A 61,182-nucleotide genomic window follows, 5' to 3' on the forward strand; every position below is an offset into this window, starting at 1 on the left:
TCAAGAAAGGACACACTGAAATCTTGTATTCCCTTCAACATTTGTGGTAATCCAAAGCTTTTTTTTTCTGGATTAATAAGCAGACTATTGGAAAAACATGCACCACGTTGCATGCACCACACTGCAATTTTCTGCAAATCATTCCTAAGTTGAGCCTGTGGTAGACTTATTTATAATAAAGAACGACAAGTAGACTTTTGAATAGTCCGCAGAAGATTCCAAAGGGCACGTGCACTTGTCATGAACAGTCGGTAAATGATTTATACAGATGTTAAATAACAATAATGGACTAAGCATGGAGGCCTGAGACACACCATATTCAACCGAGCAAGTATATATCTGACAAATTTTGACCAATTTGACCGACTGTTTCCTTTTAGACAAATAACTCTTAAACCAAGCTATTGTGCGGTAGAAGCACCCATTGAGCGAAGTTTGTTAAGAAGTTCAGATGATTAACGCTTTCAAACGCTTTAGATAAATCTTATCAAGCGACTGTAGTCCATTCCTTTCCATCCATATAGCATCCAAGATCGCATCTGTCAAAAATAGATTTCTGTCGAATGACTCCTTGTCTTACTGCTTTGATGAACGGTAATATAAGGCGTTTTTTCCCTACACAGCAAAAAATCATTTTCTTATTTTAGGAAAAAAAAAACTCATTTTAAGAAAATTTTCTTAAAATAATTTTCTTGGGAGAATAATAAGAAAATTTTCTTACTTTTTTTCTTAAGAATTTTTTTCTTAAGAAAATTTTCTCAAAATAAGAAAAGTTGCACACAAATAATTTCTCAGTTTAAGAAAATTTTCTTGAAATTAGTCCAAAATTTCTTATAGAATGTTCATAATGAGAAAAATTTTCTTAAGAAATTTTTCTTAATATAAGAAATATTTCTAAGAAAATATTTTCTTATAATAAGAAAAGTTAATTCTCAAGAAACCCTAGAAACTCTGACATGATATTTTGTTATAAGTAAGAATGTAATGTAAATTTACTAAAATATTCATGAGTCATAATATAGAATACACAGCAGACGTTAATACATGAGAATTATAGGCCCTACATAATTATTTAGAAATACAGAGAAATGATTATATATAATATTGCACCACGGCTTTGAAGGTTTTGTATTTGTCCAGTGTTTATTCGATATGTTTTTAAATATCAATTATTGCAGAGTACAGATAAATTATTGCAAAAGGATTTTTGTGGTGCTTAAAATCAGATAAGACATCATCAGATAAATTTGAGAGTAAATAATTTAAAAATTGGTGTGAAGTAAATCCTAAGTTCACACTTAACTTAAAATAAAACTTTGCAATCATGTTAGGAATTGAGTACATCAAACAAAAAATACTGGTAAATGATAATTTAGCTACTCTGGGGAATTTTAAGCTATTCTTTAGCTATTGCTTGCTATCTTTAAGAAAACTGCTTTACGATCATTATTAAATACACCCATCCTTCAACCCATTCTACACTGCTTTTCTACCTCCCTATGATAGTTTAAATTCCAATCAATTCACCATGAAACTGCATGTAATTAATTCAAACAAATATACAGATAGAGGCCTTATCCAATGAAATCAAATGGTGTTAAATCCAAAAATTGTCCCTAACATTATATGTATGGATAAATGTATCTGAAGGCAAAATAGAGAGCTTTGTGATAATTTTAATGATATAGGCAGACTCTGATGCACAATTTATACCCTTTGGAACAGTCGCAACCACTGGAGAAGCACTGTTACATTTAATAACCCCTCTGGATTTAGTATGCTATCAATCTGAAAATACAACTTAACTCTGATCCTACATTTCAAACAAAGACATTAGAAACACTGCCATATGCTGCTCCTTAGTTATATATATCACAAAATTGGACTATTCTATGTTGCTCCTCTGATGTATTCTAGGCCATAATTGCTGAGGAATTCTAAGGACTAAGGTATTGTTTAGCTATCCCTGCTATAGCCAACTATTTGACTATATAAACAGATAATAACATGGAAAATCATAGCGCAAATCATTAAACGATGAAGAAAGACCTAAATACAATTCTTGATCTAAAATAGGGTGGAATAAAGGCTAACGAAGGCTAACAAAAAAAGGCTTATACCTATACGTTGTATATAATAACACACTCGATGTCTCGATCAGCATGTTGGCATATGACATCATGAAACATCAACTCACCTTATGAAATACCACAAATTTGCGCCGATATAGTGTATATTTTCTCACATCCTAAACGTCCAAATCTTTATCGGTAATATATAAAGTTAATAACAAGATACAAATGCCATATCCGCCATAAGAAACAATATTTCTTTAATATGCGTTTAATAGCGTTATAGGTTGTTTCGTTAAGTATTCAAATTTCCCTCGTGGTCTACGCTCGAAAGGCATAATGGGATAAATGGAATAATCAGGCTCTGCGTCATACCGGACCATACAATTATCAGTATTAAACCTTTGAATGCTTTGAATTATCTCACGCTGGATTTCTGTAAATGAGAACAGCATTTTGCAAACATTATATTATGACTTTGTTCTATTTTAACAGTTCTTGACCGAATATGTCACGCCATGCTTGTAAAGTGCAAGTAAGAAAAGCTTCATTGTTGACTAGGAAGTCAGCAATGACTTCCTAGTCATTGTTGACTTTGTCAAAAACCTCAACAATAAGGAACATTTGAAACACAAGTAATTATGAAGTTTACTCTCAGCTGAAATTCTTCAAATTGAATGCGAAGAGCATTTTCTTAGTTTAAGAATATATATTTCTTATAACAAGAAATTGATATCTCAATATTTTCTTAAGAAAACAATTTCTCATTTTAAGAAAAACTTTTTCTTATGATAAGAAAGTGATATCTCTGATATTTTCTCGAGAAATAATTTTCTTATTTCAAGAAAATTTTTTCTCAAATTAAGAAGAAGAAATCTTAAGAAAATATTTTCTCAAAATAAGAAAATTATTTCTTGAAACAAGTAAATATTTTCTTAAAACAAGAAAATTCAATTTCTTAAGAAATTCATTTTTTGCTGTGTAGTTAAATACTCAGGAAATTGATTTTGCGCGACCACATGGAGCATTTAGCGAAGCTGCTGGGAGCGTGACAGAGGCCGGTTATCATTTAGTATATATTTCAAAGTCTCCTTCTTTTAAAAGTGGTGTGACTTTAACAAGAACAATTAGCGATCTATATCTCTTTTAATGTTGGTAATATAACAGGTAAAGCATCTTTAATCACTCTAAACGATACCTTGTCTATGCTAGGTGCTTTATTTGGTGAAAACGAGTTCACAATTTTACGGATCTCATACGTTGATACCGGATAAAAGCGGAATTGGTCCATGTCCTTAGCTAGCCGGTTGTAAACTTTTCGTTCGCCGCACCTTACGGATCTCATACGTTGATACCGGATAAAAGCGGAATTCGTCCATGTCCTTAGCTAGCCGGTTGTAAACTTTTCGTTCGCCGCACCTTGCGTCCCGCATTTTTACCGCTGATATTTCACGAGGCGAAGCCGATCCCCGCGGCTCACCCCCGGTTTGTGACACATATCGAAAAATTAAATAATTCGATAGATTGAGTTTTTTCAACTTTAATTTATATAACTCGGACACGGACAGGTAGTTACCTTTTTAATGTTCGTTCCTTGTTTTTATGTAGAATTTATTTTTAGCTAAGTTATTGATTGTATTTTAAATTGAGGGCCTACATGAAAAGCACCTATGGGTGATTGTGGCACCCTCATAAAATATTTTGATAATAATAAAAAAATAATAAATAACAGGAACTTCGTGTAATGTCAAGCTAAGCATATATAGTCTGCCGCCTCGCTTCGGCTCGAAAAATAATGTTACTTTAAAACGTCAAAAATCTGTTTCTTTATGACATACCTAATGACTTTAAAGTGGTATTCTGATTCATTCCGAGCAGTTAAGCTTTTTTATTAACGAAAAGTAAATTTTTCGGTTTCTAATGTGATATTTCGCAAACTCTGATCTTTTATCAATATTTCGCGCTCTTTATATAAATCTATATCGCTATATAAATATATCGCGACTGTATCGATATGTATCGATAATACCAGTATTTAATATGCTCAAACTTATCAAGTAAAGTAGATTGTCTTCCTTCAATGATGTCATCAGGGGGTTCCTTTTATCCCTATCGCCCGGTGACACTCATAACGCTAATCCGCCCCCGCACACTTGCGCTCTAATACTCACGCCACCGATACCCAGAGGTTTACAATCTAATTTAAATTAATCGACAACTATAAAAAAGGTTTTAACGCACTAGAAAAACGCTAAAAATGAAGCCGCGTATAGGTTTCAACCAAATTAATATAAGGTCTTCGTTTAGATGGTTATAATAAGTATAGATATAGTTTATAATAGTAATTGTGATTTGAAAATTGAAATTTAATTTAGGAATCGTTCGAAAATTTAATTCAACAAAATTGCAATAGATTTGCTCTATACAGCAAATTTGACACGGATTTGGTATTATATTTGCTACAGTAATATTTATGTTATATGTTTTTTCTAACGTTTCATAAGTTAATCTTTACTCCGCTAGTCCACTGAAGGTTGTTGGTTCTGTAAAGGTTGTTGGTTCTGTAAAGATTGAGCTTTCTTAAAGTTTCACATGTTAATCTTCACTCCGTCAGTCCACTGAAGGTTGGGGTGTTGTGCACGCCCTTTTATAATGAGGGTTCAGTGACTCTTGCATACGTCATCAACCATAGTGGGCTGATCCTTATCCAGCCAATCAGCGTTGTACATGTAACCAGTGGGTTGGTCTTAGAAGCTCGTTCCAGCTCTCATATCTTGTTTATTTAAGGCGTTGTCGCACTAGTCGAGTTGGTCTTCTGCTCAATCGATCAATACTTAAAAATGTTCACAACTTAAAATATTCATCATCAACAACTAGTAAAATATACCAACAATATGTCTGTGAACAATATCTTTTAACTTAAACTATTTTCACTCTTATTTTATCGAATTGAACTTTTGATGACGTAATCTATTACATGCTTGACCGAGCAACATTTTTAACACAATTGATTGACATAGGAACTTGAATGCCCTACAGCACGCACACTTTTTTAAAGAATGCAACCATTAAGATAAGTGACGACTTAAGACTGTTTATCCAGGTATCAGTTCTGAGAGGATTACAAATATTTTCCTCTTATTACTCATTTAATCCCACGATATGTCATACATGAAAGGGAAAGGCGATTAATGTTTGCTAATGGCCGAAAATTATATTTACTCAGGCGTCTTGTGGCAAAAATTAATCACTAATCCCTGTCATGCTCTTGATATTTCTATTTTTGCAGCTATTTTTATATGCATATCTCTAAACACTATAAAGCTTTGCGTAACAATCCTCCTCACCTAGAATAAGCTGTCCCCAGCTTCGAGTGAGCTATAATGAACTTAAGTGGACTAAATATAATAGTGTCATAGATATGTGTGTATATAATATGTTTACAAATTCCCAACTATTCTAATTTTTTTTGAGCTCGGCGTGGCTATCACGGGCATATTACCAAATGCCTAATAACTGAAACCATACATATAGTACGTGTTGTTATTCTACGACAACACTACATAATTGATTATACGAGATACAACTGATCTGAAAATAATTGACTTATGCCTACATGCACCTCAGGGGTAATCTAACTATAATAATGTCATATAATTATATTAAACACGTCAAAATATAGCAATATTAAACCAAAATTAGTGTGAAAACAAGGGGTAAAAATTTCCTGTTTTCCTGAATGTATGTACCAGGGACTTAAGCGAAATTATAAATTGTGTAGATGCAGTCAGAAAGTGTACCAAAAATTATTCAAATTTCATAAAATATCTTATCATTGCAACAGCGAAAATTGTATTCAGATTCTTGGTTGATCAACTCACATAACAGGAAATTATTATAAAGCTCTTCCGACAAAACATCTCTCCATAATAATAACCTAAACCTAAATATACGTCTTAATAATTCTTCAAAATATTTCAACTTATGCAAACAAATTTTATACGTATACTTCTTAATATAACTGAAACTCATTTTACTTTTTTAAACGTCATGCACGGCAAACCAAACTCCAAAATGTAGGTTTTCATCGACAATATAATTACCGAGTCTACATAGAGAAAACAAGAATGTGCCTAATATTTAAGCTTTTGGCTTGAAAAGAATTGTAATCCATTACAATAAGTTTGGGAGACCCTTGACCTGTCCCGGGGAAAGAGAAAAATATATTATCAACGAATGACGCAAAACTAAAAGCGTCAGAATTAAATTTATATACTGACCCAATTAAAAACATGCATGCGCTATCCTACGGCAACATGTTTAATCAGCATGCTGAGTGTACCTAAGGAATTTTAGTTGAACAGCTATATACTCTCGTGTTTAATATTATGGCACATAAACAAACAAATGATAAACATATACGTGTAACATGAGAATGACAAAAACTTATATTATACAAATCTTAAAATGCGTCCAGTTTCATGTCCATAATACAAGCGTTCTGACCATTAGGAAGGATTGGAGGACTCTGAGATTCACACTCTCTAAACCATAAATGTACACGACCACGGAGGTTTCCATTGGTGCCTCTTTAGCTGGATCTTCGATATAGCCAACATGTTCGGATAGAGAGAGTACATGTCGCCAAACTCGTATTGGACTGCAGACTGAGGGCAAAACGACTGTAGTTTCAATTCAAGTTCATGGAAAGTGTAGAGGTTGTGGACAGTTGTCTTGAACATACAACCAAAAAATGAAACAAAGTCTAGCATCACCATAAGGAGAAGTATGGATGAATACAGAACGTGCGTTTCCTTCGAACCAGTCATCAGGTCGCTTCAGCAAGGCCAGTATTCACCCGTTGTTACTATAGTACATAGGCGAGGTTTTTTTTAGAGCCGTTCCTCCACCAAATTGTTATAAGATTCTTTAATTGATACGCGAGGTACGAGATCTTTACAAGGGTTTACTAAAGTTCAATAATGTTCTCTTCTTTCTCCGTTCTTCTCTTCTCTACTTCTCGATCTTCGTCGTTTTGCGTTCTTGTCTTTGGTCGTCTGCTCCGTCAGGTTGAGCTTCTTAACGTTTCACATGCTTTTTATCCGCTAGTCCACTGAAGGTTCAGGTGCTGTGCACGCCCTTTTATAATGAGGGTTCAGTGACTCTTGCATACGTCATCAACCATAGTGGGCTGATCCTTATCCAGCCAATCAGCGTTGTACATGTAACCAGTGGGTTGGTCTTAGAAGCTCGTTCCAGCTCTCATATCTTGTTTATTTAAGGCGTTGTCGCACTAGTCGAGTTGGTTTTCTGCTCAATCGATCAATACTTAAAAATGTTCACAACTTAAAATATTCATCATCAACAACTAGTAAAATATACCAACAATATGTCTGTGAACAATATCTTTTAACTTAAACTATTTTCACTCTTATTTTATCGAATTGAACTTTTGATGACGTAATCTATTACATGCTTGACCGAGCAACATTTTTAACACAATTGATTGACATAGGAACTTGAATGCCCTACAGCACGCACACTTTTTTAAAGAATGCAACCATTAAGATAAGTGACGACTTAAGACTGTTTATCCAGGTATCAGTTCTGAGAGGATTACAAATATTTTCCTCTTATTACTCATTTAATCCCACGATATGTCATACATGAAAGGGAAAGGCGATTAATGTTTGCTAATGGCCGAAAATTATATTTACTCAGGCGTCTTGTGGCAAAAATTAATCACTAATCCCTGTCATGCTCTTGATATTTCTTTTTTTGCAGCTATTTTTATATGCATATCTCTAAACACAATAAAGCTTTGCGTAACATTTATATGCAAATTTGTGTGCCAATTTGTTGCCAATTTGTTGGAAATATATATGCTAGTAACACATGAAATTTTTATTTTAAGCCCTGTTTACAATTTCTTTGAGGTTTTCCATACTTATTTTTGTACGCTAAAGCATAAAAACCGATTTTAACGAACTTACGAATTTACTAGAGAGCCTGATGAATTTGCTCAAAATTGGCACCTATACGCAAATGTCTTGCAAATTTTGGGATAAATTTGCCACGCTGGCAAATTTGTGGCAAACGTGTTGCAAATTTATTCGGTTGCAAAGATGAATACGCAATGGTTGCAAATTCAAAATACGAAATTTGCACCAAATTTGCATCTGGTGCAAATTTTGTGCAAATCTAAATTTTCGTCCCGTGTAAGGGCATCATTACCTTAAGAATATTTTAAATATTGACAATTATCCATTTTGTCGATTGCATGCACCATCGCTATATTTTCTTTGCAAAGCTAAAGCTGCAATGTCGCTATTTCTGCCGCCATATTTTTTTCATATTAGTTACATATTTTGTGACCATACGATCACATATGCATGTGTTATGATTTTTAACCAGTATAACAAGTCGCTAATTAATACTTGTGATCTAACTAAATTATTGGTGGTCACTATATTCATTCCCCCCATATATTCGACCATCTACATAGTTAACTGTGTAAAAATGCCTAAGCTAACTGCATGAGCCTAACAATAGTGACCTAAAGACATAGAACGCATAAATTAGTGGGATAATTTTCGAAATCTTCATTTCAAACGACCGCGGCTATCCGCAATCCTAAAGGTCCGAAAATCCGTCCTGCAAAGCAACTTAATACTCAACCCCGGCAGCAAGACAAAAGTGCACATTATTTTTACTAAAGCATATAGCAATAGCACACGGCCCATATAGAAACCGAGTTTTTAAATCACAAAGAGTGCAAATAATTTTTTTTTGCAAAGCTTATAGCAATGCTGCCGCCCATATAGAAACGACAATGCCAAATGCATGCACAGGGGAGTTTATACTCACCATTTTAAGAAACACCCGATCCTTAACATCTTCGAGACATCTACTTGTGACACAATTTGTGCCTCCTGCTTACAATAAAATTAACTAATCAAGATTTCCCCAGACAGATGATTAAGGCATGCATCAAAGCATCAATCCATTTTGTCTTGCGAAAACTTTTTATATCATATAATTATATATATATTTCAAGGTAGCATCTACCCACATATTTTTTGACAAATGTCAGAAAAGTTTGCAAACAATTGTTGTTTCAATGTGAGTAAATGCATCCTATTAAATTGTAACCACCAAGCTAACAACTACTCTAACCTCACCCAAGCCATTTTAAAGGTCTGGCAACCTTTCATGTCATGTTTATTCGGAATGATTGGATGATCGTGGCCCAACTCGATTCCACCGGCCATGGCAAGTAATCTAAAGGATTATATTGCAGTGCGCATTTATATCCGACTCCATTTTACTCGCGTTAGCATATATACATAAAATGCAATTGAGAACGTCTTGTTATATATAATTGCATGATCATCTATATGAAATCTTACTTCGAATGCGTGTCATATTTCGATATATGCATGGATCAATAGAGAGCTACAGTTTAGCCAGGCAAACACACTCAAGGAAAAAAAACTTTAAATCGAGCCAACCGTAATACGAATTCTGTTGATGATTTCATCGATAAACCTGATTTCAATGCTGGGAGGGAAATAATTGCAAGCGCGCCTAATAAAGTATGCCCAGTCATGACTTGCCTTATATAATAGCTAATGTTTCGTATAGTCTCATACCTTTATACTTTATATGCAGGGGTAAAACGCCTTGACTTCTCCATATAGATGTTATATCCAGCAAATATTTGGTTTAGTCTTCGCGAAATTACTGGTAAAGTACTTTACTTTACTGGTAAAGCGCTCATATACACATAAACAGTTGATAGGCGCCATTTCAAATTTGTTCATTTTGCCGCTCTAGCTGGCAGGCTTCAAGGTGCAATGACCATGCATAATTGCAATTTAATATCCGGAATGTAATTTCCTAATAAAGGAGCCCAAATCAAAATTAGTGAATATTTTCCTGTTGCCCAAGCAGCTGATATGTTGTCCAAGCAAGATAAATTCTAATGTTCGTTTTCTGATGAAGTATGGCGAAATATATATAAGCGAAATATCCGAAAGGTCAAACTTAAATGTTTGTACACGTTAGCTTGGCAACTTGCCCTTGGGCTTGGGCCAGTTGTGCGCAAGGCTGCGCGCACTTGGTTAAAACATAGCGCTAAACTCAATCTCACAAAACACGGAATTTGTAGACGGCGTCTTTGATGGTTTATGGTAGTTTAATATCAAACTTAAATGGTATAATATAAATCATAATTTCTGTTTTGTTATATTTTTCACACGGGCCACAGCTCTAATTATGTTGACCAGATGATATTTTGTGCATTATCAAAGCCTATAGGCTAAATTTCCCTGAGCAATATTATGATGTTCATTGTACGACACTCTTGTTTTTTTATTGTAATAAACAATGTCACACAATGAACATCATTGATATAGCTTCATTACTTTCATACAGTCTCTATGATTTGTACGATTTGAGACTTTTCCGCGTTCCACGTTTCCGATTCGAGGAGCTAGTCGAGAGAAATCAAATCACAACCAAAATATAGCTACATGCATGGGGAGTGAATTGTGCTGAAATGTGCATATATATATCAACATATATGAAGTAATTTTTTTGTGAATTAAGAGTCAAAATAAACATTTACAATGCATGAGTTATATTTATGCCATAAGTTATATTTATGCCAATTGATACCTTTCAACATGCCAGCAACAATCGAGCCAGATGGCTTAGATCTGGTGAGACAAATATACCCTTTTAAGGAAATAAGACAATTTTGCAAGCGGGGCACTGCTCCAGTTTTAGACTAGATGCACGCGTCATATTTAAATTGCTTGGATATTCATGCAGTGGCATAACGAACAGAGGATGGGGTCTTGAGATATACTTGGTACTGCCGGGTCCCTTAATTCGCTGTTTGTCATTGATCACGTTTTGCTCATATACTATGATGTTTCGTTATCTATTCTGGCCCCCAATAACTGGGGAACCTTATTTTAGTTCTCGTCCTAACCCTACCGAACGCGCGTTAGGTCACTGTATTTATGTCTTCAAATATTAGCTAGGGTATTTCAATTGTTGTATATAATTTGCATGTCAGACTGCATTAAAGACAACGAGCTGAAATGCTGAACCGCATTCTCGTCCTAGGATGCGGTCCTTTATTTTGAATACATTTTAATCAGTAGCTGCTTCGGACGGAGGCCCTGCTATCAGATTATCAGATGTAAATAAATTAGCTTAAATTTATCGCACTTTGTAAATAAATTTACAAGTGCGATAATATGTAACACGCAAAATCCCTCAATTTACTGATTTTAAAATCTGGTTTTGTCTGTTTACATACATTACAGACTTCCGACAATTATGCAACTTAATTAGCACCTTGCCAAGGCATATTATGGCTCGTAATGCTGTAATATATGGCTTGCGACGTTGTTTGTGCGCGCGGTGAACTTTGGCTTTATGGAAGCTACAGAAGTATATTAAAACACAAATTCTAACCATTCAGTGCATTACCGAAGCACAAAAACGATAAATTTTTAAAAGAAAGCTTATAACGTGAAATTTGTCGCTAATGAAATAAGAGCACGCTAAGCATAAACCAGAACATGAAGCGCAAAAAAGCATTCGATTAGGCTAAAATGATATAACCCTACTATTTCCTTTACAAGCCTTCTACTAAGGAACTGAATACATTTCTGGGAGTATTTCTGTGTAACACATTCTGCGCTTCTTCTCTAAAGTTGTAACATTGCAAATGTTTAATCGAATGTTGAACCAAATCCAATGCGATTGAACGAAATTCCGGCAAACGTTTCAACGAACGGTAAATCAAACCGTTGAACGCTTTTGGACCAATTTTCGAACGATTTTTCCTAAGCGTTCGAACGGGCAATTTCGAACGATGAACGATCTCGAAAATCGTTTCAACGAACGCTTGAAGCGTTTGAACGGCAAACGAACGGATAACGAACGATATTTTTGAACGAACGAAATAGCGTAAACGTATGTTTTCCCGTGGAAGATCACATATGTTAATGTAGTTTTTACATATGTGATGTCAACAGTTATTTAACACAAATGTTCGCCTATACTCGCGCGATTCTTTGACGTTCATATGGTAACCGTATTTCTTGTTTCGCATAGGTGGTTTGTTTGAGTAAAAACGAGCTAGTACACTGGCTAGTACACTGTTGGCTTGTTCTCCCTGGATTTCCTGTTTTACTTGCTCTCATAGATATTTAATGGAATATTTTTCCATAATCGCGGGTTAGGACGCGCAGTCAGCAATCGGGCCATCGGGCCTAATAGTGCCATATAAGGCCACATAGGGCCCAAACGGGCCTATGAGCATATGCTCATAAATGTTCATGAAAAGATGCTCATCTGCTCAATGAGATATTTCAGGCCCAAGCTCCTCAAAGGGAGGAAAAAGGGGGTATGGCGAATGCAAAAATGTATGCATTTTTAGAGGGAAATATATATTGGTGTTATGGACAACGCGATGCTTGGAGCATAAATTAAGACACGGATTAACGCTTGTAACAATATAATAAAGTAGAACAATTTTACAAATATTTTAAACATATTGTCCGGGCACTACACTGTTTTCTTGTTTAGATCGTTTGACTTTGTCTTCCTTAAGCAAGAGTTTGCGTTGACAAGCCCGGACTTTTCCGGGGCTAATACGGGGCTAATACGGGGCTAATAAAATACCTGACCCACGAAAAAATGAGCCAATTATTATTAGGAATTTGTTGAGCAATCATCTTAATATGCGTCGCACGCGTAGGAACTGTCCTGTATTTGGCTGTGGTAGTATAAATTTAGCAAGGTTAGCAAATCATCTCGACCAAGTACACGGTATGAGCACAGAGGAATACTGCGCACTGCGCAAAAGGTTAAGTCCGCCATGTTTTTTGCTTCGAAAAGATGGCGGCGAAGTTACCGAAAAATGACGAACCAGTCCTCCAGGAATTATAATATAGCTCAGTGTTTTGCACCCAAAGTTCTTACTGCAGATATATGTGGGAACATCTAAGGTCAACAAGTCCCACAGTTAGTTGAAGTAGAGTAGTACATGAACTGAAATACGTCTCCAATATTACTCCTATAGCTTCGACGATGTCCGGAATGCACTATCACTGTAACCTATGCATTAACTTTACATGTCAAACTCTTCGCTCGTTGATCAATCATCTCGGTCGGGTTCACAAGAGTGATCGGGATTTCCATGCGCTATGTGGCATTAATGAATGTCCACGTACGTACACGAACTATTTCTCTCTGCGAAACCATTTTGTCAACAAGCATAGTCAAGTACTTCAAGCAGAGGAAGTTGTTGAACGAGATCCACGTGCCAACAACGAGGGAGATGAACTTGACGTTTATAATGGTAAAAACGATAACGATGATTTTTTCGTATTTGTTTGCGAGGTCGAGAGTAATCAACGATCAAATGTATTGGGCTTAATCAAGGTCAAAGAGGAAGGCAAGGTACCCCAAACGATTGTCAATCCGATGGTGCAACATACCACCCAGATTGTCGAGAACAGCGTCGATGCACTTCAGTGTGGTCTCTAGCAATGTTATCGAATGCGGGTTTGTTTACCAAAATACGCATAAGTTTTTTTACCAAAAGTTGTTAGGTACAGTCTGTATATATATATATATATATATATATATATATATATATATATATATATATATATATATATATATATATATATATATATATATATATATATATATATATATATATATATATATATATATATATATATATATATAGTTATAGTTGTTTCAACTCTAAGGGTAGTTTCGACTGGGGTCAAAACGACTCTACAATAGAGTCTTGTTACTCTACCAAAAGGTAATGTTACTCTTCGAAGGAGTCAATTTGACTCTAATTGCAAAGAGTAACCGAACTACGAAAATTACCGTTTCGTCTAATTTATAATTATGCAAACGTTGTTTTGTTGATTTTACTGGTTGCGCCCAATCACACTGATCAGTGATCACACACGGCAATAATTTTCAATTTCACTGAGGCAAACAGTTATACAGTATTTATATAATCATGCACATGCACAGCAAAATCGAGAATTCTTACCTAGAATAATGTTCTTGAGAAATTCTTATTTTAAGCAAAAGTTTGCTCAAAATAAGTAAAAGGGGATAAATTATTCTTATCAAGAATGAATTTTACTTGAATAAGTAAACTTTTTTTAAGCAAGAATAACCGTTTCTTAAAACAAGTAAATGTTCTAGCTTGTATTCTAACTAATAATTTTGGTATTCTTAAAACAAGGAAGGTCTTTGTGGATTCTTGGCAAGAAACATTGTTAACTTAAAACCGGCAATCAAAAACGCTTGTTGCCAATTCACTTGCCAAGAATACTAATTTCAAACAACCAATTTATTTCAAACAACCAAGAATATTTTTACATTCTTACTAAGTAACATTTAATAACCGAGCAAAGATTCGCAAGTTTCGTTTCATATGCAGACGAAATGAAGGTTTTAATGCCTATTTAAGCATTCTGAATGGACGTAGTTCGTTTCTTATGAAAATATATATTTTAAACTTCGCTAACTGCCAACTGGCGGAAAGAACTGTGGATTATTGTGGATTACTGTGGATAGGATTTACTGGACATTATGTCGCAAAATTTCCTGCAGAAGATTGCGCAGATTGTTTTAAAAGTGGCTGGGAATCTCAGTCTTCTAAGAGGTAAGGATTTAAAATTATACGCGCAAACAGACGAAAGCTATTTTTGAATTTGCCGCGTAAACAGTAAACGTATTTATAAACAATAAACAGATATATTCACAGTTTTAATACTCATCATTCCCGATAAATGAACGACGTTTATATAAATATATTATAACGTGGTTATACTATAGGCACTATGCCATAAAAAGTGTACGTGATATTGACGTTAGCTATAAAACCATGGTCAAATTTTAGCTGAAACATTTGTACTCAATCTTAGGATCATGATATACTGAATCTTGGTTACTGGATATACATAAGTTTTGATTAAGAATTAGGATGAAATAACTGTTATATTGCCTTTTAAATTTTTTTATATGCATTCTTAGATGGTGGATTAACAAGTGGTGATGTTTATGTCTAAACCTGTAATGAAAGAGGTCTCATTGGAAAGTAATATCTGTGGTAAGTAATGCATTATAAGGAATTGTGCAATGCTGTTAGATTATTCACCTAAGCATATGGCTTAGTTTTTAATGTATAATATAATATACCGGTAATTATATACTTATTGACCAATTGATTATATACTTATTTATCATGTAATAGATAAAACACGTTCCAGAGTAAAGTGTGATATTCTGTTTAGTGCATTTCTTAACAAAATGCCACATTAAAGCCAAATACAGCAAGAAAAAAAACATTTTGTTGTTGAATTTGGGCAGAACGTGTAAAATTTACAAAACAAGAATGTTTGCATTGCTAACTTGGGACGTTTTATCAATTTTTCTCTAAGTTCTAAATATTGAAGGTTTTGCTATTTTTTTTAATTTCCACAAAAAAATACAATGCTAGCTGTTAGTGGTCAATTTGATGTAAAATCACCCCAAATTGCATAAACTGTACCAATTGTCTATTGATAAATTATAAAAAATCTCATCATTTAGCAGGCCATATAATAATACATGATAAAAACAGTTAATGAAACACATTTTATTTAAATACGTGGCAGATACATTAATCATCTTGCTATTTTGAGGTATTTTGCTACTAAAATGAAGATTGATTCAGCACAGTGTGGTATTTCGCAAATTTGCCACAATTATAATGGAAAATTGATTTACAGCATGTCCAATATCACAAAGCAAACCTTTTCTGGTTTCGAGATCTCGAAAGCCTTGCCTGGTTTCGAGATCTCGAAGCCTTTGCCTGGTTTTGAGATCTCGAAGCCTTGTCTGGTTTTGAGATCTCGAAGCCTTTGCCTGGTTTCGAGATCTCGAAGCCTTTTGGTTTCGAGATCTCGAAGCCTTTGCCTGGTTTCGAGATCTCGAAGCCTTGCCTGATTTAGAGAAAATATACAATATAATATAATAATACAATATAATAATTACAATATAACAATACAATATTAACTGTTAGGAAATTGTTCAATTAATCATATAATTAATTAATTAAATAAATTACATTAATAAAATACATTCTTGAGCTTAACATAGAAGCTGGTACAGCAATGAACAGCAACTCTACCATATACACTTTCAATAAAAACAACATATTAAGATCACTACTGTCAGGTACATACTGTATTTGCTAGGTTTACCTGATTTATTTAGCCCTCTGCTGGATTAATCTCACTTTAATAGCAGACCTGTCAAGAACTAGGCATTTTACACAAAGTTCTTGGCAAGCTAAGGCACATGATCCTGAACCTCCGCAGGCATCAACTACATATAGAGTTTTGTCCTGTACAAAAAGGTTTAGCAATTTTACATACAATTTAACTGGCTTTTGCCTTTGGTGGGTGATTCCAGTGTCTTTTTCTGCGAAGAACTCATCTGCAGACTGCGTGAATAGGTCATCTCCTTTGATTGGTTGACATGTTTTTGTCACAATGAGAGGGTGTGTTGACTTTGTCAAGGAACAGCTCTCTGCAAGAAACAACACAAATTATGAATGCTCACAGTATGAGGTTGTATGGCATTCAAGGTCTGATAGCATGGAGCACCTTACTGATATGTTAGCATTTTGGGTTATACTGGAGAAAGCATGTGATGCATAAAACTTCATAACTTTCTCTTTATACAACCATTCTTCTTTCTTTGTGATTTCATAAGTATGAAAATTAAAAAAATCACTGCACAAGGGAATGATGCACAAAATATATAACAGTTTTAATATTACACATACCTTGTAGTACTACAGGATTGCAATGATAATACGCAATGTCCCATTCAATGCCCATGGACTCTAGGACTGTCACAAGAACTGACATGTTAGGAGTCTCTCCCGGGAAGATGACAAATCTTGTCTGTTCGACGTTATGCCTGAAGTTGATGGTTCTCATCATCCTTAGAAACTGCTCTAAATCTTTTGATGCTCATGACTAGAATGTATAAAAATGAAATAAAAATACATGACTAAAATAACAACATGTATGGTCTGTTGGGGTAGAAGTTGAGGTCAGGCTGAGTGTACCACAGCAAACATCATGCAACAATATGAAATACTGTAACACTGACCATGTTTCCAGATTGTGTGCATGTTACATGTACATAAACGGACCTTTTACTGTACTATATTCAATCAGGCATGAACTCTCAAACTAAAAAGCACGCAAATATACCCAATATATCAAGTACAATCTACGATTTCATTGGGAAAGGCAATTTTCATATCCACAAAATGCTGTTCATCTTAAACAACAAACGATGTGGATGCCAAATATAGTGCAAAAAATTTGGAGATTTCGTTGAGATTTCGAGCTATCCGGCTTGCTCGGTAAATACCCGTGACTCAGGTTCACAAACTCCACAGGTGCTTAGGCATATGGAAATTTTCGATTCCCGTGAAAATGCGGAATTATCTGGGAAAATATCGACCAGAAGCGACACTAAAGGTTGCAAGAAAAATATTACGTACCTCTTTCTCATTTTAGAAATCAAGGTTGAGCCAAGAGACTTTGGTCAAAATCACGCGCGCCAATGTTGTGTTCAAGCGGGTTCAAGTCATCGGGTCTTCTTCCCAAGACTTGAATGCACTTATCACTCCCCCATATTCAGTCCCAGCCAGTTGAAAATTCGTCTTGTATTACAACACGAATCCAATTTACATAATATGTAAATTTAGACCGCTAAAGCAAGAGAGTTTCCATGCCATTCACAAATAAATACAGCAGTTGAAAAAATACAACCGCTCGTTGCCTCGTTGGAGCCATGGAATCTTTCGCGGCACCATTTTAACAAAATCCACTGTTAAAAAGTCCATTTTTAACAGCAGAAGTAATGTTCGTGAGCTAATAAGGAGCTTTCCATACTTTAAACTTTTCGATCACTGCCGAAAGAAATTCAGATCTCAATAAAACTTTCGCTTTGTGAATTTCGTTAAAAATTCGAATTCGAACAAACATGCTGCTATGTGCCAGCGATTTTTTGCACAGCGACAGCAAATTTCCCAGCTGTTAGAAATAGCATGAAGCATCTCTATAATATTGACCGCTGCTATAGATTTTTAACAAGACTGAGGACTCGTATTTACAAAAGTTGACAATATTTTGATCGGAAATATTGAATATAAAAACGCAATAAATAAAAGAAAATGTTCAAAATACATCCAAATAAGTCAACGAAAAAGGTGTCCTTGATATAAAAAGGTCCCTTTGAATCAACCTACAAGTTGCCGATGAAAATGGCGATGGCTAGTCTTTGCTAGGATCGCAATTCGGCATCGACATGTCTTCCGAAGCAAAAATATATTCTGTTGGAGCCCAAATGGCAAGAATAAAAGCGTATTAACGGCTGAAAACCTTGGTATGTGTTGATTTTAATGTTTTGTTGCTCCTCCAAGGTTTATGGGGCAATATTTAATTACGTTTTGAGAAGTTAACGATACTTTTGAGGATGATTAACTTTAACTACAATTTAACTATGAATAACGCTAACCACGTCTTTATACAACCGGCCTAACTACGTGATTAAAGTTAACGACATTTTAACGTGTTAACGACATTGGCCACATTTGGGTATCTTGGGCCTCTTGGCCCTTGGGATTATTTTATTATTGTATTAACAATTGTGAATAGTTTGTCAGATAAGGTTAAGCAAGTGAAAATATTGTTATTTTGACATCAACATCACGCAAGTGTATAACAAACAAACTCTAATTGAATATTTTAAATATATCATTTTATAGGATTTGGAGATCCCAGAAGGTGCCCCTGATCTTGTTCCATCTTCACCAGATAATGTGGACTTAGACAGATTGAAGAAGGATATCCCGAAATTTCTAAACAACTCCAGAGTCATTTCTACTGAACAAAAGGAGTGGTGGGACACCTTCTTTGCAGATGCTTTGGAAACATACCAAGTCTCCCCGGAGAAGCGTTCCTTGTGGCTGCTAGACGAAGTAAAGATCTTAAAGGCTTGTTCTTCAAACACAATGGCAACACCACATGCTTTGTCATCCTTGACCGTGCTTGTAGCACCCATGTCAGATGCCACAGAAAAGGCAGCTGAGCTTGTCAATGCTCAGTTTAATGAGATTCCAGAGGTATAGTATTAAGGCTATGTACAGTTAAAACACACCAACCTCAGTGAGGGTAGCTGGCCAATGTGCATGCGATCAGAGTTGATGACAATGGAGAGTAGTGTCCAATACACTACAGCAGATCAACTAGGTACTGTAAAGTCTCATATTTACTAATTTCTCAAATTCTTTTTAAGGTTTACACTGGCCCTTATGTGAGACCAAAAACAGTCTCAGAAGTTGATAACCTGTGGCAGTTTGTGACAGTTGGGGTATTTGTGGCAGTAAACCTTGAAAATTATGAAAAGGTACCCGTCATTGGCAAAGTTGTTGAAAAAGATGAAGATAATGTCAAGGTGCACTACTGGAAAGGTTCTTGGAACAAGAAATGGACTCCTTGGTTGTACAATAATTTGCCTTGGATTGATGAGCTGCCAAAGGACTGTATATATTTAGCATCATTTGAACTTGATGAAAACGATAAACTGCAGAAGGATACTAAGCGAAGTATTAGAGAATTTTTCAACAAAGACAAAACTAATTAAAAATTTTAAAGTGATAATGCAAAGACTCAGGTGTGTATATTAAATGTATATATGTGAGTCACCAACCGGGCAAGCTGAAAAATTAGCTTGACCACGGTGGGAATCGAACCCGCGACCTTTGGTTTGCTAGTCCAATGCTCTTCCAACTGAGCTACAAGGTCAAGACGGTTCGAGTGGTTGATATTTCGGAACTATTGGTGACTCAGAGTAGCAACATCACATATATACATTTAAAAATTTTAAGCTGTAATTAATGGCTTGCAATATTTATATATACAAAATTAATTTAATCTTAACATACCAATGTTTTGGTAACTGTACCAGTAACCATAGTCATTCCTTAGAGCACTTGAAACCAGCCAATGCTTTAATATCTCAAGTCCTTGTCTGGTTTCGAGATCTCGAAGCCTTTGCCTGGTTTCGAGATCTCGAAGCCTTTGCCTGGTTTCGAGATCTTGAAGCCTTGCCTGGTTTCGAGATCTCGAAGCCTTGTCTGGTTTTGAGATCTCAAAGCCTTTGCCTGGTTTCGAGATCTCGAAGCCTTTGCCTGGTTTCGAGATCTCGAAGCCTTTGCCTGGTTTCGAGATCTCGAAGCCTTGCCTGATTTTGAGATCTTGACTTTTGCAAAATGATCAGTTTTTGGCTATTTATATTCTTCTTCTATATACATAGATAATAATTTTAATAAAAAAGATGAATATAGCAATAAACAATATTTTTGTTGCTAATATTTGAATATTTACTTGATATCAGCCAAACCTCTGTCTTTTCTTGCAGATTTTTTGCAAAAATGGCTTTTTTAGCATGTTAAATGCTGTTGCAAACCGTTTCTTGAGAAATACTCATTTATTTGGCAAAAAATGAGCCAATTTTAAGTAAACAGAATATCACACTTTACTCTAGAACGTGTTATAAAAGGAAAAATCATTGACAGCTTACCAGATGACTACCCTTTATGCCTAATTTTATATATGTCAGAGCATGCAAAACTGTGCATAGCATCCCCAATCATATATTTCACACATATTATGCACTGCTTAGTTTCTTTAACATTTGTTATCTTAACTCTGATTTCTCAAGTATGCTTGCTTTTTTGTTTTATTAGGAACATGGATTGAGGTAGTGAGCAAGAAATTCAGTGGAAAATTTGCTATACCAATGGTTAATTGGACCCACAGTGTTTCAGCACTTAATTTTCAAGGAAAAAAATACTCCAGGTGATCTTATAAATATTTTCATGTTTGGCATGATATACAAAATTTAAGAACAGCTGGTCAATAATCAAAGGGAAACATTGCTCAGGAATGAATGACTTTAGCTTATGTGTAATAATTGAAGACATGCAGTGAGTTTGCATAGATGTGTTTGTCTTCTTCCATGAATATTTTTATTCAACTACTTCTGGGTTCATACAAGGGCTTAATTTCATTATCTGAGCTCTATCGGATACTTTCCTAAACTTGCCAATTAGCAATTTTTAATTAAGTCCTTGAAAGACTTGTTTATTTGAGCAAGGTATTGCACAAACCTAGCAGTACTTTGAAAAAACTATTTCTGTCAGATGTAAATGTATGGCATTTATATATTTAGTATGGCCACTAAATAAGTAGTTTTAATATTTTGAACTAAAATAATGTATAAGAATAATGTATCTGTGATGTTTTCTTTTGTCTAAAAATTTTGTACTTATTATAAGTAAAATTATTCTTGTTTTAAGTAGTTTTTTTCTTATTTGTAACATTCTAGGTAAGAATTGTGTGAGTAGGTTCCTTAATATACAATAATAATTTTGCTTATTTCAAGCAATGTGTTACTTAAAACGAGTATTTTTTCTTTAGAAAATTCTTGTTGCAAGAATTGTTTTTCTTAAAATGAGATTCCAGGTAAGAATAATATTCTTGCCTGGATTCTTGCCTAGAATAATATTCTTACTATACTGACAAGAACAATTTTACTTGTTTGTATTTTTTTTTCTTAAAATAAGACTCACGATTTTGCTGTGTGCATGTATTATGGATTTGGCTTGATTTACATGAAATTAGGTTATAAATTATACAGGGACTGAAAAGCGTAAACATGCAGTGCTTCCACTTCCAACTCTAGGCCTTTATGTAATGTGATTTATTTACGCATAGATATATTGCCAGGCATGAATTTTGCATACCCTTTCCGCAGCTCAGTTTTCTGAGCATCAATAATGACACATTAAATTTTACGCCGTTTTGGGATAATTTTGGCTAGGAGTAATGGTTCTCCTAGCCGCTTTATTTCTGTTAAACAAAACGATATTTATTAATACATTGCATTAAAATTCCAAATAGTTACGCACAGAAAAGGGTGGAGGCAAATTACCGCCAGCACCTGTAGATACGGCCTACGACCATCACTAATTGAGATATAACGTTCCTCTCTCATATATATCAGCTACGGTAAATCGTCCAATGTACATAATTGTTAGCGGAGGCTTTGGGGAGGAGGTGGGTTCAACTTTAAAGGAGATCTGTCTTTCGCGATGTCACGCTTAAACTGACCGTTTATGGTTTGGGTATTCGGTCTTTGTTAGTTTTCGATTTGCTGCTGGCCATTGACCACCTTTCCCATATTGCGTGCCATCCATTACCTGTCGGTCTTTTAGATAGGACACAAAGCCCATAATATAAGATTTTTAATTATCGTCGGCAAGGCGTATCCCCTTGGGGGTTAACCTTGCCTTAATAGTCTATTTATAAAATCACATTACATAAATTTCTTATTTCCTTCGTAAATATTTTGTTTTATGTAATGTGATTTATTTACGCATAGATATATTGCCAGGCATGAATTTTGCATACTCTTTCCGCAGCTCAGTTTTCTGAGCATCAATAATGACACATTAAATTTTACGCCGTTTTGGGATAATTTTGGCTAGGAGTAATGGTTCTCCTAGCCGCTTTATTTCTGTTAAACAAAAGATATTTATTAATACATTGCATTAAAATTCCAAATAGTTACGCTCAGAAAAGGGTGGAGGCAAATTACCGCCAAAACAACGAAGCAAAGCAAGTTGACCCCACCCCAAGGAAAGGGATGCATGCAGAAAGTTTCAGAAAGTTTCGTAATACATTAATACAGGATCAGCGGTCTGCGCGACCGTATAAACGAACATGGGCAAAAAGGCACTTACAAAGCCCGTTAAAAGGCATAGATTATCGCCCTTGCTGATAATCTACACTTAACTGATATTAGTTTAGCAGAGTCACAATATTACCGCGCCCAGAAGAAGCTTCTCCATCACCCTGTTATACACTGTTAATTTTGAAGTGTTAAAATAGCACCACCGTAGGTGCCAAATCAACACCATGCAGTGGTGTTAAATAGAAAGTGCTATTTTGGCACCAAATTCGGTGCTAATTTAACACCACCAAATCTGCCATTAGGCTAAAAGTGCCAATATGACACCATATTACCAGCACCATTGCAAGGTGCCAAAATAACACCTCTTTTGCCGACGGGAAGTGCTAAAATAACGCCATATAGGGAGTTAAATATGGGGGGCCAAAATAACACCAAATGGCGGATAGGACGGGAAAGAGCACGTTTGATTTTATTTAAGATATTGGAAAAAAAAATTGTATTTTCGAATGAGATGATTTTGGAACAAGAAATTCGCGTGCGTTTTCGCACAACTATTCATCTAAAAGACGACATGGAAATTCGGCTTGTTGCTATGAATTACGACAGATACGTTTCTATAAAAAAACCCCGAAATACATCGATAGTGATCCATTGTCCTTTTTATTTTATCAAACTATGTTATTCTGTGCTATGTATTGATTGCTACAAAGTAAATATTTCGCAATCGCGTATAAGCATATGTATGTCCATATAAGGAACGAAATATGACACGTGTCGGCGTTTGTATGCAAATTTTTGAGCGCGTCGTTTGAAAACTCTTTTGATTCGTATATTCATCAAGATGTTTATGCTGCTGTGTTCAAGAAGTTTTGAGCGTATTTACTCAACTATTTCGGTACTTCTAAATATCGTGAACAACAACGGGCTCTAATAAGGAAATTTCAAGGCAATTGGTTGTTGTATTATCTCTGAAATATCTTGGTAAGTGTTTGAATTTGATCAAATTCAGACATACAATATCCATGTTCGCTCAAAGTCAAACGGAGTGAAACGGCCAAATCGCTAAACAAACAAATGTGTGCTATTTTTTTATTCTAGAGAGGCCAAATGACGTATTCTACTTTACTGCGATCTCTTCAGGAAGCTGTGGTCAAAGAAAATATCATTGCAATAATAGGTATCTGTTCATATTTATTTTACCGTAATTTTATGAAGCGTCTTCGCTAGTCTCTTATTTTATTGACGTAATTTTGCGATATTTTATCCTATATCAACGATTGTTCGTGCTCTATTTTGATATATTAACAATAATCCGTGCTCTATTTTGATAAATGTGACTTAGAGGGCAAGTTATTTGTCTAAAATCAATGCTTGTGTATGTCCTTTGATAGAATTATTACTGTGTGAAATATAATCTCCTATACAGGTTATCTGAAAGTCCCATTTTAGCCTGTCATTTTTCAAATTCACATTTATATTTTGGTCAAATAACAAAGTATGGTTTCCTTAATTTAGTAAAATCATTTTCTTTTGCAAGTAAGGTTTGCAACTGAACACATTCTATTACACTGTATTTGTTGCAGGTAAAGGCAGAATTTGGAAGTGAAATGTGCAAGAACAGATTGGTCAATGGTATGGTTGGCAAATTTCAGTCTATCAAGAGTTGTCAAGAATGCCAAAAATTGTGCCAAGAAGTATGTATTGGTTCTTTCAAACCGGATAGAAACAACAAACAAGATTAGCCGTACAGAGAATCAGGTAAATCATGCAATTAATATACTATAATTTTCCCAAGGACAAAATTACAATGTCACCTGTAGTTTATTGCCCCACAATCTGCTATTTAGACTGTCTTAATTTATCCATTGCTTAGTGTACCTATTATAGTTTTGGTACCTAATTAGATTTTCTCCCATTGATAAACAATTTGTTTTTCAAAACAGACATTCAGAGCACAGCTAGTGGTTGCTTTAGGTCTAACAGAAGGAGAAATTCTCCTCTTTATGTTAGGAAACCTTGTGGGCTGATTTGACTTTTTTAATGATTATTGATATAATTTATCTTAGGTTGATGACTCTATATACAGATGAGGGAATACAAACAATAAAAAAAATGGCCATGGAAGAGCATATGCTGGGAAGTGAGTTTCTGTCGATGAATTTATAAAAGAACTTGACATTGATTGTTGAAAATTGTAAATATTTGTCTGGCTGTTTTTGTAAATAGTCCTGCAGGAGTAATTGTAAATATGCAACTGTGACCAAGTTTAATATATTGATTTTTATTTCCTTGTATATGTCTCATTAATTTTGATTTAGATATGATTATACTGATGTACTGCACATTAAATTGCAGTAGGTAAAAAGGTGCTGCTTTAACACCAAATGTAGTGCTAATTAAACACCCAAAGGTGTTATTCTGACACCAGAATGGGGGTTAATTTAGCACCAGGGATTGGAGTTAATTTAGCACCCGGGTCATGGTGTTAAAATAGCACCTCGACAGGTGTTATTTTTGCCATATTGATTCAACACCTTTTTTGGTGCTAAATTGACACCTTCAAATTAACAGTGTAAGCACTTTATTTCCCCCCCCCCCGGAATGCAAACGATCGCCCTTGCTGACCATGTGCAAGCTGAGGAAGAAATAAAATAACCGCACAATTCGAGCAGAAAACTCCCCGCACGTTTTACGCTCGAAAATTCATCCAAACTATGTTGATAGGGAAGAAAAACGTATATATTTGAGGAATGCGTTAGATTTCCAACGCCCCATTGTTCGAATTTGGGCATCAGAGTGCCCGTGTTCAGCTGCGTGGGAAGCGGCGCCTATTCGAAATGAATGAGACTTATATTTGGAAGTATCGAGTCCACAGAAGCGGAAAGCCTTTTTAAGAAGATTGGCAAACTCGTCACACGAGACTGGAATGCCCAGTTGTGATAGAAAAATAGCTCCGGGCTGGGTACTTAGCAAAATCATGTACTCCTCTAATAAGCGAACAGGACAGCATGCCGTTTGCCTGTAAATTTCCAAACTGAAAGGTCTACTGTTATAATTGTGCTTGAAGTCCTCGAAAGTCAACCTTATGCCTGCAACCCGGCCATCATCGGGAGATATTTTGGAGAGTTGTCGCAATTGAAGGGGCTCGTTATTTGACTTCTTAGTTATTTCTCCAATTCTCAGGAACGCGAAAAATGCTAAAGAGCATATTGCCCGGAATTGACATATTTGTTACGGTGACCCAGCAATACGAGGCGCAGCCTCAATAAGACGATTGAGAATTGGTAAAGTTATAGGCAACCTACTATCTAAGCGGAAGCCTTTCTTACCATACCCCTTTAAGATTTGCGTTACGTAGAAAACTCTCGTTGGATCCGGTTGATCGGACATGCGATGAGTATAACCAAGTGCAGATACATAAGTGTTAACTGTTGAAGAGGCGTACTTGAGGTCAAATAAGTACGCTATGAATAACGCAACGACTGAGGGCGACAAAGGCAAAGTGAACGATCCCTCATTAAAAATTGCCCCATGAAATTGCGTAAAAAGTGCCCATGCCCGTTTATAAGTCGGCACTGAAGAAGGTTGCAAGCTACTTTGAGCTAATTGAGAAACTATAGTCGCCAATTTTCCGGCAGCAGGTGAAAGGGAATAGGCGTTGGAGCTCGATGCATGTCGGCCGGCGCCAATTGTGAAAATTTTTGGAGCTGTAAACGAGACAAACAATCAGCTAGGACATTTTGTTTACCCAGTATATGCTTTGCTTTGAATAAAATATTGTATTCTAAACAAACTAAAACCATCCGGCGAACGAGTGTCATGATATAAGAATCCTTTGATGTTTGCTTATTAATAACAGACACCAAAGCTTCATTATCCGTGAGAAACAAAATACAATGATTGCGCATTTTTGATCCCCATAAACACAGGCTGAGGACAATCGGATATAGCTCTAGAACGGCAATATTGTAACTCCGCCAGTCAGTTGGCCATGCGCCATAGCACCAGTCGCAACCAAACAGGGCCCCAAAACCAATACTACCCGAAGCGTCAGTATATAAATTCAAATGGGAGTTATTACGCCAATGGTTGTGCAAAAAGAATGATTTGCCGTTGAAATTCGACAGAAACGTTTGCCAGACACGAAGATCATGTTTCACACTTTGCGTTAAGCGAATAAAGAAATGAGGGTGTGAAATGCCACGCGTTAGATCAATTAAGCGTCGCAGGAATGCGCGACCTGACGCATAATGACGGAACATGCGAAATTAAGTAATCCAATTAAGGACTGAAGTTCTTTGAGTGTAACCTTTTTACGAATTAAAAAGCGTGCGATAGATTGAACACATTTCTCGATTTTATCCATCGGCAATCGGGCCTGGAATTGTATTGTATCTAATTCAATCCCAGCGAACGTTAAGGTTGTTGAGGGACCCATGGTTTTTCCCGGTGCTATATGCACGCCAATGAAATCACAAAGAGCAATGAATCCTTCTAAGTTTGTTTTACAAGCAGAATAATCCGGTGCAACAAACAGGAAGTCGTCGAGCAAATGAAGGAGTTTGCCGATGTTAAGCCTTTCCCTAGCGATCCATTCGATAGCCGTACTAAAAATCTCAAAAGTGCGACACGAACTGGAGCAACCCATTGGCATTGCCCGCACAGAGAATTTTATCGAGTTAAAGCAACTCTTTTTGTAGGGTTAAAAAACTTCTTGGTGTAGAGTTATTTTTCTAGAGTTATTTTTACTCTGAAAAGAGCGTTATTTTAATTATCCTTCCAATAATCGGAGTTGAAATAACACTATCTAGAGAGTTAAAAAGAGAAGAAGTTATTTTAACTTCCCAAGGGAGTTATTTTTACTGCATGAGAGTCAAATCAACTACACTTACGGAGTAAAATTCACTCTAACTTTGAAGTTAAATCAACTCCTGTTTCATGGTAAAATCAACTCGAATTTCGGAGTTTAAATAACTCAAAATTTAGCGTTAAAACAACTAAAACGTCGGAGTTAAAATTACCTAAAATTTCAGAGTTATATCAATTCGCATTTCAGAGTTAGCTAAATCGGCGAAAACATCAAATCGCACTTCGGAGTTAAATCAATTCGAACTTCAGAGTTGAATTAACTCGAATTCAGTCTGTTCAGAGTTAAATGAACTCAAAACTGAAAATCAGTTGAAAGATTCGAGACTCTGGAGTTAAATTAACTCGAAATTTGGAGTTAAACCAATTCCAGCTTCAGAGTTAAATCAAGTAAAACTTCAAAGTACAATCATTCCGAACTTGAGAGTTAAGTCAATTCGAACTTCAAAGTTAAATTAACTCAAATGTAAACCTGTACATAAAGTAAATTTTACAAAAGACAGTGACCATAGACAATCCAGAAGATGTCTTCTGGATTGTTTATGCAGTGACTCTAGCTTGAACTCTTCTAATCTCCCTTTCCCGCGTATTTCATATCCAGGTTCCAAATATGGTCAAAATCATTCCTATGATGCATTTCGGTCAGGCACACTTCGGGCTGTGCTTCGGGTTTCTTTTTCTGTTTTTCAAGACTTTTTTGTTCATGTCGACTGTTGTCGGACTTGTCGCACAGTTAAAAAGAATTTGATACACCTTGTCGCTAACTTAGCAAGTCTTTTTATTGAAAGTTACAAGTAGCAACTGCTTAAGGAGACAATAGATGGTAAGTACATTTTTAAAATTTGGTTGGCAAGCATAAACTGCATGGTGAACGTGAACAGCCATAAAACAGCCGCAGCGAAACTAAGCCTAGTAAATTCACACTATCTTGAATTTTTTAATTTCCTTTACGGTTTTTTAAGATTATATTAAGATATTCCAACAATTTTGCACAGTTTTTTCTATTTTTGAAGTCTTTTTAATTATTTTCAGGCCGTAAGGATTAGGGAATTTACTTTTAACTTTATTTTGAAAACAAAAAATTAAGGCTTTTCATTTATATTAAAAACTTAGTGTATATTTCGTACACATTCGTGAACACAGCCACTGTAGAATATTTAAACAATTTAGTGATAACTTTATGATTTTTCATTGTGTGTGAATCTTGTCAGTTTACGCAAAATATGACTTTGTTTTCGAAAAGGCTAACGCCAAGAGGGGTTTGCATTTTTGTCAAAATACAAAAGTAAAGAAGTTTCAGTGTCTGGGAAGTTTGTAGGAAAATTCCCCTTTGAGTGGAAGCATCGTCACCAAAGTCGAGCAAAGTCCAAAGTCTTTACTTATTTTCTACTTTAAAGCATGCTTAAACTTTGCAGGAGCAGGATGTGGAGGGTTTGAAACGTAAATTATCCGAATCGGAAGCCAATGAAACGATAATCAGGCTACTGTTGATGAAGAGGTTGGTATTTTCTATTTATTTTATAGTGATATTAGTTCATGCTAAAATATTTGCACTTTTAAAATACACGATTCCCTCCGGTTGGGAAAAAGGATTATAAAAAATTATAAATGCCCATGTACGCAGGCCCATTGTTAACTTCTGCTTGCATACCATCGTGTGATTTAATAGATTTGTTAACTGTGAATCTTACGAAGATTCAGTTAAAATATAATTACTGAGGAAACATATTTGAATGATGTTTTCATAGTGCATATACATCTATCAATACTGGTATATTTTCCCACTCAGTATACATGCTTGTTCAGTACAACTGAAATCTTGACATAGTGGATTTTTTTGTGTACTGTGCCCATTTTTTGCCCCTGCATGTTGGGCCATATCGGATTTGACAGGGTCTTTAATGTGATTTGTGTAATTGTTTGTGTCTACAGATTTTCGATGCCCAGTCTTTAAGGTTATCCATTAATGAGTTACTAAGAACTATTGGCCTAAAATGTGGACAAATCATTGCAATTAGAAAAGCATTTCCTAGTTCTTTGGATACAAGCACTAAAGAATCTAAAGAAAGCTGCTCCATGGCCTTAATCAACTATTCCTATGGTACGATTGTGTTTAATATGTTCAGGCAACTACTACTAAAGGATGCAGTCATCTCATTTGTTGTCAACATATCTGATTTTTTAGTCATTTTCTACATTTCCTTTTTTATGTTTTCTTTGCTGCCAAATTGTAATGAACACAGACCCCCAATGCAATCATTTTTGCAGAAAAGCAGGAATCTGCCAAAACAAGTCATGTGAGTAATCAATATTAATGTATGTCACATATCAATTTCCCCACAACAAATATGTATATATATATATATTATATATTATATAATATATATAATATATATATTATATAATATATTATTATATATATATATATATATTTGTATCTTTTGTTCTCTTAAACTACCCTACCACCTATATTTACCCAGTTAAAGACAAAAAAAGTGCAAAAGCCTAAGAATCTATAAACTTGTACATTATTTTTCACATATACAGTTATAGTTAGCTTAGAAACAGATTTGCCGCCTTTGGCAATTTTTTCTGGCAACTTGCACTTCAATTCTTCTTTTGGGAGATGTAGATTTGGCAACTACCGAACTTTTGTCTTTATTACGCTCCATTGCAGTTCTTACACTTACATTTTAATGACTCCTCACTAATTAACAGCTCTTTAAAGTAGAATTGCAATGCCAGTTACAAGGAAAATTGTGTGTAACCGTGTAACAGGGCCTTTAGAATTTATAGGTGGGAGATAATTGGGAGGCAAAAAAGATGTTTGCTTTCACCAGTCCACTCCTTATAAGCATCTCATCTACAAATTTTGAAGCAGCAAAATGAAGATCTCTGTTCTGTCATGTAGTATTTGACTGACTGTCATGACTGTCATGTAGTATTTATTCATTCATTTGAATTATTATGTGATATAATATTGCTGATTAATACATGGCAGGTTTAGACACGACCATTCATTTCCATGGAGAAAACTTATTTATTTAGGAGCAAATAGAACTAGCTTGCATGAAATTGCACTTTTTAGAATACTAATGAAAATCATTGTTGTTTTAATCAACAGAGCAATGCATCACTGTCCAGTGCTTTTGTGAAAACACCTGAGTCTGGAAAAAAGAATATAATATCCATAGAGCTGCCTGAAAAGTCATCGGTAATTAAAGCAATTCTATGAGAAAATAAATCAAATATATCATATATCAAGGTATATATATATATATAACGTTAGTAATATTTATTTGCATTGCAGTTATCTCCAAGAGTACAACAGGGACTAAGAGAAGGAAAGTTGATAGACAAAGCCAGAAATGAGTATGTCCGAGATGTGTGCAATGTAATCCGTACATTTTCATTGTATATATGTATGCATGTACAGTATAGGCATATAGTTAATTGTTCATTGCTATTGTTTTTATAATTTCATAACTTGCCCTACAGTTGTCCATGATTTCGCAGATACATCATATAGTCTATTAATCCTCGTGCGTGAAACTTTTTGTGAATTATGCTTACTATATTTATGTAGCTACCCCTATATAATTATAAGCCAATCAGAAAAAGGCCAGTTATATTCAGTCCAATTAATTGGCTGATTATAACTAAGAATGTTCAATTACCCCCTGAGTTTACATGAGTGTAGACAATATGTTTTATTTGCGATTGAAAAGGATCAAATAAGTTATATACTGTTATATTTTCATGTTATAGATTTAAAGTTAATAACTGCATATTTTTATGTGTTTTATATACGTGTTTTTAAATAAAGGTGATATTTTAATGATTCGGAGTTGTTTTCACTCGTTTATTGTGTGTGAGTTTAAATAATCCTGCAATACGGATGATGACTCTTTTTGGGGTTAAAGTTACCCTCTTCTTATTTGTTTTATTAACTCCATCGCCAATAGTTAAAATAACTCTATATTCGTTAGAGTTAAAGTAACTCTGAAATACGGATTATTCTGTCCCCGTTTTTTAACTCCATTTTTAGGGTTAAAATAACTCGTTGCAACTAAGAGTAATTTTAACTCCATATTCGTTAGAGTTAAAGTAACTCTGAAATACGGATTATTCTGTCACCGTTTTTTGACTCCTTTTTTAGAGTTAAAGTAACTCGTTGCAACAAAGAGTAATTTTAACTCTATATTCGTTAGAGTTAAAGTAACTCTAAAATACGGATTATTCTGTCACCGTTTTTTTAACTCCATTTTTGGAGTTAAAATAACTCGTTAAAATTCTCTGTGCGGTCGTAATAATACAAACTCCGCCGATTTATGCCTAAGAGGTGATAATCCGCTGGGCTGATAGGAATGATTCCAAAAGCATTTTTTATATCTGTTTTCGCCAGGAAACAACCCCGGCCGCTTTTTTAATAAGTTGAATAGCGTCGTCAACGATAGCGTACCGCACAGATGTTTCGAAATCGGGTATACCATCATTAACCGATGCTCCCTTTGGAAACGATAAATGATGAATCATGCGAAAATCACCCGGTTGTTTTTAGGAACCAGGCCCAAAGGCGAAACAAGAAAATTTGGAAAAGGCGGATAATTAAATGGCCCAGCAAGGCGAGATGCCTGTAACTCTTTCGTTAATTTTGGTCAACCGCTTCTGGTTTGTCAAGAGCAGACCGTAAATTTATTGCTTCAAACGACTGTTCTGTGCCAGAGAAATGAATGCGAAAACCCGAAGTAAATCCGGAAATTAGTGTATCAACAACTTGGATTATAACCCTAACAATATTTGTAAATTATGAAGTTTATGGGTGTTGCCAACGGACGTTGTTGAAATAGGCCTAGGCGATCCATCAGTGGGAGATGGTCTGTTGTTGGCACGAAAATTACAATTCACGGCACGGTGCGATCCGTTGCATTTAAAACAAGTGTGCTTGAAATCACAACCCGCACAAAACGTTCCGCGATAAACTTAAAACAATATCCCCGAGGAACAGACACTTTTGAAGGGTGGCGCGTATGATTGCTGCCTTGCGTGTTCGGCTTAGAAGGAAGTGGGATATTGACATTTCAACCATAACTCCCAGTGAACAGTCGCCCAGGGAACCCGCGTGGCCTGTGTTTGGCGCAAAAATCGAAAATTCTCATCGTAGTAAAACCAATTATGACCCCTATTGACCAAATCCTGGATGATTTGACAATATTTCATGAGCGCGGGGGACTCATGGGGGTACCGTTGTGTATAAATGGAAACAAAAATATGAAACGAACGAAGCCAATCGCTAATAGTTTTCACCCTTTTGGATTTCGCAGTCGGCTCAAGGAGAAGAGAAGCAGGTTGACCGTTGTCAGAGGTACGTACACTAATCTCGTATTTAGCGGCCGCGTCTGGGCCACCTGACAAAGTACTTATATCGACAAACTCCTCATTCCATATTTTAAGCTTTATTTTATCCGGAATCCGCGATTCAAGAGGCAAAGCGGCAGAGTGGAACGATTCCCGTGGACCCGGGGCACTTGAACATTGAAGAGAAAAAGGAGTGGTCTGACCTGTAAGGTTTTCTTGTATGGACGTGAGCGCGTCGTTGACCAGAGAATCTGCATTGGGACCCTGGTTTGAGATTTCGATTCCGGAGGTAGAATCCGTTGGGGCAGACGCCATTGTGGATGTGGAAGACGCAGAGGTTGGTAAGAAACCAGCTAGCTTTTGCGTGACTGCCTCGGTAACCGAAGACACCAGCGTTGAGATAAGCTCACTCGAAAGAGAGGGCAAAGTCGCTTGACTCACGGGCACAGTTGACGTTGACGGGGCGGCACCAACAGATACAGCATTGGACGAACTTAAAGTTCGACGAGATGTTGTTGGTTGGTTCTGAACAGACTCTCGCAAAAACGGCTGATGGAGCGGCGACACGCTTAGAACGACGTACGGGTGGCATTCTAAGAAATAAAACTTTAAAAGCAGAAATAGATACTTATGGCGTAATGAGTTTTTAGATAGTAAAGCAACCGCACCCAAATTTTGTCGTTGTGCGAGAAATAAAACTATCCCCCGTAATGGCGAACATTCAATAGTGAGGATTCGTCCGTTATTTGTCGTAATTGAAAATTGGAACTTGTGAAAGAATGATTAGAAAATCAAACGTCAGCAGGATGAACATGGCAGATCCGAAGATCGCCGCACCGTTCACCCTATGGCCAACAAAACTCACAAAAAGTGTGAGAACTCTCATACAGATGAGAGATAAAGACAAAATCAAACGTCAGCAGGATGAACATGGCAGATCCGAAGATCGCCGCACCATTCACCCTATGGCCAACAAAAAACTCACAAAAAGTGTGAGACCTCTCATATAGATGAGAGATAAAGACAAAATCAAACGTCAGCAGGATGAACATGGCAGATCAGAAGATCGCCGCACCTTTCATCATATGGCCAACAAAACTCACAAACAGTGTGAGAACTCTCATATAGATAAAAGATAAAGATATAATAGATAAAGGCGCTAAAGCGGTATTTAAGAAGTAATCACGAGTAAAGTTTGTCAAATGTCAAGATATATATATATATATATATATATATATATATATATATATATATATATAGATAGAGAATTTTATAACATTTTAGTTGCTTGAAGAATGGCCCCCCGATAACTTCGGTATAATTTATATTGCCCGATTCGATTAAAATGGACCCCGTCAGGTAGAAATGGCGTCACGGAAGGTCGTATAAAGCCATGGTGTGTCCATAAAAACACTCTCGGGACCTTCTCTAAAACTACCTGTAGATAATTGTTCAGCATTAAACGCTGCTTTTCAAAAAGAGGGTTGTTCTTTCGCGGGGAAATCATGCATGCGCATACCAATTTTACGTGATATTGATCCAGCAATAAAGCAACCAAGTCGTCAATGCGTGACCCGACTGTTTCGGGCCTTAAGGAGGACAAATCGTTCGTGCCTATCTCCAGAATAACAATATCTGGGGCACACCGAGAAACTACGCCTAAATCAAATTTGCGAATCTTCTTCACTGTTCTACCTCCTATACCGTGTAGAGAAACTCTCGCTGTGCCCTTGAGTTTAAAGGTTGGGCACATGCGAATATCCCGTTTATGTTTCAGGTCGCACTGTAGGCGACGAACAAATGAGTGTCCCAGGACCAAAACTTTTGGGGGTACCATTGTGTATTCGTAGCTACTATCTATAAAAACCCTTCTGGGAGAAACTATTAAAATTATCTATCTATCTATCTATCTATATGTATATCAACATATAAATATATAGAAAAACAAGTAGAACACTTCTGTAAATACCTTTCAACTTTAAAGGAGATCTGTCTTTCGCGATGTCACGCTTAAACTGACCGTTTATGGTTTGGGTATTCGGTCTTTGTTAGTTTTCGATTTGCTGCTGGCCATTGACCACCTTTCCCATATTGCGTGCCATCCATTACCTGTCGGTCTTTTAGATAGGACGCAAAGCCCATAATATAAGATTTTTAATTATCGTCGGCAAGGCGTATCCCCTTGGGGAACACCTTGCCTTAATAGTCTATTTATAAAATCACATTACATAAATTTCTTATTTCCTTCGTAAATATTTTGTTTTATATTATACTGTACAATCATTCACATGATGGTTATAGTCGGTGCAAACACGCAGTTTGCTTGCAACTGCACATACCATTGTTTAGGCGATAGCTATCCGTTTTGACGCGAAACTTCACAGTCACGACCGCTGGATTCGATCGATTTCTTCAACAACTGTTTCCGAGACAACGTGTCCGCGATGTTTTCTGGACCCGGAAGATACTTAACAGTAAAATCATAATTCTGCAATCTCAGAACCCACCTTTCGACTCGTGCAGAGGGCCTATGGGTTTTGGAATAAATCACTTCTAATGGTTTATGGTCTGTCAAAACCTCAAAGTGAATCCCGAACAAATACACATGAAAAACCTCACAAGCCCATACTATACTTAATGCTTCTTTCTGCGTCTGAGAATACCGCCTTTCCATGTCAGAAAGACATCTACTAGCATATGCCACAACCTTCATTACATTTTGTTGCTTTTGCACAAGCACTGCACCAAGACCAACAGGACTAGCATCTGAGATTATCGACGTTTCTGCATCCTTATCAAAAAAAGCCAATGAATCAGCGGTAGACATCGTATTCTTAAGCTCTTGAAACACCTTATTCTGTTCATTTCCACAAACAAAAGGTGTAGTTGTCCTGGTTAACTTCCGCAGGGGTTCAGCCGTTATAGCTAAATCTGGAATGAACAGACTACAGAAATTTACCAGACCAAGAAAACTCCGAACTTCAGAGGCTGTTTTCGGCTCCGTAGCATTCACCACAGCCCTGATTACTCCTCAGTGAGCCCAATTGTAGTGTATATGCCTTGTCTCTGATACGGATTGATACAGATTGATCTAGTCTTCATAAAATGTTTTATTCTCTGTTTTATTCTATGTTACAGCATCATCCAGCAAGCCAACAACGGTGCTAATTACGCATGCATATTTATACCTTACAGCCTAATTAAATATTCAATATATATATATATCACATAGACTACAAGATCTGGAGCTGAACGCCCATGGTCATTTAATTTACTTTATCCTTTTCACAAAGTTCATAATGAAAAACGGTTTTGGTAGGATTCGAACCATCGATTTAACACTTCGGAGACCATTGTTTTCGCCACTAGACCACAAGGTCTTGTGCTGAACGGTTATGGTTATTTAATTTACTTTATCCTTTTCACGAAGTTCATAATGAAAAACGGTTATGGTAGGATTCGCACCATCGATTTACACTTGGGAGACCATCCTCCTCGCCACTCGACTACAAGGTCTTGTGCTGGATGGCCATGGTTATTTAGTTTACATTGTCCTTTTACGAAGTTCATAATAAAAAAAGTTTTTGGCAGGATTCGACCCATCGATTTAACACTTGGGAGACCATCGTCTTCGTCACTAGACCGCAAGGTCTTGTGCTGAATGACCCTGGTTATTTAGTCTACGTTATCCTTTCATGAAGTTCATAATAAAAAATAGTTTTGGCAGGATTCGAAACATCGATTTAACACTTGGGAGAAAATTGTCTTAGCCACTTGACCACAAGTTCTTTGGGTGAACGGCTATGTTTATTTGATCTACTTTACTGTTTTAACGAAGTTCATAATGAAAAGGGTTATGGTAGGATTCGAACCATCGATTTACCACTTAGGAGACCATCTCCCTCGCCACTAGACAGCAAGATCTTGTGCTGAACGGTAATGGTCATTTAATTTATTTTATCCTTTTAACGAAGTTCATAATGAAAACGGTTAAGGTAGGATTCGAACCATCGATTTAACACTTGGGAGACCATCGTCTTCGCCTCTAGACCGCAAGGTCTTGTGCTGGATGACCATGGTTATTTAGTTTACTTTATCCTTTCACGAAGCTCATAATAAAAAATGGTTATGGTAGGATTCGAACCATCGATTTACCACTTCTGAGACCATTGTCCTCGCCACTAGACTGCAAGATCTTGTGCTGGATGGCCATGGTTATTTAGTTTACTTTATCCTTTTACGAAGTTCATAATGAAAACGGTTATTGTACGATTCGAACCATCGATTTAACACTTGGGAGACCATCGTCTTCGCCTCTAGACCGCAAGGTCTTGTGCTGGATGACCATTGTTATTTAGTTTACTTTACCCTTTCCACGAAGTTCATAATGAAAAACGGTTACGGTAGGATTCGAACCATCGATTTACCACTTGGGAGACCATCGCCCTCGCCACTAGACAGCAAGATCTTGTGCTGAACGGTTATGGTTATTTAATTTACTTTATCCTTTTAACGAAGTTCATAATGAAAACGGTTATGGTAGGATTCGAACCATCGATTTAAGACTTGGGAGACCATCATCTTCGCCTCTAGACCGCAAGGTCTTGTGCTGGATGACCATGGTTATTTAGTTTACATTATCCTTTCACGAAGTTCATAATAAAAAATGGTTTTGGCAGGATCCGAAACATCGATTTAACACTTGGGGGAAATTTTTCTTAGCCACTAGACCACAAGTTCTTCGGGGGAACGGCTATGTTTATTTGATCTACTTTATCGTTTTCACGAAGTTCATAATGAGAAAAGGTTAAGGTAGGATTCGAACCATCGATTTACCACTTATGACACCATTGTCCTCGCCACTAGACGCAAGATCTTGTGCTGGATGGCCATGGTTATTTAGTTTACTTTATCCTTTTACGAAGTTCATAATGAAAACGGTTATGGTACGATTCGAACCATCGATTTAACACTTGGGAGACCATCGTCTTCGCCACTAGACCGCAAGGTCTTGTGCTGGATGACCCTGGTTATTTAGTCTACTTTATCCTTTCACGAAGTTCATAATAAAAATAGTTTTAGCAGGATTCGAAACATCGATTTACCACTTAAGAGACAGTTGTCTTAACCATTAGACTGCAAGGTCTTGTGCTGAACGGTTATGGTTATTTAATTTATTTATCCTTTTCACGAAGTTCATAATGAAAACGGTTATGGTAGGATTCGAGCCATTTATTTAACACTTGGGAGACCATCGTCTTCGCCACTAGACCACAAGGTCTTGTACTTGACGGCCATGGTAATTTAGTTTACTTTACCCTTTTACGAAGTTCATAATAAAAATAGTTTTGGCAGGATTCGAAACATCGATTTACCACTTAAAAGACAGTTGTATTAGCCATTAGACTGCAAGGTCTTGTGCTGAACGGCGATGGTTATTTAATTTACTTTATTCTTTTCACGAAGTTCATAATGAAAAAGTCATGGCAGGATTCTAACAATCGATTTACTACTTGGGAGACGATTGTCTTCGCCAGTAGGCTGCAAGATCTTTTGCTGAGCGGTTATGGTTATTTAATTTGCTTTATCCTTTTCACGAAGTTCATAATAAAAAGGTTATGGTAGGATTCGAATCATCGATTTAACACTTGGGAGACAATTGACTTAGCCACTAGAATGCAAGATCTTGTGCTGAACAGCCATGGTTATTTAATTTACTTTATTCCTTTCACGAAGTTCATAATGAAAAACAGTTATGGTAGGATTCGAACCATCGATTTACCACTTGGGAGACCATCCTCCTCGCCACTCGACTACAAGGTCTTGTGCTGGATGGCCATAGTTATTTAGTTTACTTTCTCCTTTTACGAAGTTCATAATAAAAAAAGAAAGCTTTTGGCAGGATTCGAAACATCGATTTAACACTTGGGAGACCATTGTCTTCGCCACTAGGCCACAAGGTCTTGTGCTGCACGGTTATGGTTATTTAATTTACTTTATCTTTTTCACGAAGTTCATAATGAAAAACGGTTATAGTAGGATTCGTCCCATCGATTTAACACTTGGGAGACCATCGTCTTCACCACTAGACCGCAAGGTCTTGTGCTGGATGACCATGGTTATTTAGTTTTCTTTATCCTTTCACGAAGTTCATAATAAAAAATGGTTTTGGCAGGATCCGAAACATCGATTTAACACTTGGGAGAAAATTTTCTTAGTCACTAGACCACAAGTTCTTTGGGGGAACGGCTTTGTTTATTTTATCTACTTTATCGTTTTCAAGAAGTTCATAATGAAAAACTGTTATCGTAGGATTCGAACCATCGATTTAACACTTGGGAGACCATCCTCCTCGCCACTCGACTACAAGGTCTTGTGCTGGATGGCTATGGTTATTTAGTTTACTTTCTCCTTTTACGAAGTTCATAATAAAAAAAAGAAAGCTTTTGGCAGGATTCGAAACATCGATTTAACACTTGGGAGACCATTGTCTTCGCCACTAGGCCACAAGGTCTTTTGCTGCACGGTTATGGTTATTTAATTTACTTTATCCTTTTCACGAAGTTCATAATGAAAAACGGTTATGGTAGGATTCGTCCCATCGATTTAACACTTGGGAGATTATCGTCTTCACCACTAGACCGCAAGGTCTTGTGCTGGATGACCATGGTTATTTAGTTTTCTTTATCCTTTCACGAAGTTCATAATGAAAAAAGGTTATGGTAGGATTCGAATCATCGATTTAACACTTGGGAGACAATTGACTTAGCCTCTAGAATGCAAGATCTTGTACTGAACAGCCATGGTTATTTAATTTACTTTATTCCTTTCAAGAAGTTCATAATGAAAAACAGTTATGGTAGGATTCGAACCATCGATTTAACACTTGGGAGACCATCCTCCTCGCCACTCGACTACAAGGTCTTGTGCTGGATGGTTATGGTTATTTAGTTTACTTTCTCCTTTTACGAAGTTCATAATAAAAAAAGAAAGCTTTTGGCAGGATTCGAAACATCGATTTAACACTTGGGAGACCATTGTCTTCGCCACTAGGCTACAAGGTCTTGTGCTGCACGGTTATGGTTATTTAATTTACTTTATCCTTTTCACGAAGTTCATAATGAAAAACGGTTATGGTAGGATTCGTCCCATCGATTTAACACTTGGGAGACCATCGTCTTCACCACTAGACCGCAAGGTCTTGTGCTGGATGACCATGGTTATTTAGTTTTCTTTATCCTTTCACGAAGTTCATAATAAAAAATGGTTTTGGCAGGATCCGAAACATCGATTTAACACTTGGGAGAAAATTTTCTTAGTCACTAGACCACAAGTTCTTCGGGGGAACGGCTATGTTTATTTTATCTACTTTATCGTTTTCAAGAAGTTCATAATGAAAAACTGTTATCGTAGGATTCGAACCATCGATTTAACACTTTGGAGACCATTGTTTTCGCCACTAGACCACAAGGTCTTCTGCTGAACAGTTATGGTTATTTAATTTACTTTATCCTTTTCACGAAGTTCATAAAGAAAACGGTTATGGTAGTATTTGAACCATCGATTTAACACTTGGGAGAAAATTGTCTTTGCCACAAGACCACAAGTTCTTCGGGTGAACGGCTATGTTTATTTGATCTTTTTTACCGTTCTTACGAAGTTCATAATGAAAAACGGTTATGGTAGGATTCGAACCATCGATTTACCACTTATGAGACCATTGTCCTCGCCACTAGACGCAAGATCTTGTGCTGGATGGCCATGGTAATTTAGTTTACTTTATCCTTTTACGAAGTTCATAATGAAAACGGTTATGGTACGATTCGAACCATCAATTTAACACTTGGGAGACCATCGTCTTCGCCACTAGACCGCAAGGTCTTGTGCTGGATGACCCTGGTTATTTAGTCTACTTTATCCTTTCACGAAGTTCATAATAAAAATGGTTATGGTAGGATTCGAACCATCGATTTACCACTTCTGAGACCATTGTCCTCGCCACTAGACTGCAAGATCTTGTGCTGGATGGCCATGGTTATTTAGTTTACTTTATCCTTTTACGAAGTTCATAATGAAAACGGTTATGGTACGATTCGAACCATCGATTTAACACTTGGGAGACCATCGTCTTCGCCTCTAGACCGCAAGGTGTTGTGCTGGATGACCATGGTTATTTAGTTTACTTTACCCTTTCCACGAAGTTCATAATGAAAAACGGTTATGGTAGGATTCGAACCATCGATTTACCACTTGGGAGACCATCGCCCTCGCCACTAGACAGCAAGATCTTGTGCTGAACGGTTATGGTTATTTAATTTACTTTATCCTTTTAACGAAATTCATAATGAAAACGGTTATGGTAGGATTCGAACCATCGATTTAAGACTTGGGAGACCATCATCTTCGCCTCTAGACCGCAAGGTCTTGTGCTGGATGACCATGGTTATTTAGTTTACTTTATCCCTTCACGAAGTTCATAATAAAAAATGGTTTTGGCAGGATCCGAAACATCGATTTAACACTTAGGGGAAAATTTTCTTAGCCACTAGACCACAAGTTCTTCGGGGGAACGGCTATGTTTATTTGATCTACTTTATCGTTTTCACGAAGTTCATAATGAGAAAAGGTTAAGGTAGGGTTCGAACCATCGATTTAACACTTGGGAGACCATTGTTTTCGCCACTAGACCACAAGGTCTTGTGCTGCACGGTTATGGTTATTTAATTTACTTTATCCTTTTCACGAAGTTCATAATGAAAAACGGTTATGGTAGGATTCGTCTCATCGATTTAACACTTGGGAGACCATCGTCTTCGCCACTAGACCGTAAGGTCTTGTGCTGGATGACCCTGGTTATTTAGTCTGCTTTATCCTTTCACGAAGTTCATTATAAAATAGTTTTGGCAGGATTCGAAACATTGATTTAACATGCACTTGGGAGAAAATTGTCTTAGCCACCAGACCACAAGTTCTTTGCGTGAACGGCTATGTTTATTTGATCTACCTTATCGCTTTCACGAAATTCATAATGAAAAAAGGTTATGGTAGGATTCAAACCATCGATTTAACAGTTGGGAGACCATCGCTTTCGCCACTAGACCAAAAGGTCTTGTGCTGGATGGCTATGGTTATTTAGTTTACTTTACCCTTTGTACGAAGTTCATAATGAAAAACGGTTATGGTAAGATTCGAACCATCGATTTAACACTTCTGAGACCATTGTCCTCGCCACTAGACTGCAAGATCTTGTGCTGGATGGCCATGGTTATTTGGTTTACTTTATCCTTTTAGGAAGTTCACAATAAAAAATAGTTTTGGCAGGATTCCAAACATCGATTTAAAACTTTGGAGAAAATTGTCTTGGCCACTAGACCACAAGTTCTTCGAGGAACGGCTATGTTTATTTGATCTACTTTATCGTTTTCACGAAGAGCATAATGAAAAAACGGTTATGGTAGGATTTGAACCATCGATTTAACACATGGGAGACCATCGTCTTCGCTACTAGACCAAAACGTCTTGTGCTGGATGCCCATGGTTATTTAGTTTACTTCATTCTTTTCTTGAAGTTCATAATGAAAAATGGTTTTGGCAGGATTCGAAACATCGATTTACTACTTAGGAGACAGTTGTCTTAGCCACTAGTCTGCAAGGTCTTGTGCTGCACGGTTATGGTTATTTAATTTACTTTATCCTTTTCACGAAGTTCATAATGAAAAACGGTTATGGTAGGATTCGTCCCATCGATTTAACACTTGGGAGACCATCGTCTTCACCACTAGACCGCAAGGTCTTGTGCTGGATGACCATGGTTATTTAGTTTTCTTTATCCTTTCACGAAGTTCATAATAAAAAATGGTTTTGGCAGGATTCGAAACATCGATTTAACACTTGGGAGAAAATTGTCTTAGCCACTTGACCACAAGTTCTTTGGGTGAACGGTAATGGTTATTTAATTTATTTTATCCTTTCAACGAAATTCATAATGAAAACGGTTATGGTAGGATTCGAACCATCGATTTAACACTTGGGAGACCATCGTCTTCGCCTCTAGACCGCAAGGTCTTGTGCTGGATGACCATGGTTATTTAGTTTTCTTTATCCTTTCACGAAGTTCATAATAAAAAATGGTTTTGGCAGGATCCGAAACATCGATTTAACACTTGGGAGAAAATTTTCTTAGTCACTAGACCACAAGTTCTTCGGGGGAACGGCTATGTTTATTTTATCTACTTTATCGTTTTCAAGAAGTTCATAATGAAAAACTGTTATCGTAGGATTCGAACCATGGATTTAACACTTGGGAGACCATTGTTTTCGCCACTAGACCACAAGGTCTTCTGCTGAACAGTTATGGTTATTTAATTTACTTTATCCTTTTCACGAAGTTCATAATGAAAACGGTTATGGTAGGATTTGAACCATCGATTTAACACTTGAGAGAAAATTGTCTTTGCCACAAGACCACAAGTTCTTCGGGTGAACGGCTATGTTTATTTGATCTATTTTACCGTTCTCACGCAGTTCATAATGAAAAACGGTTATGGTAGGATTCGAACCATCGATTTACCACTTATGAGACCATTGTCCTAACCACTAGACGCAAGATCTTGTGCTGGATGGCCACGGTTATTTAGTTTACTTTATCCTTTTACGAAGTTCATAATGAAAACGGTTATGGTAGGATTCGAACCATCGATTTAACACTTGGGAGACCATCGTCTTCGCCACTAGACCGCAAGGTCTTGTGCTGGATGACCCTGGTTATTTAGTCTACTTTATCCTTTCACGAAGTTCATAATAAAAAATAGTTTTGGCGGGATTCGAAACATCGATTTAACACTTGGGAGAAAATTGTCTTTGCCACAAGACCACAAGTTCTTCGGGTGAACGGCTATGTTTATTTGATCTATTTTACCGTTCTCACGAAGTTCATAATGAAAAACGGTTATGGTAGGATTCGAACAATCGATTTAACACTTGGGAGAAAATCGTCTTCGCCACTAGGCCACAAGGTCTTGTGCTGCACGGTTATGGTTATTTAATTTACTTTATCGTTTTCACGAAGATCATAATGAAAAAACGGTTATGGTAGGATTCGTCCCATCGATTTAACACATGGGAGACCATCGTCTTCGCCACTAGACTAAAAGGTCTTGTGCTGGATTCCCATGGTTATTTAGTTTACTTCATTCTTTTCATGAAGTTCATAATGAAAAATGGTTTTGGCAGGATTCGAAACATCGATTTACTACTTAGGAGACAGTTGTCTTAGCCACTAGTCTGCAAGGTCTTGTGCTGAACGGCCATGGTTATTTAGTTTACTTTATTCTTTTCACGAAGTTCATAATGAAAAAAGGTCATGGCAGGATTCGAACCATCGATTTAACACTTGGGAGACATTTGCATTAGCCACTAGACTACAAGATCTTATGGGAATGGCCATGGTTATTTAATTACTGTATTTCTTTTGACGAAGTTTATAATGAAAATCGGTTATGGTAGGATTCGAACCATCGATTTACCGCTTGGGAGACAATTGTCTTCTCCAATCGACTACAAGTACTTGTGCTGAACGGCCATGTTCATTTAATTTACTTTATCCTTTTCACAGATTTATAATGAAACACGCTTATGGTAGGATTCGAGCAATCGATTTGCCACTTGGGAGACCATTTCAGTTTGACAACCTTCAATCCAGCTGTTTTTGTAGCATTCTAGTAAAATTTTGTATGTTCCTTCACAGGCAGCTAGTGATCTAGAATAAAAATAACCAATGATTCAATATTTTGTCCACCACCACCCAAGGTGTGTGTACATAGCTTTTACTAGTAAACAACTCTAATATGTCTTTCCCTGAACAAGTAAAGTTGTCGGGTTTAAATAGAAATAAACACACTTACAATGATTTCACAACTTCTTCTTCTTCTCGTTCCCGTTTGCTTCTATCCGATTCGTTAAACAAGTTTTTAAAGAAATTCTCTAAAGCTGATAACGTGATGTTATCATTGAATCACCATCTTTTGGTGTATGGAAATGAATATTGTGTTTTCGTACTGCTTAATTCACGACCAATATGTCGGTTGGTCGGCAGCTCTATATATTTTTTATGATTTATTTCATCTAACGAGTTTCGTACATCTCGACCAATTAATATGGCATTTAAGAGTACTAATTGCACGGATTTGTATGGATTGGCTGCGGATGGCATAACCTTGAGTATTTGTGGAGATATTGCTTTTCGATGTCGGGTCAACATACAACGAGTTCGTTTTGAATCTAAATACAAAGTCTCATTTGCGATTGCTAAAGAAACGAAACATGGATTTGTTAGTCAAGTCCTGTGTACGAAGCCTTCAAGCAGGATCTAACAATGTGTGTGGATGTTTCGCCTAATCCTGGTCCTCAATCTTTTGATAATAATCAGTCGGATGAGATGTATCAACATCGAAAGCAGTTACGTTTGATGAACACGTTTCGACCCGCTAATAATCCTGAGGAGCTTAGTTCAATGCTTGGGCAGTTGAATCTACAGAAAGGTTGGTTGTTCCATATGACCTATAGGAATATTTGCTATAATACCTACTTCGCAAACACCACCGCCACACTATACAATCACTATCATCTGCAAATCATCAGGAAGCTATCCCTGTTAGAATCACGGACCGTGTCCCAAAGCCTGTAAATATATATGGCAGAAATTATATTAAGAGAATCAATCTCATCAATATTCCTTTATCAGGCATTGCCAACACTCCTGATACAGCTGTTACTCAGCTTTGTTCTTTTGGTCTTCTCAACTGCCGGTCTATTCGGAACAAAGCGAATTTAGTCAAAGACTATGTGGTTGAGAATGAATTTGATATATTTGCGATTACAGAAACCTGGCTTCACCCTGACAAATTTGATCATATATCTTTTGGGAATTTCGCCCCGAAGGGCTACTCCTTTAACAATATCTCGAGACAACAAGGTAGAGGGGGAGGCATTGGTATACTATACAACAACACTTTAAAAGTCAAGCTGGACTCGGCAAAATGTTTCACACATTAAGTCTTTCGAAGTGATGGGTATGCAAATCAATGTGTCATCTCAAATTCTAAATATAATCGTATTATATCGACCTCCATGTAGACGATAAGTCGGAATTAACAACAAAAAAATTCTCAATCTTGTTGATTCTTTTAATCTGGAACAACGTGTACAAACAACCAACCCACTTTGCTGGTCACACGTTGGACCTTATCTTGTCTCGCCATGAGAAAAATATTGTTCAATCTATTGACGTTCATGATCCATCTATATCTGACCATTACACGGTTACATATGAACTCAATTTTAAAAAACTATTGTTTCAGAGAAGGGTCGTGGAGTCACGTAAAATTAAAGCAATCAATATGGACTCGTTCCTTAATGAAATTAGGCTATCACCGATTAACACTGGGAACACGGCTGATATAAGTGCGAAAGTCAAGCAATACAACTCGGAGCTGCCCAAAATTCTGGATCATCATGCACCACTTATTTCCAGAGAGATAATTATTCGTCCAGCTGCACCTTGGTACACTGAACAAATTAAAAACGAAAAACGTATCAGAAGGAAACTCGAGCGGGTATGGCGTAAGTCAAGACAATCCTGTGATCGTCTAAAATACAGTCAGCAATGTCGCCGTGTCAGTGAGCTATTATAGGAAAGTCGTACTCGTTATCATTCTGAAATTGTTAGAGATAATGGGAGTGACCAAAAGAAATTATTTAAAACCGTTGGAAAGTTACTATTATACCCCTGATTCTCAATATCCTGTGTGCCAATCTGATGAGAATCTAGCTAACAATTTTATGACTTTCTTTGAGGAAAAATTAATAAAATATATGAAGATCTAACGGAATCCACTTAGCTAAATAAAATGTCGTTGTTTGCAGCTAAATAAAATGTCGTTGTTTGCAGTAATCCTCAGTTATTCTCCTGGTTTCTCATCGTTCCCAGTCTCTTCATCTTACTGCGAAAACTGGTTTGAAAATATTAAAGATTTGGTGGAGAAATACTTCAAGTGTGTGGTCTTCTTTTTTCTTTATATTTTGTTTGTAAAAATGTAATATTTTGGTATGTTGATTTTTGTTTAAGTTCGTGATGTATTTCTATGTAGCCTCAGTCTTATCCTAATGGGAATTTTTTTTTAGATGTGAAGAGAGGACGGCCAACCGAATTAAAGCTCTAAATGTGCTTTGTAACATATTAGGAACGTTATCTCCACTATATGAGGTATACAATTTTAGTACTTTGAATAAATTTTAGTCCATTTTTCTAGACATTAGCGATATTATGAATCTTTTTCTAGTTTTATAACTCCTTGTTTTTTACAGGAAGAAATACTTGAGAATTCAGTGTTGCCACATTTAGACCACATTGTCAAAGATCGGGAATTTCTGTGCGGATCCGAGCTGTCCAGCTTCTGGTCGATGTTATTGAATCCTCTGATTCACCGAAAGTTTGCGATGTTTTGCATATAATCGAGAAGGTACTCAATACAATCATTTTCAGACGGTTTCATTTCTCCACTCCAATTTCCCTCTTCATTCGTGATGAGCTGATACTGTACTTCAATAGAAAATTATTTCTTATCAGTGAAAGCTTCCTGACCTGAACCTAACTATATATCCGCAAATTGGATCGTTTTACACGGGGTCGTGAATGCAAACGCATCAGTGAAGTAAAAGGATATATATTTCATTTATCAATTCCAGATTGCCACTGTCCAGTTGATCCTCTCAAGCGATACGTTAAGCCGTCATGTAAAGAACATGTAAGGTAATTATAGAGACTGCAAGGTATATGTAGGAACATCTAGAGACATAAAATTACATCTAATCACTGTAATTTGTCTTTGTTGCTGCAGCCTCAGGATGAAACAGCATAGAAAGACATCAAGGAGGCTGTATTAGGATTAGTACGCTTGTTCAAGGTAATGAAGGACATGCAGAGATTGTCCACACATATTCGTTCATTGTGATGAAGTTATTTTCGTGAACAAAAATAAGTGTAATTTAATGCCACACTTGCTTCTCTTTCAGTAATTTCATTCTATTTTTGCAGATGAAATTGTTTCGTAAACCTCAAGAACGAGCCGAACGAATATTCAATATATTAGTGTACCACATAAAAACTCATTATGACAATGGCTATCGGACGTATAGTGCATCGGAAATACGGCTTTCGGTAAGGCAAATTCAATTTTATTTCTCGCGATTTTTCTATGATGTCTCACATTGTGTTTTCTTAAAGATTCTTCAATGTTTCCTCAGTCTCCGAGCTGACAACGTCTAGGCCTTGTGCAAGACAAAAGTAGAAAAGTTTAATTCACTTCGTATTTTGTTTGTTCTGAAAGAAAATGTTGGTTAATGACGATAGTGCCACGTATGTCAGGTAATCTGCTTCCAAAATTCCTTTTCTTGTTTGCGTAATACATTCTCATTTTTGTTTTAGTTCTGCAGAAGATAAGACAAACGGGACTGTTTCACTGCCTTACAGCGAGGCGATGAATGTTATTCTTGTGTGCTTACAACAGGTAAACTTTTCTATCATAATATATCATCTGGCATTAAGTTTCGATTGAAGTTCAACTTTCTTCATTTTCTAGGAATTGGAATGGGGGTGCTGGATGTTCTTCTGAGGAACTTTCCAGAGGCACTCAAGATAAAACTTGATACTTTCTGGAAAGCAATATTACGTTCAATATCTACAGTCTTCTCTAAAATGGGAAGGGAAGTGAAGTTGTGTACTTTCACACCAAAATCATGAACTAAAAATTTTACTTTGCATTCAGGTTTCAAATTACGATTTTCTTCCTGGATTATTTCGTGTTCCTAACGATATGCGCCGACCTCATTTGTACGCTAGAATTTTTCCAGTACGGTTCTTATCAATCAGTTTTTTGCATATATCATAATATCTTACCATAATTATACCAAAACCATACCATACCATAACCATACCATATCATATAATCATATCATATAATCATATCATAAATCATATCATATAATCATATCATATAATCATATCATACCATAACTAACCATAACTAAATCATACCATACGATAACCATATCTTACCATAATAATATCACACCATACCATACCATAACGAAATCATACCATACCATAACCATGCATATCATACCTAATTATATCCCACCATACCATAACCAATTTATACCATAATTATATCATACCATACTAATGATTTAATTGGATATTTTATTGTAACACGTGCAGGTATTAACGGAGCTGTGTACGTACCACATTTTTATTGGTCAAGATGAACAGGTAAGAATCTGCGTGACTTTATTTTCAGCGGTTGTCTGTTCTTGCTTAAACGTTGTTGTATATTTCGTCTAGTGTTGTCTAATGCGTACTTGGTTGCTCATTTCGCGACGTTAAGCGTATCTTGTCTCACCATATGTATGTTAGAAATGCCTTCAGTTATGGCAAGGTATGGCTACTTAAAATAGTCTGGAATTTGAGACGTTTTTATGTCCATTAGCACTTTGTAAGAATGAAGTTGATTTAAGTAGTTGCAGCGTTTTAGAAGTTTATTTCTTTGGAGATATTTGAAATCGTGCCTTGATAATGTGCTCAGTGAATTTACAGAAACGTTTTTCAATAAACTCAGCCTAAACGTAACGTCTCTTGTGATGCGAGATACTCCTTCACAAATATATGATTTTTTAAGTAATAATTACTAAATTTTCTGTCCTTAGACTGCTCCCACAATATCTGGAAAAGTTTACTAAACTTTCGCCAACGTCTCAAGTTGCCATACCACTGCTAGAATTTCCCTCTGGTATGTTTCTTGAAGTTACGTAAATTATGAAATCTGTTACAAAATATCAATGTACCCCCTAAAGAGAGCTAGGTTGTGTAAACACACAATCGTATTCGGCGAAAAGTTGGTAACATTCTTTTAAATCGTTTAAATCGCATTGTAACAGCTTTGTGCTTTGTACAAAAACTTCACAGCGATCCAGTTGAAACAAGTCTTTGGAATATGTTTGCCTTACACAGAATCATCGAAGTTGGCTCAACGCGATAACATCTGAAACTTTTATTATTGGTTTTGTCAAAATGATTAAAATATAAACGAACTGATATGTTTCACCTTAGATACTCTCAATACACTGTAGCTCTTGCTGATAATGTCATTTCATCCTGGTTTGTCAACTGTCCGCTATTGTTAAGAAAACAATTCGTGCCATTTATTACGAAAGTAAGTCCACATGTCATTCTATTGCCAGGGGATTGCTTGCTGAATTTTCAATAGATATATTTGCAAGAGCGACCAAGTTTTAATATTCTTCTAGTGAAAGCTCTTAGGAACGTATTTGTCATTTCCAGGCTTCTTCAACTGATAGAAAAACTCGTGCAGATGATTCTAGCCAGGTGCCAAAACAAAATTCGATACCAAAGCATCTGACCTTCTTACCCGCGATTTAAAGCCCACTGGTACCGTAGGCTCAATACAGAAATCTTGTGACTCAAACATCTTGTGACGACCAGCGGTGGGAAAGACTGAGATTTATGAAAGTTTAATTCCAAAACAACTCTTTGGTAAGGTCAACGATGGGTCAAACCTGTTCAATGTTTTGGTTGCATTCCGTTGGCGGAATGTCAAATTGATATTGTTGTATTTCAGATGATTTATCGGCCGAACTCATTAAAGAAGGAGCCAGACAACGCCTTGAAACTACAACAGAACTTCTTAGCAAGAGCACAGACAGCGTACATTGATTGTAGATCTTGTCAAAGATCGCCTCGCATCGTGTAGAGAAGATGAGGAAACTAATATTGAAGATACCCGGGATGATGTTGAAATGAAGAAAACCGAACTCAAGGAGTCAGGTTTGTAATGTTAAAACAGATCGGCCATTGTTCGCGCATTTACGAAATGAACAAATTATCTGCCAACATTTTAGACAGCGCAGAACAAAAGATGCTGCTTACAGAACACGGCAGATCTTCACCCTCGTCGATTTTATTACAAGATTCCGGTCAAAAGTTGAATCTTGGTTCGGCATTTTCAACGAACTCGATATTTGAGTCGTAGTCCGAGATATGGACCAAGCGCTTTTATGGTAAGAATTTCTCTTCAAACTCGCTTTGCATGAAATTTACTTCGTGCAAGAACATTCACTATCCATCCCTTATATTGCTACTAACATGACTGGCAGGGGAAGCAGAAAAGAAAGAGATCTTTGATTTAGACTAGCTTTTTCATTTTACAATCGTTTCAGATTGATGTCGTACCAGATTCCAAAGACACTGTTTTACACAAGGAAGAAACTGAAGGCAAGCGAAATTACCTTTGCAATATGGAGGAAATATATATTATAATATGACTATATTTACCTATTTTTCTTTCACAGGGAACAGTCAAGGCTTATTAACTCGTGAAGAGTTTCAAAAGGTAGCAATTTTAAGATCACGAATCATCATCGTGCATTAATCTCAACATCTGTTTAATTTTAGCCTGTTCCTGGTAAATCCCTTCTGGATGCAAGTCCTTTGAAAACTTTTTTGAGTTAAGACGAGGATAAACTTAATGAATCCGTAAGTCAAGTAATAATAATGATAAATTGGTCTTATACGGATTATTAAATACTGAGCATTATAAACCGGTAAACTCAGAAACCGGTAATCTCAATTTTGCACTTCGAATTACGTAATTTAATCCTTGTGGTTGAAGGTGAGGACTTGCAACGTTACTTATTTATTACAGGGTGACGATAGCGTGGGGAATTCAGGGGTCGGTAGACTTAGGGAAAGACACTCGTAATATAATAGATTTTACAAAATATATCCTTAGGTTTTCCTATGAGTTACAATAAAACCTTTACAATTGTTCATTGATGAGCTCAGAATGTTTCGTTATCACGTGGCCTATGCACGACTCTTAATGGTTACTGTTAATCTGTTGTAACCACCTGCTGTACTGGTACGATGATTATCACATTTTGTTTGAGCTTTACATACCCGGGGAAAACACTCAGCCACGTCGAGGTTATTAGCTAATTCCAACAGCTTGTCGTAGTATTCAATTGTGGAATAAATCTACAGAGGCACGTAGTTTTGCCATTTCATCCTTTAAAAGATTAATCTGTTTTATTGATTCCGCAATATCGATTTTTTTTCTTCTTTAATTGGACCGTCAATGACAAAGTATGATCCAGAACATGTTGGGTGATAATGAGAGCAGCCATAAATTCAAATTTCTCCACGTTGCGAAAATGAGACTGTGCGTCACTAGCTAATCTAGGAAATGGCCCTTCCTGCGATCCTCCAAACTGCATAAAATTGAGTGTTTTGTAGATAACTTTGAATGCATCCAAACAACCATCGCGGGATCTTATTCGTTCTACCCATCGTGTCGTGGAAGGCTTTGCGAGCTTGTTACGGGTTAAACCAAACTCTTTCATCTTTTTACTTAGATACTGTGAGCGGATAGGGAAACTGATAAAAAAGCTGGCGATATTTTGTGCCTGACTCAAATATTTTTCACTGGAAGAATTGAACACGCTTTGGCAACAATAAGGTTTAAACGATGACTGGAGTAATGAACATGCAACGCCTTCGGGTTTTTCTCTAATATTCTCCCAGAAATACCTTTTACCTGGCTGGACACAGCACTAGCACCGTCATATCCCTGGCCTCGACAATTTTGAAGGGAAGCCCGACATCTTGAAGTGTACTTTGACTAATGAACGGAATCAAATCCAAAGGCGAAACAGTTCGGTATACAAATGAAAATGTTCTTGAATCATGTAAAACTTCAAATTTATTCAAGGTATGTTATATAATTAATAATGCATAATATATTTTCGAAATATTATAAATTTGAACTTAAAATCAGTGTCTACCGTCTACTTTTTTGCATATTATAAAAGTAGCAAGCAAATTCAAATGACCATAAACCCGGCATTATTTTAGAAATTCGAAATTTTGACAGGATATAATTTTGTAGTTTTGATAGTTTATACACCCCAACAGCCAAACAATTTTATGATACTTATCCCTATATTGATCATTAAACCCTATAGAATGTATTAAATTATCCAGAAAGTATAAGCTTGGAGTTATCATTAAAAAGTGCCTTGCACCAGGTGAACTATATTTATTCAAATCTATTTACTAATTATTGTATTTTACTAATTTTGTATTTACTAATTATTGTATTTACTAATTATTGTATTTTACTAATTTTGTATATACTCATGTTTTTTATAGTGATAATAATGTAACAATAGGGTTGATGTTCGCGGTCATAAATGTGTTTTTGGCCCGACTTCGAACTCATTTTAGCCCGAGCGTAGCGAGGGTTAAAATGTGTTCCGCGAGGAGGGCCAAAAACACATTTATGCCCGCGAACATCAACTCTATTACTATAATATATAATAAACTATAAACTATTATTGCTATAATATATGTTCAACATCGTCAGCCTTCATCCCCTTAGCTCAGTAAGTCATGCGACATTCCATGTCAGTTCCAGTAATTGTTCATCTCAGACCTTGAAAGAAAAAAAACAAACATTCCAAACACTCCAAACACTCACTCCAACACTCCAAACACTCCAAACACTCCATGTCTTCTGACCTGGATTCAAGTTTACTGCTTTTATCATCTTTTTTATTTCACGTTTCCATTTTGAACATGTCCAATTGCAAAAAAGTATCCAGCCGACTTAAAATAGTTTTATTTTTGCAGTTACTTTCCAGAATATACCGTTTGGTTAAGACTTGTGTATTATAGTATATCATAGTTTTAAAACTTCTTTTTCTGTCAGATATTTTCAATAATTAGCTATCGAGACCATCCTCAGTTGTTCGGGCTGGAATACACAAGCGGTCAGCTGAGAAATTACTCGTCTTCCGACAGGTAGTTTAAAAAAGCAGATTTTGTATGAAGCTATATAAAATATTTCTTGTTCTGAATGTTTGTATTTCCCAATCTAGGGATATATCATTGGCTGGTTAGCTACACGGGGTTAGAGGCAGTGGAAATGGAGATGTTTGTGTAAAAACGACCCCAACGAAGAGACTGTACGCTTTTTCATAGATGATTGAGCGAAAATTATGGTCAAAATTTTCCTGATGAAAATCTCGCACTGCTATGATTGCCGTAAATACGAACCCTCATTTCATTCTCCTCCTGACGTATGGGATCACATATAACACACAAACAATTACACTTCTCGTCAGGTATTCCTATTAGTCAGTCCAATACATCACATACAGCAAAAGAAGAATTGTTTTTTTAAGATGATATATTTTTCAAGGTTATCGTTGGGGTCCATTGTATAACGTTGTTGACGAAGAAGTAGAAAGCAGTCATTTAAAATTCCTCGCTGCGTCTCCAGGTGAAATATTTCTCTTTTTATTTCACTTTAAATTTTTGAAATATCTCAAAAGCTTATATTGTCTTATTACTGGTTCCTTGCAGGAAATTTAACCGAAGATGTGTAGAGATTTAACTGCAATATTTCCTACAGCGGTCTACTTCATGCAGTCACCCAAGACGTAAGTTGACAATTTCTTATTTTGTACTTTTCTGCAGACAAAATCCTGTGTAGAGAATATTATTGCATTTTTACTGAGTTTTAATGTTCTGTCAAAATCTGGATTAAGGCTGTTTTCCACTCACGTGTTTTTCATACGCACGTTAGTTTTCTGCATATTTTAGTATGCATTAGTTGACCTAGATTTACAACAATCGTTATAAAGGAAGCGAGAATAATTTAAATTGGCAGATTGAAGCTTATTATAATCATAACCATGTACGTACGGACTCGAGTTTACTTGATAGTCGATAGCGTCGACAGCAAATGACATTGAAACGTTTGTATGGATATTTCGAAGTCCTGACAGTATAATTAATATCCCGCAGGTTATTTCAAGCAAATATTTGACTAGCGACGTCGAACAAGGCCAGTTAACCGCGTCGTGGATCGTAAACTGACCTCAATACAGAAAGTGGGGACAAAATAGCCAAAATACAAAACATTTTGTTCTAGGCCTCTCAGTTCCCGCCTCGCCGCGTATAAGGAACGTTAAGAGGCTTAGGGACTACTGCGGTAACTCTGGTTGCTGAGTTGACTGGGTCCGAATCCATGAAATGGTAGATTTGAAATTTTCTCGCCAGAAGTACGGCTGGAATATTAAGTCTTTTAAACTCCAATATATATTTCAAACGATTTTAAATATTTTGTAAGGACTTTTCCCGGAGAATAAAGAAAGACTTATCATTAATGCCATCACAATGCTCATTGCTCACGAAGGTATTGTATATCTTTGCCAATAAATATATTTAGTGTTCACCCCTAAAATATACATATTCTGACTGCTATTACCTTCACAGGTGTTCAATATGTACAAAATAGTTAAAATGTTTCGTCTATTTGCAGGAGACCAAAACAAAATATCAGATAAAGATCTCGAAGCACTGTTTCACGCTTTGAGACATTAGGTTGGATCCAAAGCAGGTTTCACAACGCTCACTAGGTGAGAAACGTTTATCTTTAACCACAACACACGCTGTTTACTCAACCAGCTCACTTTCTCTAGACCGTGTTTCTGTTTTGTTTTTACAGCTTCTATGAGAAGGTTGGTGTGAAAACTGTGAAAGCTTTGAAGAGGAATAATGAAGCCGTGACTCACGCCGCTGTCGACATGCTGTGTGCTCTGATGCAGGTAAAGAGAGGGCTTTCCTTTAAGCGGCCAAAATGGTCAGACCGGTCATATTTAAATTTAAAATAGAGTATTTCGTTAAGAATATAGTTGCGAAATTTCCGAGCTAGACAGATGCAAGTAACGATATACTTGAACGCAGAGTTCTTGAAACACTCTAAAATACCAGTAATCTGTCTGTACCGAGATCAACAATAGGACCGGTCTGGCCGTTTTTTCCGTATAAAGGAAAGCGCCAACACTTTAACGATGAATTTCCTGGTAATATGTTGCCAAATCTGTCACTATCATTAGTGTTACCCCTTTAACTTGCAATCCACATAAACTCAGCCAACTTTGAAATCTGAATGTTAACAGGATCCAATTTTATCGAAACCAATTCTGTTTTTTTATATAGCCAACGCACGATAACTATGACATTCGACAAGAACAGATAAACAAAAGCTTTTTGTTATTTTTACTAAAAGCAGTTTGTTGGATATTCTCACGATAAATGTGGTAAGATGTGCGGTGTTGGTTGCCTATAATCTATGCTGAACCCTTGCATTTTATTTTCCATCCCTCTTGTATGTATATAGCTTTGTTTTGGAAGAGAAATTCCCTTGCAAAACCCAGCAAGTCATTCGTAACTGCCTTTCTAATTTGAACTACCTTTCTAACTAAACACATAGATTAACCATGAAAACTTTTCTTCTATATTCGTTCTACTGGGGTTTTAGTTATAAGTGGATTGCTTGATTTTCTGACGTTTGCTCTGTGTCCTCCTTACAGGTTTGTTCTAGTTGCTTTGCAATATATTAAAATAATACGGGGGTGAAGTTGGACATTCATGTTAAACTAATAGTAAGGTGTGATTGCTTCCAATATTTTGAATCAACTCATGTAGTCTGTTACAATAAATAGACTATTGCATATTCCTCTTAGTGAGACAACAGATGATGAACAGTTTGGGAAATTACTGGAGAAAGTTGCAGGTATGCTACAAAGAAATTTGAGGAGCTTTTCATTCAACTTGTCTTCTTGGTAGTTTATGGCTCTTTGACTGAGGTTGAGAGTTGATTAAATAGCCTTTCTCTCTTTACCTTTTTGGTGAAGTTTACCACGTCCACTAGCTTGACCCATGCATAGGAGCAACTCATGAAGTCTGTTATTTGTTTGTCTAGAAATGGGTCATTGCATTTATCGATTGTTCCAGGTAGGTTTACGACAAAACTAAATAATAGTACCAATTTTACCATTTCTTCGCTGTGTATGTTTTACTATTGCCCCGCTAATGGTTCTTACCAATCGTGGTTTTGAATTCGTTCCTCAACAATTTCAGCATCCGTCGACAACAATTGTGAAAGGTGCTGGCATGGTTCTGAAGGCGATAATCGAGGTACGTTTTATTCATTCATTCATCCATTGAGAATTTTCTGCCTTTGACGAACGTCATTTATAACGCTCTGCATTTTTTTAGCCGTGATGAATGTACATATTAGTTCAGTTGATATTTAAGAGGTTTTAAAGGGTCTTAATTTTGAGAGGTATTATACACACTTCAAATCAAGCCAGGAACAGATGACGGAAAAATGAGTGAACTATAGATCCTCCGGCAGGAATCGAACCTACGCTTTTGCGATGCCGGTGCAATGCTCTTGTCACTGAGGACGTACAGTTGACTCATTTTTCCATCAACTGTTCCCTGCTTGAATTTGAAGTGCGTATAATACCACTCGAAATTAAGACCCTTTAAAACCTCAAGAATATTCTGGCATCGTGTGAAGTGCCTAAAATCATCTGTTAATATTTAGTTAGAACTTCACTTTAGGAAGCTGATGAAGAAACCGCGGCAAAAATACAAGTTCTGGCGCTTGCCGAGGGCGCTCTGCCAAAACGCTTACGCATGGCCATGTTTACGCAAAGCACTGATAGACGTTCGCTATTGAACAGGTGCGAATTAGTGTGATAAATTAACAAATTGTTGCAGAGGTATAGCCTCTATTCCATCCGCAGGACCTGAGTTGTATTTTAGCAACATTCTCAGATTCATCTTAAAACTTGTGATTTTATAATCCTCTATATACTAGCCATCTGTAAATAGTTCAATTGAGACTAACAAGCATACTCCATAAGTAATTTATAATCATTATTGTTGGCATAGCATCATCCAACAGCAATGGCATTACTTGCGAGAATAATGTTCGTATTAAAGTAGTTATAGTTTTTAATGTCTAAAATATACAACACGCTTGGCATTTTTTCCCGAGAAACGTCCATTTCGCCATTCCTACTGTCCTGCGGTATTTCAAATGAAATTATGCAACAAAGTGAGTTTGTTCTGCGGTCTTCCCCATTTGTGTTTACAAAATGGCGGCGGCAAATACAAAATTTTCTGCCGAACAAGTTGTAAACCAAGTTGTTTTAGGAGACAGTGTCAACAAAAAGTTGAAAGTATTAGCGAGAATATTAAAGAGTGCTTGTCTCGATTGCTGCAGTGCTCTGACCGTGACCTTTTAGAGGAAGGGGCCAGAGTAATTCGGCCGATAGTGGAGCTTTGCCGTACGGCGGGTAGTCGCGATAGTAACCTTTTTGGCCCAGCAAAGATTCTTGCTAGGTCTTCCATAAATTCAGCCGTGGTTTTCAGCATGTGTCTAGATTGTGGCTGGCAGCAATACGACGCAGGCTATGCAGCAGACGGAATGCGAGGAATCCTTTCACTTCGGAGATTTCGCCAGATATTCCATACGAGCTATTTGTTGTTTTTAGAAAAATGGTAAAATCAATGCCCGTGTTTTGCGAACATTTTGTTATTTCGGAAGCATTACGAAAGGCGAAGTAATATATTTAACTAATCTGCGTTTGGTGATGGAATTACTAGCATTGCTCTCAGGGTATACGCAGGAGGAAGTGGCTATTCGTAACACATATTATGCTAATTGTGAACCTTGTATAGTGTTAACATTAATGGCGAATATCATAACAATTTATATAAAATTTACATTGTATATTCCCCAAGAAAATTATTGTACAGTTAATAGCAATCACAATAATAGCATATATGCTGCAATTTTGCAGGTAGGGATACTTCAAACTGAATGCATTTTAATATTTAACTTGAATGATACCCTGAGAGTAATGCATGTACCTAGGTTGTTTGACAATGTGAATGCATATCTTAATATCTGGCCACATGATCCCTTCCAAGGTTAGAAATGCCATCTTGCAGGAGGTGCAAACACAATAGAAAGCTCAATGGTGACTGCATGATTGATACTTGTCATGGCAGAGTAACTATCAGTCACTTATGTCCCTATTGAATTTTCTATTGGCTTTGCATGCCCTAAAAGGTGGTACCTCTAAACTTGGAAGGGTCTCTTCATGTGGCTTCTGCCACATCAGATAATGTTAATTGATAAGGGCATTGATTTCATCACCATTGATTTCTCAGTCAAAACAATAATTGGCTTAATTGTAGGGAATATCTTCCATTATCTCCAAAGAGGGAATTTCTAGGCTTCCAGCAATGCAAATGTCTCCTGTTACATACAAAACCTAGCATGTGTTAAGGAAAACTGTTTGGCAAGCAAAATTGCATATCAGGAGTGTCATACAAAGTTCATTAACAGCATTGCATACTATCTGTTAAACTGCATGGACCCTGATTTGTTTGTTTCCTGGCAGCAGGCTGAGTCTGGCATATTAATATACCAACTTTTACAAAAAATTGCCATTTATTAAGCAATACCACCCAGGGAGAGTACTATCATGTATTCAGTCATATCTTTCACTTGCATAGCAAATTGTATTGCAAAACAACATATTTGATGTTGCCACATGAGTTTTTACTTTTTACATTTTGTAGTAATTAACTCAATACTTGTGTTGTTAACAATTTTTACAGTTAATTATATTAATGTATGTGCTGTAAATATTACTAATTAACAGCAGCAATGGCCACATGCAATCTTAGTATATAAAAGAGGTGAGCATAAACATTTGCAGAGAATAACTTGTACTATATGAACATGTTTAGGATTGCTGAATTTACATTTTGCTCTCAATATTTATCATCATTAGCCACATAGGAAATACCAATAATATTAAGCTACAGTATGCATCATGATCTAATTATTTTACATTGGCTAAGGTTTGGAATGATGCAAATTTTGTAATTTCAACAGTTGTAAAAATGTTGAAATATTAGTTTGCTAAATTGGGTGGTTTCAATCTTCTTCTGAACACCCAAGAAACTCAGTTTATCAGGTATTACTCAACATGATAATCTACCTATTTGATTGTCCTTAAATTTCATTTGTAGTAAGGACCAAGTCAGGCCTGCATTACATAGTAACATTGATGTGTTTTGACCACATAGCTTTTTAATCAGTAGATGTACTATATATGTGCTTTTAAAGAGTAAAAAATATATTTTACTTTTCTGGATTTCAGTTTATTCTTTAGTAATTTACCATGCCAGTTTGAATGCTCCCTGCTCCAGGCTTTTCTTTGCAATTATTCATATGCATAAATCTTATCTAGTATCCTAGACTTGATTCAAAGTGTAGTAGTGAAGATAAATAATAGGCATGAACACCTCTTAACACAATAAACATGAGCTTTATAAAACTAGAGCCAGACAGCTTCACTTCTCCAGATCGAAAGGTAAAAAAATACATGTATTTCATCTCAAGCGGTATACTTAGAGCTTAACAGACAATGTTTTCTCAGATATTTACTACAACAACCATAGGTATAAAGGCTGAAAATACAAATTCCGACTATTAAAGCCGAAATATCTTTTTAAAAGAAAGCGAAGATATAAGCTACTGAAATTATTTTTACCCTATCATCCAGCCTCTTTAACTTCATTTTGGTGTTTTTTAGTTTTTGTTTTTCCCTTCAACTGCCAATGACCCCAGACGTTTTTGCCTCATGTATTCGCCGGCTTTAAAACCTTTTGTAAGCAGGCGCCTTCGAATATAGCATGATTTTGCGGTTTAAGATGCCGTTATGAAAAAACACAAAAACATCGAATTTAAGTAAAACATAAAACTTTAAAAAAACACTCAATCTAACAGCTGAAAGCCTTTCGATGGGATTCCTATACTAGCTGAAGTTTGAGTATTTTTGCAATTTCCAACGAACAGCGACATTTCGACCAAAAGCCCTGCGCAAGAAGCGAAGCTTGGTGTAAACAGCTTCAGTTTCCATGGCAATATATATCAATTGAAGCTCCTGAATGTCCCTATCTATCCAGCTATTTATATTTATGATCAAGAAT

At 36.4% G+C, this 61,182-nt stretch overlaps 3 protein-coding genes, 3 long non-coding RNA genes and 1 other non-coding gene across 8 annotated transcripts; 5 read left to right on the forward strand and 2 right to left on the reverse strand.

The window, feature by feature from the left end:
• Positions 1-15,786: 15,786 nt before the first annotated feature.
• LOC114543289 lies at positions 15,787-18,187 on the reverse strand. Of its 2 annotated transcripts, none has more exons than XM_028562335.1 (3): positions 17,295-17,518; positions 16,963-17,158; positions 15,787-16,703 (listed from the first exon to the last, which is right to left on the reverse strand). In XM_028562335.1, exons 2-3 carry the CDS (start codon positions 17,120-17,122, stop codon positions 16,381-16,383), a joined length of 483 nt encoding a protein of 160 aa, XP_028418136.1. In that variant the 5' UTR covers positions 17,123-17,158; positions 17,295-17,518; the 3' UTR covers positions 15,787-16,380. The 2 variants fall into 2 exon arrangements, with proteins under 2 accessions (XP_028418136.1, XP_028418135.1); XM_028562334.1 differs by lacking the exon at positions 17,295-17,518 and adding an exon at positions 17,695-18,187 and having other exon boundaries at positions 16,245-16,703.
• A 426-nt stretch (positions 18,188-18,613) lies between these two features.
• Positions 18,614-19,868, forward strand: LOC114543290. The gene is made up of 3 exons (XM_028562336.1): positions 18,614-18,866; positions 18,964-19,320; positions 19,494-19,868. The coding sequence occupies exons 2-3, from the start codon at positions 19,210-19,212 to the stop codon at positions 19,839-19,841; spliced, it is 459 nt and encodes a 152-aa protein (XP_028418137.1). The 5' UTR covers positions 18,614-18,866; positions 18,964-19,209; the 3' UTR covers positions 19,842-19,868.
• A 61-nt stretch (positions 19,869-19,929) lies between these two features.
• Trnaa-agc lies at positions 19,930-20,002 on the reverse strand. The gene has a single exon. It is a non-coding gene; the product is annotated as a tRNA-Ala (tRNA).
• Positions 20,003-29,185: 9,183 nt separating this feature from the next.
• Positions 29,186-30,985, forward strand: LOC114543288. Its single transcript, XR_003689970.1, has 3 exons — positions 29,186-29,319; positions 29,754-30,118; positions 30,946-30,985. It is a non-coding gene; the product is annotated as an uncharacterized LOC114543288 (long non-coding RNA).
• A 1,968-nt stretch (positions 30,986-32,953) lies between these two features.
• LOC114543287 lies at positions 32,954-33,388 on the forward strand. The gene is made up of 2 exons (XM_028562333.1): positions 32,954-33,186; positions 33,276-33,388. The coding sequence occupies exons 1-2, from the start codon at positions 32,997-32,999 to the stop codon at positions 33,386-33,388; spliced, it is 303 nt and encodes a 100-aa protein (XP_028418134.1). The 5' UTR covers positions 32,954-32,996.
• A 19,361-nt stretch (positions 33,389-52,749) lies between these two features.
• Positions 52,750-54,059, forward strand: LOC114543292. Its single transcript, XR_003689971.1, has 3 exons — positions 52,750-53,020; positions 53,274-53,336; positions 54,020-54,059. It is a non-coding gene; the product is annotated as an uncharacterized LOC114543292 (long non-coding RNA).
• Positions 54,060-54,069: 10 nt separating this feature from the next.
• On the forward strand, positions 54,070-54,551 carry LOC114543293. Its single transcript, XR_003689972.1, has 3 exons — positions 54,070-54,111; positions 54,189-54,434; positions 54,512-54,551. It is a non-coding gene; the product is annotated as an uncharacterized LOC114543293 (long non-coding RNA).
• The last annotated feature ends 6,631 nt before the right edge of the window (positions 54,552-61,182 follow it).

The sequence above is a fragment of the Dendronephthya gigantea genome, unplaced genomic scaffold, assembly GCF_004324835.1.
Source record: "Dendronephthya gigantea isolate DGI-Jeju-01 unplaced genomic scaffold, DenGig_1.0 000433F, whole genome shotgun sequence".
Taxonomy (NCBI): domain Eukaryota; kingdom Metazoa; phylum Cnidaria; class Anthozoa; order Malacalcyonacea; family Nephtheidae; genus Dendronephthya; species Dendronephthya gigantea.

Excerpts from the sequence above, each read along its gene's own strand:
- LOC114543289 (XM_028562335.1), bottom strand. The coding sequence starts at position 17,122 with ATGATGAGAACCATCAACTTCAGGCATAACGTCGAACAGACAAGATTT. Across the intron at positions 16,704-16,962 it reads CAATCCTGTAGTACTACAAG|AGAGCTGTTCCTTGACAAAG; the intron begins GTATGTGTAATA and ends TGTTTCTTGCAG.
- LOC114543290 (XM_028562336.1), top strand. The coding sequence starts at position 19,210 with ATGGCAACACCACATGCTTTGTCATCCTTGACCGTGCTTGTAGCACCC. Across the intron at positions 19,321-19,493 it reads AGTTTAATGAGATTCCAGAG|GTTTACACTGGCCCTTATGT; the intron begins GTATAGTATTAA and ends ATTCTTTTTAAG.
- LOC114543287 (XM_028562333.1), top strand. The coding sequence starts at position 32,997 with ATGACCCCTATTGACCAAATCCTGGATGATTTGACAATATTTCATGAG. Across the intron at positions 33,187-33,275 it reads CAGGTTGACCGTTGTCAGAG|CTTTATTTTATCCGGAATCC; the intron begins GTACGTACACTA and ends CCATATTTTAAG.